This window comes from Sapajus apella, unplaced genomic scaffold, assembly GCF_009761245.1.
Source record: "Sapajus apella isolate SASKATOON/1434 unplaced genomic scaffold, GSC_monkey_1.0 scaffold2, whole genome shotgun sequence".
In the NCBI taxonomy this organism is placed as follows: Eukaryota; Metazoa; Chordata; class Mammalia; order Primates; family Cebidae; genus Sapajus; species Sapajus apella.
Genome location: NW_022436942.1, coordinates 44,214,781 through 44,286,869, shown reverse-complemented (window position 1 = coordinate 44,286,869; position 72,089 = coordinate 44,214,781).

Below are 72,089 nucleotides of genomic sequence, written 5' to 3'. Positions count from 1 at the left end.
GAATAACAATCCTTATTTTTCTACAAACAAGATATACATATTTGGAAAATTTCTTTACCATTCTTGAACATCATTTTTCTTATCTATAAAATAATACAAACTCTTTTATAGAGTTGTAATAATTTAAGTAATATAATATATTTTGAGTTGTGAGTACATTGCATCCTATATAATGAAGATAGAGGACTTACCCCATAGAGTTGTTATGAGATTGGATGCATATAAAATACACAGTAAACACTCATACATGTTAGCAATTTTCTAATATGAGCTTTCATCAGCGTCTCCTAGACCTGAATATTAACTACAATCTCCTAGAGAAAAGAAGCATGAGCTGGCAGTCACTCATAGCCGATATGCCTATCTAGGCAGTCTGCTTGAGTTTTTGACACACCAGTTTAATGTGTTTTCACAGAAAATATTCTGAGAATAGAGCATTAGGACACATTTTAGTATACACCCTTTTTGAGGTGTGTCTGGCTCAGGAAAAATGTGCTGATGACATGAGAGAATATGTTATTAATGACATATTCTTGGAACATCACCATGTTGTCACATTTGTCATTGCATATGTGTATACAGAAAAGTAACAATAGATTGCTCATCATGAGAAATATGTGAAGTATAAACATTACTGTCTCTGATTTGTACTGCTCCCAGATGTTCACACATAGTAAAAGGGGAAGGTGGGAACCAATAACTTAGTTTATAGTAAACTAAACTTTCCCTGATAATCTTGGATAAATGAATGATACCAGAATTATAATTTCTTAAGTACATTCTATACTGATAAACACTATCTCTGGATCAGAGAGAACAGTATCCTCATTGCTTTACAGTTTCTTTTTTTTAACTTTTGGAATAATGAATATGCCAAATGAATAATTTCATGGCACTTTCACTGGGCAAATATTCACAAACACATTGGGCATTGAACTGAGTCCAATTTTCTGTCTCCAGAGCTTCTAATGTAACATGCCTGAATACTTTCATTCACTTGTTCAAGAAATAATTATTGGGTAATTGCCATATTCCATGCAGTATTCTTGGTACAGGTACTAAAACTGCAAACTACATCATTGTCCTCAAGGTGATTACATTGAGTGGGGTGGAGGTGGGATGGCTGAGAAGATAAACCAAAAACAAATAAACAAATAAAATAATAAGTGCACTTAATTAAAGAAATACAGTAGGAAGTGACTTAGTGGTGCTGTTTACATGATGGCTCACTGAAAAGATGGTATTGAAGGTAAGGCCTGAATTATTTTAAGAACTTAGTTAAAAAGAGAGCTGAAGCAAATGCTTTCCAAGTTGAGGCTTATAAAGCACTATGACCTTTTGTCTTAGCTTGGGCTGCCATAACAAAATATCAAAGACTGGGTGATACAAACAACAGAAATTTATTTTCTCACAATTTTGAAGGGTGGAAGTGTAAGATCAGGGTGCTAGCAAGCTCAGGGTTTGGTGACAGCTCTCATTCTGGCTTACAGTTGGCTGCATTTCTCACTTCCTCTTCTTACAAAGTCACCAATCTTATTGGATCAGGACCTCATCCTTATGACCTCATCTAATCCTAATTACCTTCTAAAAGCCCTGTATCCAAATACAGTCACGTTAGGGGCTAGGGCTTTAACACATGAAATTGGAGGGACACAATTCAGTCCTCAGCACCTAGGGAAGTTCAGCTGTGGGGAGAGTATAAAAAAATGCCAGCGTAGCAGAAGTGAGAAAACAAACAGCAAGGCAGCAGGCTAGTTAGGCAGGACCCACATAATGTAGGGTTTCTAAGGCAAGTTAAGAACGTGGATTTTATTCTACAAGTTATGGGCAGGGGGCATAGAATAGATGGCGTTAAGTAGGGAAGTGCAAAATTTGATTTGTAGTTTAAAAAATCACTGTGGCTGCTTGGTGGAGAGAAATGTTATGGGAAGAGTCAGGACCAGCTATGGAATTTGAGAAGTGCAATATAAAATACAAACAGAAATTCTTGTTCAAAAACTATTAAGAATTTCAAGATGAAGACAGTACAACATTAAACCAAATGTCAAAGTCTTCCTTATGGGACCCTCTATGACAGCACAGGTCAAAAATCTATGAAAAGAACTCTAGAATCATGAGTAGAAATAGGAAGACCACTTACAAGATTATCACAGCTTCTGCATTTGAAAAATCATGATGCCCCGTAATAAAGTAGTGGCGGTGGGAATGAAGGGAGGTTGAGAATTGAGGAAACACTTTGGATAGAAAACCCAGAGAAGTAAATATGGGAGGCTGGGGAAAAGAAGAATCTGGATTTAGCAGATGGTTGGATGCTGAATTGAGCTGGGGAGGCTGAGGGAGAAATAGGTGGGCTGGAGGTAAGAATCAGGTGTTCTTATCTGGAAGGCTACATTTAACAATCAATAAAAAATCAAATTATTGAAAAATTATGTATAATATTTTGGGACCAGGCATTGTGGCTTACACCTGTAGTTCCAGCACTTTGGGAAGACGAGGGAGGAGAATCCCTTGAGCTCAGGAGTTCAAGACCAGTCTGGGCAACATGGTGAAAACCCAGCCCCATGAAACATACAAATGTTAGCTGGGCATGGTGGCGTACACCCCTAGCTGCAACTATTCAGGATGCTGCAGTGGAAGAATCACTTGAACCCGACAGGTTGAGGTTGAAGTGATCAAGCTGTTATTGTGCCACCATACTCCAGCCTAGGCAACAAAGGAAGACTCTGTCTTGAATGAAAAAAAAAATTGCATGCACACATATGTTCATTGTATCACTGTTTACAATAGCAGCCAATCCAAATGCCCATCAATGGTAGACTGGACAAAGGAAATATGGCACACATACACCATGGAATACTATGCAGCCATAAAAAAAGACAAGTTTGTGTCCTTTGTAGGGATATGGATGAAGATGGAAACCATCATTCTCAGCAAACTGACACAAGAACAGAACACCAAACACTGCATGTTCTCACTCATAGGTGGGTGTTGAACAATGAGAACACATGAACACAGGGAGGAGAACATCACACACAGGGGTATATTTGTGCGTGGGGCACCAGGGAAGGGACAGCAGGGGGTAGGGAGATTGGGGAGTGATAACACTTGGAGAAATGGCTGATGTAGGTGACAGGGAGATGAAGACAGCAAACCACCATGGCATGTGTGTACCTATGCAGCAATCCTGCAAGATCTGCACATGTACCCCAGAACTTAAAGTGCAATGTAAAAAAATTGAAATACAGTTTACTCTTGGAAAACACCAAAATATCAAATATATGTAGCTTTTCCTTGATAATTTTATAAATTTTTATAGTTGTGGTTTGCAAAATGGCTTCTGTTTATATGTTTAACTGTGATTTTCTTCATACAATCTGTGAGGTAATAAATATAAATTTTTTATTTAAAAAATTTTTTAAATCACCCATGTTTAGCAATGATTTTAAACTATCTCTGGTAAAAGATATGTTTTCCTTAATTTCAAGTCCATTGTGGACCAATACTTTTGTAAAATATTTTTTTAAATACTAATTACTGACAACATAAAATTTTGGAAAATGAAAAATTCAAGTGCCATTATTTTACTATTAGAGTCAATAGATATAAAATTGCTATGTGAGCATCCTAGAAGTTAAAAGTTAAAAGATTAGTTTAAAAGACTAATCTCCACTTATTTTTTATTTTTATGGATATTTAACAGTTGTATATATTTATCATATGAATGTTATATTTTGCTATGAGCATACAATGTGTAATGATCAAATCAGGGTAACTGAAATATCAGTTACCTCAAATATTTATCACTTATTTGTGTTAAGAACATTCTGAGGTCGGGTGCAGTTGCTTATGCCAGTAATCCCAGCACTTTGGGAGGTCGAGGTGGGCAGATCACAAGATCAACAGATCAAGATCATCCTGGTCAACATGGTGAAACCCCTTCTCTACTAAAAACACAAAAATTAGCTGGACACGGTGGCACACGCCTATAGTCCCAGCTACTTAGGAGGCTGAGGCAGGAAAATAGCTTGAACCTCAGAGGTGGAGGTTGTAGTGAGCCGAGATTGTGCCACTCACTGCACTCTAGCCTAGCGACAGAGCAAGACTCCATCTCAACAACAAAAGAAAAGAAAAAAAAAAGACACTCTGAATTTTCTTTCCTAGTTATTTTGAAATATACAAAATATTATCGTTAACTATTTTTGCCCTATTGTGCTACTGAATATTGGATCTTATTCCTTCTATCTAACCCTATTTTTGAACCCATTAGCCAATATCTGTTTAACCCCCCATTCCCTCAGTACCCTAGTACCCTTCCCACCTTCTGTTAACCTTTATTTTAATCTATACCTTAATAAGATCAATGTTTAGCTCCCACATATGAGTGAAAACATGCAATGTATGTCTTTCTGTGCCTGGCTTATTTCACTCCTCCAGTTTCATCCATGCTACTGCAAATGACAGGATTTCATTATTTTATGGCTAAATACAATTACATTCTGTCTGCATACCACATTTTCTTTATCCGTTTATCCACTGATGTTCACTTAGTTTGTTTCCATATCTTGGCTATTATGATAAACACAGGAGTGCAGATACATCTTTGACACACTGATTTCCTTTCTTTTAGATATATGCCCAGTAGTGGGATTGCTAGATCATAGGGTAGTTCTGTTTTTAAGTTTTTTTGTAGAAAATCCATACTGCTTTCTGTACTGATTCTATTAATTTACATTTGCATGAACTAAATTATGTACGAACATTTCCCTTTCTCCGCAACTTTGCCGGCATCTGTTATTTTTTGTCTTTTTTATAAAAGTCATTTCGACTGGAGTGAGATGATAGCCATTGTGGTTTTGATTTGCATTTCTCTGATAACAGATGATGTAATCTCTTGTACTTACCTCATTGCAAACTGAACGTCACTCTGAGAAGCACTGTTTCTGACTACCTCCCAATAACTATTCTTCCTTTTTTTTCATAACCAAACAACTTCTCTTTCTATCTCCCTCCTAATCCACAAACCCTTGATCCTCTAAATTGCTTTGTCTATATCAGGCAGGTTACCTCTTCTCTTACATGCTACCTGCACCATGGGTTGCTAGACATTGTTAAGTCATATCCAGTTCTTCTACTAATGAGAAGCAGTCAGAGGTGGATAATCAACCCTAAGTGTGGAATAATAAAAAAGAGAGAAGAAAAAAAAAAAGAGAGAGAAGAGACTTCCATGGCAATTGAGGTATAGGATAGGTTATCCCAAAATAAAACTTTTTACCACAAAATAATATGCTTTTTACCACTGTTATTTCTGGTATCCATTCTATTAAAAGAATATCTGTTACTTTCTCATCCCTGAATTTGAAAAGTCTCCTTTGTTGTCCTCACCTGCGTGAATGAGAGACTCTAGGCTGTTGAAGAAGCCTATGCGTGGGGCAGGGGAGCTCAGATGAGTGGACAAAGCAAATATAATCCTACCTTACTAATTTCATAGGATATTCACATTTCTGAAGTCACACAAATATAAACATAAAAAACATTTATTATAGAGGAAACACAGGAAGAGTGCAGACACTTGAATAATGTGCATTTTTTACAATTGCATTTGTTTTATTCAAGTGTTTTTAGTTGCAAAGAATAACAATCTACACAGTTAACAGATAAAAGAGATGCTATTTCAAGTAATTGATGGGAAATGCTATGTATATGAAATAAGGTCAGGAATTACATATAAGACCTGGTTCTGGGAATTGAAAAGCAGGAACCAAGGCAATAGCATGCTAAAAACCCTGATTTGTAGCACTTTTATATTTCTGTGGTATAAATATTCCCACCATGGCTGTTTTTACACTACCAACTTTAACATGAAATGGGACAAGATCCCCAAAAATATACAGCTACATTACATTACACACTAGAAGCACACCAATAAATATAGAATTCCTACTGTTTAGATACAATATACATAAATGACCTCAAGAGGAGGGAAAATAGTAAAATAATTGGAAATACATTTTGAGTATGCATTGTCCCTATATATTTATACCTGTTTAGATGTTCAAATTTTTGATAATGCCTGGGTTTAACAACCAGCTTGTTAAATTCTTGAACATTTAACAATCAGCTCTAATATGCCACTAAATTGAGTTTGCCACAGCATTAAATTCAGGTCTTACTCTACATTAAGTTCCAACTTTAGAGTCCAAGAGCAACAAATATAGCATAGTTTAATTTTTCTGTTGACGTTCACAGGGGGAAAATGCAATATAGTCTTCACTCTTTAATAGACAGCTGAATCGTGATTGATCATTCCTGGTCAGGGATAAGTGGAAGTATTATATAAATCAAAAATGGCATCTTACTATAGGAATATTTTAATTCCATGATATATGGTTAAATAATAAAGCTAAATATATGCAAAAAAGACAAGAAATAATTGTTTCTGTGTTAGCATTCTCTAACAATGATAAGTATCACCTGTTAGTATTGCTGTGAGTATTCTCTAACAATTATAAATATCACAGCAGGTGATATTTATCAAAATTGCTTGTATGCAGTTGTTAACACAAAACAATGAGGAGTTACTAGTTTTTTATCATGAAAAAGCTACCTAAAAAATTAACTGCTAGTCAAATTGAAACCTGTCTCTGTTTATTATGCAGTAGGACCACTAAATCCTATTCATGAACCAATGTGAAGTATGAACTGTGAATGTGAAACACTGGAAGTCTGTGGATAATTTTCTTTTCCTCCTATGTACCACTGACATGACTTGTTCATTTCTTGATTGATAGTAAAAAGTATTGTTTCTGATTTCATACTTAAAAAACAAACCAAAGGCAATGAGTGAAACTCTAGCATATTCTGATTCTCCCAAGCCAAAATAATGAAGACCCAAAGTGAATTTGAATGAGGAGATCACAACATTAGTCACACCTAAGAAATGGCATGGCAGCTATTTTATATTGAAGAGTGGTCTTACAATTTTAAATTATTTTGGGCATAGGAAAAAAGATGTCAAAGGTAACGAAATGATGCATTTTTAAACACTATTTCTAATGTCCAGTGGTGGACTTGATTGTATATGCAAAAGTTGCTACTCTTTAAGTTTAATATCTCTTATAGTATGCAGGCTACTTACATTAGAATCAAAGGGTAGCGGGCAAAAGAGAGCACAGCTTTACACAAACATAGATACCTGGGCTCCAACTGAGGCATACTTCCGAATCAGAATATTGAAGGTGTCCTCCACAGCCCCTTCCCTCCATCATGGCTACTGGAGGTGATCCAAGCATGATTCACATTAAGAATTAGCTTGTTTTCCCAAACCTTACCACCTGCCATCTAGTTTAAGGTGTGACCCCTGCAATTCTGGTTTCTTTTTTTAGGGCTTGTCTTTCCCAGGATGCTGAGAATGAAAATTTTCATTCCCTTCAGGGTAAATCTCAGGACTGTGAACCCATCACAATTATATCAGAACATAAGACATAGTACATTCAGGATTTTCAGACTGGCGTAACATTAGCACTTAGGGAACCTCGGTTTCAGGGTGACCGGCATAGAAAGCCAGGCCAAGTCTAACTAAGTCTTTCCCCAAAACGGTGCTAGTTGTACATTCCATACTTAGACTTCTTCGGATAATATCCATCACTCTGTACAAATAAAAACAAACTATATTTCATAGGCAGAATGTCATGATAACCCATTAAAATAAAAAATCTTTCTCATTTTATAAAAGCAGCAGTCTGAGAGATTCATCCCAGGCTCAACCACACATAATTTGTATCATCAAAAGAACACAAAAATGGGGATTTTGCCATTTTCCACATGAATAAAGGATAGGACTTGCTTTATATTTCTGAAAATAAATAGAATATTTTAAAGTGATTTTCCCCACATAAATGTCTCTTCTAAAGGTAATTCATACTTTTACTTCTTAGGAGAGAGAAAACTTATAGCCTAGAAATGAGTTTGTACTGATTACACTCTTCAGGGTTGATATAAATGGATAGAGTTAGTTTCCATTCAAAGCAGACTTATACATAATATGTATTTCAAAATACATATATGCAATCTTTATAGAATTAAGGTATATACTCTTTTTAATTTAAAGATTTGCATTCTTTTCTTATTCTCCTTTGCTGCATCAGCATTTCCAATTTCATTAAGCATGACCAAAGATGATTATAACAGCTTCATGCATTCATTTTTCATTTTAGAAGTGTTTAATAGACCTTCACTATATTCCCACTAGTGCTAGATTAACTGTAATAAAAATGGCATGTCCTAAATTTCAAAGAGGAAATAATTAATAATCCTGGTATTCTTTGCGCAGCTTTGGTGTACAATTCAGGAACTACTCTTTCAGCTAATACAATATTCAAATAAACTATTTACAAATTTAATATAAAAATTTAGTGTTTCAGCATTTCATTTGTCTAATAAGTACTGTATCGTTTATAGACCTCATAAAAACGTATGCCTTTGAACTTAAAATTAAAATACAGAATTATTCACTAAATTGCAACCTTTAAATTAGAAATTCAGAATAAATCTGTTAGCTACTCTAATGCACAAAATTGCCTTGAACATTAATTGTACTTAAAATGCAAAATATACACAGATTGCTCCTGTAAATAATGTAAAACACATTAGTCCTAATGTTATTTAATTTACAATTTCTATATTTATTATAAATATTGATTTAAAATATGTATACTACACTTCAAATAATTATCATCCCAATCTATGGAAATGAGAATTTTCTGTGCCAATGCACTGAGATTTTATTTAAATCATTAATTCTGATCACATCACAATATTTGTGGTTTCTTTGTCTGTAACTCTATGGGTACATACCCAATCCATTTCTGTTATACAAACTAAGTTTCTAAAATTTTAAAAAAGTTTGTGCCCTAGAGTAAGCCATATTATTACCTAATTCTTCCAGTCTTTACTCAAAAACATCCGAACTCCCACTAAAATGTTTGCTACCTCCCTTTACTGCTTTATTTGCATTTCTTTAGTTCTCTTAATATATTTGTGTCTTCTCATGTCTGTATAGATTCATTGGTGCTATTTGACAGAGTCCTTCATATCATTATTATACAGTCTGTCGATCTTCATCCCCCTCATTTGAATGTTCACAGTTCTGCAATATTTTTGTTTGTTTTATTATTTTTGCTGGTTTTCTTTTTTACCACATTTTCCCTATTTGATAGGGCCAAAACTCACATAGTTATTAAAATGACATTAGACTGAATCATTTTTACTTCACATAGTTTTGTCTGTTTCTGCTGGCATATTTGTCATGCTAATAACAAATGTAACCAAGTAAATTGGCAGTATCATTATAGGAAAAATGTACTGCAATAAAGGAAGTGTGACTCTCCATAGAATATGTACTACTAGCAGCTCATGCAAACTTAGATGGAGAAGTACAATCAGTTTAGCGTAGCTTAAGAGTAGGCATCTAGCAGACAGTAAACAAACAAGAATATGATTCAAAAGATAAATTGGGGTTATATAAAGTGGAATCAAGTTGACTAGGAAATTATAGGTGTTTTCCTGGAAAACTGAACTGCCCAAATAAGGCAGAGTATCATGAATTTGTAGTGGCCCAGGTAAATGCAAATATCTCCAGCAGTACTTACCTTCCCTCAGAGTTCTATGGACATTATTGACAGTTGGAGTAACCCTGGTTAAGCATTTTGCTATCTGAAGATAATGACAGCACAGACAAAAGGCATGATAATACTGCCATGTGGTGGTTCATGCAAGTATGCTGATTAGGAAAGAAAATGAAGATAGGGTGTAACTACTGGGAAAAAATAGAACTGTTAAGAGACTCAATGGTCTCCATGGGATCAAAGAAAATGCATGATAGAAGTAACAGGGAGGTAACCAGGAAAATAGGAAGTTGCATCCAGAAAGAAGAATCTCTGAACTTACTATTATGGAAACAGGTTTCTGTGATGCCAAGTTTTAAAGTATAGCTTTGGCAGAAGTGGAAAACTAAAAGAGGTGGATATAAAGGTTCCTGGAGTTAGCAAGTTCAGGAATCTGATGAGCTAGCTTGTTCGACGGAGCACTGACACTAGATTCCAGTCATCCAGAATGATCTAGAAGTTCCTTGTAAATGAGAGTGGCTGGGAGTTTCAGTAGATAAAAACAACTCTGGTGAGCAGAGAGTTCAGCCCAATTTCATAAGCCTCCAGAGAACAAGGATTTTTACATGAGGGTAAAGAAGTAATAGTTGAGGAGCAGCAGTGGGAGAAAGGAAGGATAAATCCTCCCTTGCTATTCTGAAATAGAGCCACTGGAAAGTAATGTCTTTAGATCTTTAGTGGAGATTCAAGTTTCCCAAAAGTGGAAACAGCATTCAGGAAATGGATTATGAAAAAATCAAGCTTGCTTACTCTGAAACAGAGATTCCAGAGAACAAAGTAGAAAGATTTTGGAAAGAAAGGATCTTTGAGAGAATGAGTTTGGGTTGAAAAAAATACAAAGTGCATGAGGATTATTACCTAGGAAAGAGGGCATGACAAGGTATATCTATATCAAGGTTAATAATTAAGGGTAACAGGTCTTCTAGAGTTAACTGGCTGCAAGCTTTCCAAATAATTGATCCTGGGAGTCTGTTGTTAGGTATGTGATTGGTGGCTAGATCTTTCAAAGCTTAGGGGAGCTTTACTAGATGATTAGGTAGCCAGCAGCAGAGGAACTAGGGTTATGGCCTTGTCTCTAGAATCTGGGAAGGGCTGTTAAAAATTGTTGTGATCTATTGATTAATGTATTATTTCTCTGTTTTGGTCACAATTGTTACTTAATTTTTTTTTAATTTTAGTGTGTTTACAACTTGCTGTGTCTAGGAAGGATTATACGTATGCTACATTATGTAGATATATATTTTAATTAATCATCCCTTTACTTTTGATAATGAACTCACTTCCTACTTTTTGCTATTATAAAATATACAAGTATTATTACACATAGTTATGTATATCACACATTGTTATTCTCTTAAGATAAATTCTTTTAATTAAGAATACCAGGAAAAATAATATAATTGAATTGTCTGCAACACACAGGCCAAATGCTTGAGGTGAACAGTACCCCATTTACCCTGAGGTGATTATTATGCATTGTATGCTTGTATCAAAATACCTTATGTATCCCATAAATACATATACTTGCTATGTACTTACAAATCTTTTTAAAGTATATAAACATTATTAAGACTTCAAATTAATTTTCTGAGTTTTTCTCACTTTTTAGTAATAGTTTCTTTAGAGGATAGCTTTCTCAAATACTGGGTTTTATAACTTTAAATAATCTTTGATCATTTGAAGCCTTAAAAGTACATTGTTATTTTACTTTATACTTTTTTATTTATTAATGACATTTATCATATCTTTATATGTTTATTTGGCATATGTGATTTGCTTGTTGATGTTCTGTGCCCCACTGTTTTTTGATGTTCATATTTTGTATGTGTATGTGAATTAATAGGAGATGATTACATATTAATTTTGCTAAACTGTCAAATATCTGGCATATAATTTTTCAGTTTTAATTGACTTTTACATTGTGTTATGATATTTTAAATTTATAGTTTAGGTTATACATGCATGCACATGTACATACATGTAGACATATTTATCACATGCATATATACACGTTATATTTTTTAACTTGGTATGAGATATTTTCAGGTCTTATTTTCTGAACTAATATACAAATCACATGTACTACACTTAGACTAAATTTTGTAATAATTATTTGAAATAAAATATTAAAAGTTGTATTATTTCTAGTAAACAGTTGTCTTAGTTATAGCTGTTATTTAATTAGCTTAATCATTTTCTTTTGAAAGAAATGACTAAAATCTCTAATTAGCTATTTACAAATTTTACTGATACCCTTTGCATGAATCTCATTCTAAAAAAAAAAAAATCAGGCTACTAATTTCTTTCTTTAAATAAAAATGGTATGTATGTGTTATACACTCATACATTCTTATTTGAAAATGAAATTTAATTTGTGGGAATCAAGAGTACATGAGAATGAGATTTACAGCTTTTTACACCCATTTTGTCTTAGAAGTCAACTATTACAATAGAGAAAAGTAATCATGATGGTCTATTTTCTAAACTATTAGGAGAATTATCAGCCTAATTTTGCAGTGACACTTCTTTGACATTTTTTTCAATATTATACTATTATCTAGAACTAAAAGTCAAAAATCAAACCTGGATAACTTTTTCTGGTTCAAAGAAAATTCAAAGGTGCTAAAATTACCCTGAATGCTGTTTTTATTTAAGAGCTCAATGAATAGGAGAAATATGTAAATCATGGTTATTTTTAGTATTCTCTTTTTTTGATAAAATTCAAGAATATAAATAGGTTATATACACTATAAAATATTTAATAAAAATCTGTTGTCTCATTGTAAATATCAACTAAGATTTTTAAAACAAAGATTATCAAATAGTCAATAAGCTTACATGTACAAGTGATATGAAAGAAATTACCATTTTCTGTTGGCATTTCAGTTACCTTAACCAACAAGAAAAACAACCTATATAAATTGTTAATATTTTAAAATGTAAAGCATCAAGCAGATAGGTTACAACATTTAGGAAAAAGAGTAAACCTGTTCATTGGCATTTTAGCTATAGTTTGCTTCAGAATATTTTTGCTTATTTTACATAATCTTAAATGCCTCAGTCTTATTAAAAGACTAAAAGTCTGAGTCTTACTAAAACCATCATGAATATTAACAGTTGCAGTTAGTTAATTAAATTATTATCACTCTGATGATGATGGTAATTAGGTTAATATAAAAATAATTAGGTAGGTTCTTTTAAGGGCATGCTTTAGGAACAATATTATATTTGAGATCAGAATGGACATTTTAAATGAGGAACATCACTCACCGGTTGGCCAGCAACTGAAGCCATCATTGCACCTACAGATCTTGGATTTTACCCTGATTTATACTATTTTACTCTGCATTATTACTCTATTAAATTATTTCCCTCAAAGATTGTTTTTCATCAGAATTAAGGAGAACTATAAGTAGTAGTATCTATTTTGTTAGAAAAAAGTCTCTATTTTTTTCTTAAGAATGATGTATCTCAAATGTTACTTTTCTGTGCTGTCTTCTAGTCAGGTTAAGTTTTTTTGGTATCCTTCATATCATATCTCCTCCTTTTATTTTATGTACATAAATATGTATTTGTATAAAAAAGAATTACAAGACTTTTCTTAGCCTTCAATGCTAGGGCTATATTTTATTTATTCTCATAGCATTAATGATGTGAATAAAAAATAACACTCAGCCAAGTAAATGCGTAGCGGTCTCTGCATTCCTTCCTCTCTTTCTTCCTCTTCCATTATTCTTTTCTTAAAACTTATTTCTACTGCTTAAATAATTTTATCTCTTTGTGAAAATCACATCCTTTGTAAAATTATCTTCATGATTATATTACAAAGATGGCTTGTATGTAGTCCATTCCAAGTCCTTACATTTTGGCCTCAAATCTCTGTCCCCATTTCCCTCATCCTCACAGTTCATTCATAAATCTTTTTATGTCACTGATGCAGGGGAACAAAAGAAGCAACAGAAGAAATTTTCTGCTAGCTTCAAGCAAAATAACTAAATAATTCTTCCTTTACTGCAAAGAATCTGTTTATTCTACTCTCCTGATTAAGATCAACATCTACACATGTGCCAGAGATCCCATTCATCCTGGCCTACTCAAAGGTAGGTATTATTCAAACAGGTCACTCCTCTCAAGAAATATCAGATGTTCTGTCTTTGGGGGGAGGGGAATTACTCTTGTCAGTATATAAATATTTTTTAATGTCTTACATATTAAAATTATGCTTTTATGACCCCACTTTCCATTGAGTTGTTGGCCTATTGCTGTATTATTGGCAAAGCAACTCACTCCAGAAGCAGTCTGTACTTCCCATCTTCAGTTTTACTGTGGTAGGCAGAATTCTAAGAAAACCCCAAAAGTTCACCATCCTCCTCATGTATACAACCTCTATAATCCCTGGGACCACAAATAGGAGGAATTTATTTCTGTGATTAGGTTTTGTTATGTAGCAAAATTAATCTTAAAATAGGGAAATCATCCAAGAAAAAGTCAGAAATTCAAAGTCTGAGAGATTTTACATGAGGGAGATTTTCCATTGCTGTATTTGAAAATGGACAAAACCACATGCTAAGAAATGTGGGTCACCTCCATAAATTGAGAGTAGTTCCCAGCTGACAGTCAGCAAGGAAACAGGGACCTCCTACAACCACGAGGAAGTGAATGGTGAACTAGTTCAAGACTTTATCCCTGTTCATCAGGGATAAAATTTCAGTTATACACAATAATTTGTCCTAGAAATCTGCTGTACAACATTGTCCCTGCAGTTAACAATATAGTATTGCACATATAAAAATCTGTTGAGTGGATAGATCTCATGTTAACTGCCTTACGACTACCACCACTACAACAATAATAACAAAAAGAACTTATCTAATATCTAAGCTTCAGGGATTCCTAATTTTATGTCTACTAAATATACATTTCTTTCCATTTCCAGAGCTATGGTTTTATTTCAGCAATGCATCATACTTCACCCAGACAATTTCAGCCACCAACTATCTCCTCTTCTGTCTCAATTTATATTTCAGTTCTGTCAATACTGCTAATCCTGGAAATATTCATTCAAAAGCAGAATTCCTACAATTTCATTCATGATCATAAGCTTTCAATAATTCTATATTTCATAAAAAATTAAATAAAGTTTGATCGTGTGGAATTGTAGAATGTGTTACAATAATATTCAAACCTTTCTTCTAACCTTGTCTGACACGTGACTCCAACATAGCTTATTCTCTAATACATTCAGTATCTTCCAATATATCTTTCCTTTCTCTTTCACTTCCCCGTCTTTACTTATAGATCACTTACACATCCTAAGATGACTTAAAATCATTGTTGACTTCCGTCAAGATGCCTTTCTCCCAAAGGCAAGTGACAGTTTCATGATTTGACTATGTCTTTCACTTTTTTCTAACTACTTGTCATTTTCTTAGATTTATAACTAGTTGTGTTTTTATCTTACCTTCCTCTCTAGAGTACATTCTTAAAGCAAGGTTGGTGTCTTATCCTAAGCCCATGCAGAACATGCCATCTTGCATAATTTTAAGAAATTTTAGAAGTTGAATGATTAAGTCCCAATTTGACCCAGAAAATGATTAGAATATGGAAACAGGATACCCAGAGGTTGATAAAAATGTGACTCACTATTTTCATATCCTAGTAAGTATATATATTATTTACTATTATTAGTAAAATAGTCCCATAATTTTTTAGAACTATTAAATGTTGTGATTAAACACAGGTTTAAAATCTAACATTCTATTATAGAAGATACTAAATGACTATTTATTAAAAGCCTATAATTTGGACTCACTTTTTCTACATTGACTAATACTTTCTGCATTTAAAATTTAACTACAAAACCAGAAAAATCAAAACGCTGAAGATATAACACTAAATAAAACACGGAAGCACCCTTTGCTCATGGAGATTACATTCTAATGAAGAATACAGGAAATAAATAAACAAGATAATTTCAGAGCATAATAAGTGCTACAAAGTAGAAGTTAGAAAACTACATATAAAATGAACTGAAAGGGCAAATTTATATGCTTGCTTTGTTGTAGCCTATTTTAATTACTTTTTTTTCAGAATAATTAGTACATGTTAATAATATTTTATGTAATGCCTATATGATTTATAGCTGAGAAAGATAGTTGTACCTACATGTTGATGAAAATTTGATAGCCAAATTGGAATAGCAGGTAGTACAATTGTAGTATGCCATTCAGCTGAGTGACTGCAAAGTTAAAAATTATCTCCTTAAAATTATGGAATGTGAGTTTGGACAGCACAGTGAAACAACAGACTAAAGGCCATTTATATAATATTCTGGAGGCCCATACAACTCATTATGTTTCATGCATCGTTAGTGAAAACTTGCCAATATCCTGCATGCTTTTTAATATAGTGGAATAAAAACTGTAGAGAAGGAAATGATTCAAGAGATCATTAGTGAACACCTCCAACTTCAGTCAAGTTTCAATTCTAGTTATTTAGGGAAAAATATGTTATTGCAAGTCAATATGGGCTTGGAAATAAGGTAATATTAGTTAATAAGCCACAATATATATATTTAAAACCAATTGTAAATCTTGCCTTTGGTTTAAGATTTCTTCAGAAGAAAACTTCAAAATTAATATTTATTGAAAAAGTGTAACCATGAACAGTGGTTGTTCCTTCTACAAAATTTAATGATATTATTGTATAAAACAACATTATAGTCATTTACCCCAAACATTTTAACCAACTTAAATTTAAAATTAGGGATAAAACATCACTCAATTAAACCAATGAGGATGACAGCAACTCACAATCCAGATCTGATTTTTAACACAGTGACCATTTCATTGCAAAGGTATTGTATTCTCAAGGGAAATAGATTAGTTTTAAAACATATAGAATGATTTTAATTTGAGTGATATGTCAAAGAAAAATGCAAGCAGAAATTTAACTTTAAACCATGGCCACTATATTCATGTATTATTTTCATAAAATATGCTATTACCATGAACAAGCACTGGAAACACAGCACATTGAGAGAAACACAAACCAGATTTTAGACAGCTCTGTTATAGTTCAAATTATCATTTGGCAGCACTCTAAAATTTAATATAAATATTACACCCCCCCCACAAACACACACACTTTATATATAACCTTCAACCACATCTCACCTCTTGCACAACATTGCCTTCTAAAAATAGTTGACAGCAAAAACTTTATTGAGCTGCTCCTAATCAATTTGAAACTGTTATCTCCTGTTCTTATTTTTTAGATCCAGTGATATATTTTTAGTGAAACTTAATAGCTTATTGTTTCTCAATTCTGTGTTTTTCTGACCTTCGTATTTCTTAAATTGACCCTTTTATATAAGATGTATAGACACTGAACTAAACAGCAGCTTTCAAGAGATATCATCACTGGTGATCAAAATATTTAAAAGGAAAGCACATTCAAGAAATTCTCAGTGCTAAACTTTACATGTAGCAAATGCCTTTTAGGCACCCAAAGCTCTGTTTGTTGCATTAAGACATTAAAATGTGTTTTCTAGAATTTTTATGTTGGTTTCACTGTTGCCCCTTATGTTATGAATACAACTTACCCTAACAAATTACACAATGATAACAGAGCTTTATGAAGATTAATTGACATAATTTTTCATAATCTGCATATAATCAACTTATCCATTTATTCAATATTCATCCATTTCCATTTAATCAATCATCTATTATTTTTCATATAGATATTTGCATATTGCCTACTTACATACTTGCCAATGTAGAAGAAACTACATGTTTCCATCCTCTAAGTGTTTGCTCTGCTTTGGCAATACAGTTCTACAAAACTGCCTTCTTATTACATGCCTACTATACCTCTCCTATCAGCTCATATGTTTTTTCCAAGTCTCTTCCAACTGATTTCTTAATTCTTTAAACAATGAAGTATTTTTTTTCTTATTGCTGGCCTCATCCTGCACAAAGTATTCTTTATTTGATAAGGAAGGCTTCTTTTGTCTTTCCAATTATATTATAAACCCATGGAGGACCTATCTCTTTCATTTTTACATCTTGAGCAGTACTACAGAGCACCAGTGGTATGATAGGCTGAATAATGGCTCCCTAAGATGTCTACATTTTAAACTCCAGAATCTGTGCCTGTTATCCTATGTGACAAAAATAATATTGCAGATATGATTAAGTTAAAGATTTTAAGATGAGGAGATTATTCTGGATTATTTGCATGGGCCATAAGTATAATCACAAAGAGCAAAATTATAACAGGTAAGTAGATTTGACAACAGTAGAGAAGTCAATGTGATCACAGAAACAGAGAATGGAGTGATGTAGCCAGGAGTCAAGGAATGCTAGAACCCCCTAAAAGTAGAAGAGTCAAGGAGCAGATTCTCCCTTGAAGTCTCCAAAAAAAAAAAAAAAAAAAAAAAGCCTCGTTCTAAACCCCATACATTTTATTTTAAATTTCTAGCCTCCAGAACTGAAAGATTCTAAATCTGCGTTATTGTAAGCCTCTAAATTTGTGGTAATGTGTTACAGTGGCAACAGTAAACAAATGCAGCTGGGTATATCAAAGCCATTTAATGGTTACTCAATCAGTCTTTGGACTTTGTCTAAAAGAGGGATTTTTGGTAACTACTCTTCTATGACTCTAGAAATAACAATAAATTCTTCAGCATCTACCTATTTAATTTGAAATAAAAGGAATATAGCCTACTTAGTTAAAAGACATAATAATATACTTTATATTAAAAAGGATATGTTTTCCTATATTATTTCCCAATTGTTGTCCTGATCGATTATATTTAATTTGTCAATAACGTCAGTTTATGATGTGTTTATTATTAGAAGCCAGTGCTTAATATTACGTATATGAAAAAGGAGGATAATAGTTTACATTTTACTATTTGCAATCCATTCCTCATTCTTTTTTGTTTTTTTTAGGAAAGACAGACAAGTTTATTTAATAATTTTTATGTGACACAGGAGCCTTCCTAAGGAAATGACTCAAAGAAACAAGTACACTTGTGTGTTTTTCATGCTAGGTTTGATGAAGAAGTAGACAGTAGTAAAGAAATGTAATTGGACAAAGAGGGGATGACCTAACGGTGATAAACTTGGGGACTTAGCAAGGCTTTTGTGTTCAGATTATTCTCTGTGTCCATGTGTCTTCAAAGATAAGGATGTTCTTTTCCTCCAGATATGGGGAGGACATCTCTGAAATGAGGATCTTATAACCTTTTTCCAAAGAACTCTAGAGAACTCCTCCTAGGTTTCATGACCTATTTCAAGAGAAAAGGGTAAGGGAAGGTCAAAGAGTGACCTTCTTGTTGTGCAGTTTCCTCAAATACCGAAGTGCCATATTTTGGTGTTGTATGTACTGGATTTCACTACCTGTAATTTTATTAACCTCATTTTACACACAAGGCAACTAAATCTTAGAGAGATTATTAATCTTGTTAGTCAATTTCATATATTCATGAAGTTTTGGAGGTGATTCAAGCCCAGGACTGGCTGATTTCAACATCCAGCATCCTTGATTCTATATCCTACCTACTCTGTCCTGACCTCTGTCCAGTTGTACTTCCCATAGGGCTTAGCAGTGGCTCTAGGACAAGTAGAACTTTCTGTTTCTCTCTCTCTCCCCACTTCCCTCTGACGACTCCTCCCATTTTTCCTCTAGAACCAGGCAAAAAATTTGGCCAAGTTCTTTGTTTTTATCAGGACAAACAATAAATGTAAAAAAGCAATAAAATGGTTGCTCCGCGGTCAGTTCAACTTTGGTCTAATCAACTGTGTCTAAGAGAAGACAGTTTCTCCAGGGACATATCTTTCTCCAGGAGGGGGCTCTAAGGAAGTACCTTGCCTTCTCGGAAAGTTTCTCTTCTTCTAGAAGCCATTTTGAGGCTTGAGCAATTTATAAACACAGCCTAGCTCATCCACAAATTTTTCTTCACGGAAATGATAGCATTAAAAAGCATCAGTAATTAACCGAAAGCAATACCAAATATTTGTCAGAACCTCCCAATTTGTTCTACTTGTTTTCCTTTGCCATTATTAAAACAAAATGGCAACTTTAAAGCTAAAGTATTTTAAAAACAAAGGGCAGAGTAAGGAGGACTCTTAGTTTAAATGATCGTTTTCCATAAACTCTTTGAAACTCAACTTTCTAATGATAAAATACTACGTGAAACTTCAAGCTGCCAAGCAAAAGAAGAAATAAACAGTTGATAGAGAGAAGGCCTTATGCAATCATAATTCAGTAGGGATAATTGGTCATTTGTGGTGGAAGTGCCCCCTTTTATTGAGAGGTCACCAATCCATCAGCACTCAACTGTAATGTTTATTTGAAATATCATTTTCTAAGGAAAAAGTTGGTTTTTGCTGTTATACTAAGTAAATAGTAATATATCATTATTATTGCTTTATCTACATTCCTCATTCTTTAATGTTTACTTTTCTTTCCTATTTTACATGGAGGCACAGATTAACAGAGGACTTTTCTATCTATAAAAATCATTTTCTTAGAGTGATGACCTTAGTTCATATCTTAGAAAATATATATTTTATCTGAAAACTAGAACAATTTGCATGTGAGCAATCTTTTAATAAGAACATAAAAGATGAATGACTAAATCTAAATAAAATATTTTTAGGAAAACAGACATCCCAAATATCACTTTATTATCTTGATAGTCATATACAGGCATATACGGAAAGAAAATTCATCACTTGACAGGTCTTCTCACTAGTTTGATAATTGTGTGCCTCACTGCGCTGTTTATAAAAAAAATAAAGGTTCTTATGATATGTTTTATTCAGAATCTATTATGGACTGAATTGCATCCCCCCAGATTTATGTGTTGAAGCTCTAATATCCATTACCTCAGAATATGACTATATTTGGAGATTGGGTCTAAAAGGTAATTAAGAAGAGAGATGATTAAATTAAAATTAGGCCCTCAGAATGCACCCTAATCCAATGTGTCTCCTTTTCTCATAAGCAAAGGAACAGAGGCAGTAGGACAGTGGCTATGTCAGGGAAGAAGACTTCGAAGTAAATCAACCCTGTTGTCACCTTGATCTTGGACTTTCAGCTTCTAGAACTATGAGGAAATAAATCTTCACTGTTTAAGCTACCCAGTCTGTGGTTCTTTATTATGGCAGACTGAGCAGACCAATACTTGATCTCAAAATATTTTACGTGAAAATCAAGCAGTGATAGATTTCATCAATATACATGTAATTTTTTTCTTAATTATCTAAGTAGCCACAGTTTATGGGTCCAAAATACCAGCAGATTTTAATTATTAATATTTATTAAAAGTGTTTCAGATGCTTATATGCACATATTTGTAAAAGTCACAAATGTACACTGAAATTGTAGAAACATCATTCACCTTTAGCCAGTCTGAAAATGTCAGCTACGCAAAAGTTGGCAGAATATGACTACATGGTATCTTGTGAAAAGATGTACAAGAATATTTTTAGTTACTTATGGGGGGTAAAAAACATATGCATTGAAATTTAGAGGTAACTTTTTCCAGTTGGGGACTGTGGTAATCAGAATTCTAAATTTTCCACAACCCCTCAACATTTCTGTGTAAAAGCTTTGAATAATCCTCAAGACAGTAAACATGGTGAATTTTACTCCCATGATTAAGTTATATGGCTCTGGTTGCAGAAATGTAAAAGAGAGATTTGAAAGAGGAAACAAATTTGATGTGCCATGTGTGATTTGAAGTTCAAGAAAGTCATTTGGAAAAAAACCTAAGAGTGGCCTTTAGGAGCTCTCTAGAAGCAAAACTCTAGGTATCTCATTATAATTGCAAGGAAACAACCCTTTAGCTAGACTAAGACAGGCAGAAAGAAAACTCAAAATTTCAGCTATAAAGAAGTCATTATAACTGATACAATAGAAATAAAAAGGATCATAAGATAATATTGTTAACAATCACGTGCCAAAAATTGTGTAACTTAGAAGAAATGGATAAATTACTTGACATATACATAGTAACAAAATTGAATCATGAAGAAAGAGAAAATCTGAATAGTTCAATAATGAGTAAGGGGATGGTATTTGTAATAAAATGCCTCTCATATGAGAAAATCCCAGAACCTGATGACTTAACTCTTCCAAAAACTGAAAAGGAAGGAATACCTGCAAACCTACTTTATAAGGCCATAATTACCACAATATTAAAACTAGACAAAGATATAGCAAAAATAAAATAATTCAGTATCCCTGCTGAATATAAAGGTAAAAATTCTCAATGAAATGCTAGAAAACAGAACTAAACAGCACATTAAAAAGATTATTTACCATGATCAAGTGAGATTCATCCCAGGGATGCAAGGAAGGCTCAACATACCCAAATCAAAAATCGTGACAAATCACATTAAGAGAATTAAGGACAAAAAAAATATGATGAGGTCAGCAGATACAGAAGAAACATCTGACAAAATTCAACATCCTTTCATGATAAAAACTCAAAAAACTATGTTTAGAAGTAATGTATCTCAACATAATAAAGATCATGTATGGCAAAACCACAGCTAACATTCATAGTAAATAGGAAAAAAAAAATGGAACTCTCTCATTTAAAATCTAGAACAAGACAAGGATGCTTATTCTTACCATTTCTATTCAACATAGTTTTGGAAGTCTTAGCCAAAGTATTTAAGCAAGAGAAAGAAATAAAAGCATACAACCAGGAAAGGAAGAAGTTAAACTATAGCTGTTTGCAGATGACATCATCTTACATTTATATGACTCTAAAAATAAAACTCCACTGAAAAAAATCGTTAGAACTAATAAAAAAATTCAATAAAGATGTAAAATACAAAATTAACATGCAAAAATCTGTGGTGTTTCTGTGTATTAACAGTAAACTATCAGTAGCTACAAAAAAAAGTTAGGAATAAAATTAACGAAGCAGGTGAAAGATCTCTACACTGAAACTATAAAACATTTATGAAAGAAATTGAAAAAGACCCAAATAAATAAAATAGTCATCCATGTTAATGGAGTAGAACTAATATTGTTAAAATGTTTATATTACCCAAAGCCATCTACAGATTTAATGCAATTTCTATCAAAATAGCAGTGACATTTTTCACAAAAAATAGTAAAAAACAATCCTAAAACTTATATGGAACAACAAAAGGCTCCGAATTGCCAAAGCAATCTCGAAAAAAGAGAACAAAGCTAGCGGCATCACATTACTTGACTTCAAATCATACTATAAAGTTATAGTACATTAAATTCAACAAAACATTAAAAATATTATTCACCATGATCTAGTGAGGTTCTCCCAGGGATGCAAGGATGTCTGAAAACAGCATGGTAGTAATATAAAAAGACACATAGGTCAATGAAACAGAGTAGAAATCCCATAAATAAATTCATGTTTCCATGGCCAATTATTATCTCCAAAAGATTCCAAGAAAACACAATGAGGAAAGAATAGTCTCTTCAATAAATGGTTCCGGGAAAATTGGAGTTCCATATGCAGAACAATAAAGTTAGACCCTTATCAGACATCATATATAAAATCAACCCAAAATGAATTTGAAATTTAAAGGTATGACCTGAAACTATGAAACTACTAGAGGAAATTATAGGTGGAATTCTCCATGACATTGGCATGGGCAATAATTTTTTGGATTTGACCTTAAAAGCACAGAAACCAAAAACAAAAGTAGAAAAATGAAATTACATCAAGCAAAAATCTTTAGCACAGCAAAGAAAACAATCAAGGGTTTAGAGAATATTTACAGAATGGGAGAAAATATCTGCAAACTATATATCAGATAAGAGGAATATCCTAAATATATTAGAAATTTGATGACCCAATAGAAGGAAAACAAATAATTAAAAATGGACAAAAGACCTCAATGGACATTTGTAAAATAAAGCTATACAGATGGCCAACAGATATATGAGAAATGCTCAACATAGCTGATCATCAAGGAAATGCAAATTGAAACCATGATGAGGTATCGCCTCATTATTGTTAGCATGGTTATTATCAAAAACATAAAAAATAAGTATTAGGAAAGGATGTGAAGAGAAGAGACATTTTCACACTGTTGATAGAAATGTAAATTAGTACAGCCACCAAGGAAAGCAGTATAGAAGTTCCTCAAAAAATTAAAACTGGAACTACCATGTGATCTAGCAATACCACTACTGGGTATAAATCCAAAGGATATAAAATCAGTATGTAGAAAAACATCTACACTCCAGTGTTTATTTCAGCAGTACTAACAATAGCCAAGATTTGGAATCAATATATGTGTCCACCAGCAGATGAATGGATAAAGTAAATGTGGTAACACATGGAATATGAGTCAGCGTAAAAAGAAGGAAATTCAGTCATTTGTGACAACATGGATGAAACTGGAAGAAAAGTTAAATACGCCAGACACAGAAAAAGAAATATCACAAGGCCTCATTTACGTGTAGAATCTAAAAAAGTTGGTCTCATAGAAACAGATAATAGAATGGTGTTTACCAGAGGATGCAGAAGTTGTACCACAGGACCCAGGGGGAGAAGTTGGTCAAAGGATACAAAATTGCAGTTAGATAGAAGAAATAAATTCAAGAGATATGTTATGCAGCATAATGACTATAGCATATGAAGATACACTGAAGAATGCAAACCTTAACTGTTTTCACCACAAAAATAATAATTATGTGAGGTAATGTATATGTTAACTAGATTTTATCGTTCCACAATGAATATGTCCCATAAGGCATCATTTTTTTGCATATTAAATACACAAAATTGTATCTATTTTAAATAAATATATTTGAAAAATGAGACACTTGTGAAATAAATTAAGAAAAAAATTGTTAGAGAAAAGAAATTTTGAACAATGTGGTAAATGTACATGAAAGATTTTTCCTCCTACTTAGAACTGCAGAGATATGCAAAACTCAATCAGAGCCACATTTACATTTGAAAGATCTTATTTCTGGCAATTTCCAGCACACACAAATTTATTCAATACTAATTAGGAACAGAAATTAGAAAGGCAGTTGACAGACAGACCCTAATTCTGGATTATTGTAACAAAAATTATATTTTTAAGGAGAAATTTCCAAGATAAAGCATGTATAATACATAGAGAGCATTTTCTTTGTATCAATAAAAGATAGCTAAGCTTACAGCACAGGTTAGCGATGAGAGAAAATGAAGAAAATTGATCGAAATAGGCTAAGGGATTCACCAGATAAGAAAGATGAAAAATTATCATCAAACCACTTAAAACTATTTACAATCTCTAAATTACCATTTTAGTAGATTTTGCATGGCTCATTTCAGAGTCTAGGTTTTATCTCAGTACATTTTTAAGAGCCTTACCCACAGTAGATAACTAGCTATATGGCCTTAGCTAAATTGCTTTACTTATGTGTGCTTCAGTTTCTTTATCTGTAAAATATTACTCAGTTTACTGGGACAAAAGCTGGCTCCCAAGGTGTGGTGACGGTTTGGTAAGCTAATATTTGTAAAGCACTTAGAACAGCATCTGGCACAAGATAAGCATTACATAAGCATGTGCTGTCATAATCTTTAAAACACTGGGAAAAAGAATCCTTTGATTAATGCATGAATACATTAACAAATGCATCAACCAGTGTTTTGATTATCAATTAGGTGTCCAGCACCATGTAAGATTCTGAGGCTGAAGCACTGCCAGATATAGTCCATGTAGTCAAAGAGTTTACAGTCTAATGTGGGTTAGACAGACAACAAAGGAATGCCAATACCATGTGAGAGCATAGCGCGATATATAAAATGGAAATAGTGATAATATCTACTAAAATTGGCATGAAGTTTCATATAATTTCTAAAAATACTTTAGTACAGTAATTAACACAGAGTAAGGACATAATAAAAGTTAGCTCTTACTCTTGTGATGTAGTCTTCTTTTCATGCTTATTTTTTTGACTAGCTCATGAGATCCCTCCAGAAAAAAAAAATCTTGATGAACATTTAACATTTTTGAACAGTAAATGCTCGATATTCTTAATTCTAAATATATGAAAATGAATAATACAAGGTCCTTGCTCTCAAGAGACAAAGTTATACATTTTAAGTGACAAGACAATATGGTAAACACAGTTATAGTGATATAAGCAACAAACTCTAGAAATGTAGAGATGGGGCAACTTTCCCCAAAGAGACAAGAGGTTTCAAAGGATTTATTACCTCATCTGGCTCTTAAAATGAAGGAAGGTTTTTATAGTTAATGAGTGGTATTGAATGAACCATGTAATGAAAGAATATGATTAATCTAGAGGTTTTAGGAAAGGTAATAGAAAGAAAAAATAATAAACAGGAGGGCAGGAATGTGGTTAGCCCCATATGGGGTCCAAGCTCTGAGATAAGTTGTACTTCAAGGTAAAAAGTTTAGATTGTGTACAGAGAGCAATGTGAAGCATTGAAGCAATGTCCTTGACCTTGCTTGCTTGTTGCATCCCCTTTTTGCTTAAGCTTCTGTGGATTATAATCTTCATACAGTAAACTTTGTTTTAAAGAAGAGAACTCTGAAGGATCATGGGTTCAAGTGTCATATAGGCCAATGCCGGGAACTGATTTTAATCTTCAGTATTGTGCTTTAGAAACACTATGTGCTCTATAAACATTTTTGGAGCTAGATTAAAAGCATGAGCTTAATCTGAAACAGTTTCTTACTGAACTCACATAAAAATCATTTGTGTTAGAACAGTCCAGACTTGAATATATTTAAACTTGTGTCCTAACAAGAGTCCTCTTATCCCACAACTTGAGTGTTCTAAGAAGGTGACTCTCAAACATTTACTCTCACAAGGATTGACTTGTGAAAAACTGGGAGCGAATTTTCTCCATGGCAAATGAGCACCTCCCATCAGAAATTTTGCTTATTGAAAGTATTAATGATTAAAAATATTTTGATGTATTTCTGTTAATTTTAATATCATAGAAAAAAGAAATTGAGTATCCAATTGTTGAAGCTGCAAGAGTTAAGATATATTGTAATAAATTTCCGTTTATATTTTGGAACCCAATAGTGCCATTGATCCTCCAGCAATCATCAAACTAGAAAAATAGGAGACTGGAAAATTAAGATTCTAGATTTTAAAAGTGGAGTTTTCCTCTTCTTTACAACTAAGCTAAGAATTTTTCTTAAAATATGTTCTCAATCATCTATAAATCAGTTTATTATCCAGTCTTGTGTGATCACACTGTATTTGTAATCTATTATTTGGCCAATATGGGTCTGAATTTTGCAATGGGTGTGCCTTGGTATATAGTAATTAAATTATGATTAAGCTAATTTAGATGAATATCTCCTGGTGTTTATGTTCAGTTTTGAAAGCATTAACAGTATTAGTCATAGTATGTGTTAGGCACACCAAATTGCCAAATAAGGTATTTCTATTAATATAGAAAAACTGAAAACTGTAATTTAGTAAAATTATTTCCTAGCAAAATACATAAACCAAGTCATAATATCTCCAAACAGAGACTACTTTTTGCACTACATATGTCTTTTTTTCCCTAGAGTTATATGTTTCAGGTACCATTGCATATTCCTATTTTCTATGATCTAAATTACTTAGACTAAATTCCAGTCTTTAAGGCACTGAGCTCATTCATGCACATGTTAGGGATGGGCAGAAGAGAAGCAAAAGTCCAGCTCCTGAAACTTTCTGTTTAATTAGAAAGTGTCTTATTGTCTATTTTCCAAATTAATGGTTTCTCATTTTTTTTACCGTTGTCTGTAAAGTACAGAGGCAAAACATACTTTTTCTTTACACATAATTCATACTCAACTGGGAGATTTTATAATTGCCACAAGAGGTGTTCCTCCCTGCCCAATAAGTCATGACAATTTAAAAACATTTTTAAAAGATACAGGGAGTACATATTTATGTGTTCACACAGTTTGTTATTTTTTAAGTTTGTTAGCATTTAGGAATGGAATACCCTAATAAAAATGTACTTTTCATTAATATTATCCTCTGACTTTCAAATGCCATTATGTCGAATCCTATCAATTTAGACCTGCAGATTTCATTACATTTAATTTTCACCTGCCTCAAATGAAATGAAATACAGTCATTCATTGTCTCTTTTTTTCTCTGTCCAGGAAAACCACTATTTTATACTGTGATTTGTAATTCATGTCCTCAAGTGACCAGATATGCAAGCTCAACAATATTTTTAAAATATATACTTTATGCTTACATGAGAATAAACTGTGAAGGAGATCAGGGAAAAATAAAGATCATTTTTCAACTCTAAAGAAACAAAACTGGCGCTTATGTCACACTCTCCAAATGATAATCGACTGATGTCCAATCATTAGTCTTCTCAGGGCTACTTTCAAGATTTTTGTAGGAAAAAAACAACATGTTTTTCTGGGCTTAAGCAATTTTTAAAATTTATGTTCAGCTATTTCCTTGATAACCACATTTAATTGTTCTGTATTGATGGAGCTTTTCAGCAGATTTTTCAGGCCTTGGTATTTTGTTTATATACAAGTGAGAAATGGAAGAGTTTTCATTTAAATATATATATACCTAATGGCAACTTGACTTTTAGTACAGGCTTTTCAGAACAATACAACCAACAGTACATATAAACTGTGAAAGAAAAATTATTAATTTATTTACAATGAGTACCACATAAAGAATGTCTTTATTCTAATTAAAATGATGCCATAAGATGAACAGTTCCTAAAGAACTGAAATTATCCTAACACAACCTTATCTCATATTTTCACAAATGGATACTACTATTTACATAAAATAGTTTAATTGAAATCCTGCATTTATCAGCTCTGTTTAAAATCTCTCAAATTTGGAGAACTGGCTTTTCAACAATCCAACAAGAAAAAAAGGTGCTCTATATTTTATCTACAGAGTATTTATTTTTTATTTGTTTGTTTGGTTGGTTGGTTTTTTTAGCTCAAAATTAGGTAGTATCACCTAGCAGGCACAAGTTACCTCGAAATAAACTCTCTTTTCATCATCTTCAAAAGCAATCTCACAGAATCAGGTAACATTTAGGACATGCTTGGTGGCTTAGAAATTTCAGGCAAAACAGCTTTGTCCTGAGTTTTGATGAGGATCTCGCCCTAGTGGAAATTATGTAGGCTGTTACACTATCAGAGAAACAGGTGCACCAGATACTTTAATTCCCTTCCAGTTCCCACTGTGGAAAAAGGAGAGGAAGTATAAGGCTAAACCGGCACACAGAAGCAGAACTGATTGGTAATAATGTCTCGCTTTTTCCTTATGAGAGACTTACTCATTCCACTGCTGTTTCCTAGTATATTTGGAGTTCTATAACAGGTTTTTTACCGTCTTTTATGCTACAGTGAACTTATATCTTTATCTCTTAAAATATCTACTTTAAAAAATTTGGTGTAGTTTTAAGAAATAATGCATAGTTATGTTTGTATAATGTGCTAACACTGCCTTGTTAATGTTTCTCACATGCCTCATTCATTTTCCTAAATCCTGGGCAAAATCCCCAGAAGGAAATGTCAACTGCTTATACTGTTTCTTCTTTAATAATCTTCCAATACTAAGAACCTCAATAACCTGATGTAAAAAAAACTTGCTCGATAGTATAGCATAACATTTGGAAGAGTCAGTAAAAATACGATGTTTTCTAGAAATTTAAGTTTCTATTTTCCATTGTCTTTCAAAAATAATTACCACTAGATTTATAATTCAGTTTTGTAAAAATGCCTGAATTGTCCCAAAATGAAACTTATCAAAAAGCTATTCCTCAAAAGAGAAGGAAAATAAAGAGGAAAAGCAGGAAAATTTTAGACTATTTTACATATCAGGAAAAGCTGAAATATTTTTAAATCACTATTCTTATTCTTCACAGATTTTATGCACAACACACACAAGTTTAAAGGAGAAGAATTGGGAGTTTCAGAGAGAAGAGGAATAGTACAAGATTGTCTCTAAGAATTCTCTTACGGTCACAATAAAAAAGAGGCATGCATATCTTTTAGGACTTTTAGAATTATTTTAGGCCAACAACCGTGGAGATTTTAGGTGACAAATGGAAAGACAAAACAGAAGTGTCCTTGTCCTAAAATGATGACTCCCAAGGAGGGAAGAGGGCAGAATATGTTGGTTACACACACACCCTTTTACTTTTAATTTTCATTTTCTCAGGGAGGAAATAACTTAAGTGGCATCAAGGGTAGACATCAGAGAGTACCACAGACCTAAAACAACTAGATGATGTGCAACTGTGTAGCCATTCTTGGTCCTAGTGTGGACCAGGTCCTTTGCTGCCTCAGTGGGTAAACAGATCATTCTGAGAAAACTTGTATAGAGTAATGTTATCTTGAAGTTTTTGCAGGGGGTTTCAGGCGCATAGGCCCTCTACAGCCTCTCTTACTTTACTCTTATCCTTCCAGTATGCTTGGGTGTACCTTATTTGAAGATGTGCTTTAAAGGTTAGGAGGTGCCTAGATAAGGTTCAAAGGAAACATAGAGTTAGCTCTTTGGGTCTGACTCCTGTGTGAACTTTTAATGTAAAAGGATTAAAAAACGGGGGGTTAATTGAGGAGTTAGTGCTACTTATTCTTTGAAAAAAGGCGTAAGTCATATCTGTAGCTATACTTATACACACACACATACACATATATTTGATGTTTCCACAATAAACTATGAGATAGGTATATTATTATAATTCTCATTTCACAGATAAAGAAGTATAGAGACATAAAATAAGTTTTTCAAGGAGTTACAGCTAGTACGTAGCTGAGCCAAGATGCAAACCCAGACTGGATCCCACTGTAGTATTCTTGGACATTATGCTACAGAAAGGATAATATGCTTAGGTTAAAAGATAATCAATACATTATTGCCATACAACCAAGCAATGTTCCAGGAATTTGGATTGTCCTTGTTGCTCATCCCTCATCAATGAGGTAGGAAATTTGAGTTAAATTTGGTAGACGTGTACAAACAAGGAAAAGCAATTACACATACTACATAGTTTTTACCTTTGTTATGCTTCTTAGAAACCTAAAATTCAAAGAAACAATTTATATAAATTTGGAATTTCTTGTTTTTAGTTAAATTCCATTGCATTAATATTTTCCAGTGAAAATATTAATATGCCCTATGAAAAAACGAGGGTTTGTTTTTGTCAAGCAAATGTTGGGAACTGGTAGGACTTCCATTCACCTCTTGGAGCTTCTCAGGGTATCTCAAATGTTAAAGACTCTATGAGATCTTGCAGTGGGGTTTAGTGTTGTTTAATTCATTTCCCAGACTTCTTTGAGCAAGCATTCTTTGGTTATCTGTGTAGTTGTTGCTTCTGAGATACACCTATTCAATTTTTGTATTGCTACTTGTTCAGTGGAACACTCCATGGAAAAGTCTGAATTGCTCAAATAAAGTAAAGAATGAGGACAGCCATTTTACTCCTCTCACATTCTACAAAGAGTTGGACTCTCACAGATGTTCTCACTGGAATGAAAGCACAATCTCTGGAATTGGGCAGTTTCCATGGTAAATTATTTCTTTCTTGCCTCTTTAAAGAAGGTATTTGGGATCTCCTTTAAGTGACATTAAACAATGTCACTTCCCAATTTCTATGCAACAACAGTTTACTGTTGTCAGTTTAGAATTACCTTGTATTGTAAATGTTTCTCTGTTTCCTGTTCATATTTAATAGAGACTTTTAGTCTTTATTAAACACACTTGTGTAATGTGTTTTAATTATAACATTTAATATAATTTTGATGACTCCAAATTACATTGAAAGGGCAAGAAAAGAACTTTGCATTTTTTTGTTTTTCCTTTTAGCTGGCTGGCTGATTGGTTAACTATTAATTGATACCTTAGCCAAATAGAATAAGTACTAACAAGCTCTTTCTGCTGTCAAACAGCTGTTACAATGATGGCATAAATATTAATGGCAGATTTTTCTACCATTAAATACAGACTTATACTTTTTATCATTAACAAACGCTTGCCAATATCAAATTATCTTAAATCTCTGAAGATGTAGTTCTTAATTATTATTCTGATATTTCAGACAAGCAGATTATTTTAAAAATTGGCAGTGGTATCAAACAGCAATTTTATTATCTTAGAAAAAATTATATCAGCACTATAGAAGGTCATTTATTAACTTTCTGTCTAGAGAGATAAACATTTGTAAGACCCTAAACCAGCGAATCAAGATTTTTAGTTTTAATGCGTGACCTATAAATCCCACTGAGTAGTTCCACCTCATCCCTTTTTTCTTTTCTTATCATTATTCTTAACTTTACACATTGGAAGTTCTAGACTCTTCAGTTTCTTGCAAGAATGACAATTTGATTCTTTTATTAAGGGATAATGGTCTTATCTCACAGCACAGGAACTAAATCTCATATTTAGTTCAATATAAATATGAGAATATGTCATTTCTCATATTTATATTGTATTGTCAGGAGAGTTTGGGAAGAGGACGGGAAGTGTGATGGATGTCAATGGACAACCATTATTTCAAAGTGATATTTTTTCTTCTCTATTAAAAAAATGATGGTTACAAGTAAAGTGGTTGAAAATATAAATTTTTATATGTTTTTCTAAGATATTTCTTCCAACAGCATTTCTTTTTTGTATAGTATTGTGGTTGAAAGTGTGGCTGCACAGATGGCTATTAAGATGCCAGAAGTGAATGAGACTTCCACTTGAGATTACTTGTATTTGAGGGATTCACATAAGGCAAAGCAATGGTGGAAAAGTTCATGTTTTGTCCTCCTAAGAAAGCAAATAGATGACTAATTACTATAAGTACTTCAAGGCAAGGAATGTACAGCCAGCCTAGATTTCTTAAGAAGTCTATTGTAGTACCCGAATGAATTTTGGATAATAGATTAATAAACATTAGGAACTAGAACTTAGGATAACTTAAAAAATATTTGTACCTACATACAAAAATATATCTAAGGGATGAAAATTTAAAAAAAGAGTGAATTTTGTTCTGAATCATTTTTGTTCCAAAGTGCTAAAATAACCAGTTTTTCTGCCAATATAAAACATATATTTTATTATCCTTCTCCTCCTTTAGATGTGATTACTTCCATCTCCCATCAAGTTTAAACATGAAAAGAGCATTGCTTTTGGAAACAGACCAAATATTTTATTAGTATTGGGCTCAAAGCAAAGCATTAAGACAGACAAAATTGAGGTTTGCAAGTTTCTGTTTGACTCTTGTTTCCTATCTTAAAGCTCCTCTCTGCTTCCCTTTCCCAGTCACCTCTTTTGTAGACTTCCCTCATCATACAAGAATTAAGAAACTCAATCTCTGTTTCAAGAGCCTCCCCAACCTAAAGTGAGGGGAAATGGCATCTTCTTAATATACTTGAGGCTACGGGCTCAGCTCATCACTGCCATGACAGCCTCTCCCGCAAATATGTTTATCACTACCAGGAGACAAAATCATAAGTATTTTTAACTGGGTGAGTTTAATTCATTTTTTAAAAGTAAATTTTCACAAAGTTCTATATGATGAGAAACTAGCAGAACTGTTCTTGTTCGGGTTGCTCTCTGCTCTGTTTCCACAGCCAAAGGAATGCCTGTTTCAGCTTCTCACTGACTATATTCCCTCATCCAACCCTTTCCATTCTTTCCAGGTGGAGATTTTCTCTATGTGGATTATTCTCATGTGGGCATATCTGGACATCAAGTCTCCCCAATATTTTCATAAAATCTATTCATTCTTCTTTTTCTATCTTATTGAAAACACCACAGGAGATTGTAAAAATAAAATTTTTAGGCAGTTTTGGTCTTGTGAGAAAGCATCTCAGGTATATAGGTTGTAGTTCTAGCACTTATAATAAAAACCATATTCCAATTTAACAAGAGATAATAAGTAGAGTTCCCATTATAGAACTCTCACTACTGAGTCTCCCACCTAGATTTGCCCATGCTGGGATCTCGGTAGAGACCATGATGATCAAGCCATAAATTTTATTTTCAAATCTTACTGTATTAAATTTTGTTTATAGCCACACCGAATTTAATACAGTGAAAGTTTCTTCTCTACCTTCTTTAACACCTTCTTTAACATCCCTAAAAATGCTTCTGGGGGCTGCTCAAATATCACCCACTAAATGTGGCATTATGCTACCAATCTCAGCACTCTTTATCTAGCCCTCCTCTGTTTTCCATCACACTCTATTCATACTTCCGTTGTAGAATTTGTAATCAATAGATCAGCTTACCTGACTGCCTTTCACACAGTAATCCCTCAGTGAGTACACATTATGTGATTACAGGAATAGATGAATAAATGGTTAGCTGGTAACATGATTTGGCTCTGTGTCCCCTCTCAAATCTCATCTTGAATTGTACTCCCATAATTCCCACATGTTGTGGGAGGGACCTGATGAGAGATATTTGAACCATGGGAGTGGCTTCCCCCATACTGTTCTCGAAAAGTCTCACAAGATCTGATGGTTTTATCAGAGGGTTCCGCTTCTGCATCTTCCTCATTCTCTCTTTGCCTGCTGCCATCCATGTAAGAAGGAAATTGCTCCTCCTTACCTTCTGCCATGATTGTGAGGCTTCCCTGGACATGTGGAACTGAGAGTCTAATTTAACCTCTTTCTTTTGTAAATGGGCCAGTCTTGAGTATGTCTTTATCAATAGTGTCAAAACAGACTAATACAGTAAATTGTTATCAGTAGAGTGGGGTGTTGCTGAAAATATACCTGAAAATGTGGAAGCAACTTTGGAACTAGGTAAGAAGCAGAGGCTGGAACAGTTTGGAGGGCTCAGAAGACTGGAAAATAGGGGAAAGTTTGGAACTTCCTAGAGACTTGTTGAATGGCTTTCCCCAAAATGCTGATAGTGATATGGACAATAAGGTCCAGGCAGAGATGATCTCCAATGGAGATAAGAAACTTGTTGGGAACTGGAGCAAAGATGACTTTTGTTACGTTTCAGCAAAGAGACTGGTGGCATTTTGCCCCTGCCCTAAAGATACATGGAACTTTGACCTTCAGAGAGATGATTTAGGGTATCTGGCAGAAGAAATTTCTAAGCAACAAAGCATTCAAGAGATGACTTGGGTGCTGTTAAAAGCATTCAGTTTTAAAAGGAAAAAAAAGCATAAACGTTTGAAAATTTTGCAGCCTAACAACGTGGTAGAAAAGAAAATCCCATTTTCTGAGGAGAAATTCAAGCTGGCTGCAGAAATTTGCATAAATAACAAGGACTCAAAAGTTAATCCCTAAGACAATTAGAAAAATGTCTCCTGGGCATGTCAGAGGTTTTCATGGCAGCCCCTCCCAACACAGGCCCAAAGACCTGGGGAACAAAAGTGATTTTGTGGGCTGGGCTCAGGGTCCCCAAGATGTGTGGAACCTAGAGACTTGGTGCCCTGTGCCCCAGCCACTCCAGCCATGGCTGAAAGGGGCCAACATAGAACCTGGGTCTTGGCTTCATAGGGTGCAAGCCCCAAGTCTTGGCAGTTTCCACACGGTGTTGAACTTGTAGGTACACAGAAATCAAGAACTGAGGTTTGGGAACCTCCATCTAGATTTCAGAAGATATATGGAAATGTCTGGATGCCAGGTCATTGGCTCAATGTCAGCCTGTCAAACAGTTGGGATGGAGGCTTTACCATGCAAAGCCACAGAACCAGAGCCACCCAAGACCATGGGAACCCACCTCTTGCATCATTGTGGCCTGGATGTCAGACATGGTGTCTAAGGAGGTCATTTTGGAGCTTTAAGATTTGACCACCCCATTGGATTTTGGACTTGCATGGGCCTTGTAGCCCTTTTGTTTTGGCCAATGTCTCCCATTTGGAATGGTTGTATTTACCCAATGCCTGTACCCCCACTGTATCTAGGAAATAACTAACTTGCTTTTGTCTTTACAGGCTCGTAGGTGAAAGGCACTTGTCTTGTCTTAGATGAGACTTTGGATTGTGGAATTTTTAGTTAATGCTGAAATTCGTTAAGACTTTGGGGGACTGTGGGAAAGGCATGATTGGTTTTAAAATGTGAGGACATGAGATTTGGCAGGGTCCAGAACTGGAATGAAATGGTTTGGCTTTGTGCCTCCACTCAAATCTCATCTTGAGTTGTACTCCTATAAATCCCATGTGTTGTGGGAGGCACCTGGTAGGAGATAATTGAATCATGGGGGCAGTTTTCTCCATACTGTTCTCATGGTAGTAAGTCTCATGAGATCTGATGTTTTTTCCAGGAGTTTCCGCTTTTGCATATTCCTCACTCTCTCTTTGCCCGCTGCCATCCATGTAAGATAGGACTTGCTTCTCCTTGCCTTCTGCCATAATTGTGAAGCTTTTCCAGCCATGTGGAACTCAAAGTCCAATTAAACCTCTTTCTTCTGTAAATTACCTAGTCTTGGGTATGACTTTATCAGCAGTGTGAAAATGAACTAATACAACTTGGCAAGGATCTTATTTTTCCACTGGGTGTAACCTCATTATGGTTTAGAATCAGTCCTTCACTGAGCGAGTGAAGGTAACTCTAACCAGTAGGCATTTTCTGGATCAAAGCAGGCTTGCTCAGTACTGGGCTTTTGACCACAAAGTCCAATTTCATTCATCATCTCCTTCTATTATGTTTTTAATATCTCTTGGCCATATGATAAATGCAGCAATTATATGCAAAATATTGAGAAAAAAGATCAAAGTGTATGTCTCTAGCAAAGACTATTCATTTATTGAGAACACAGTGCTCATAAATGTGCTGATTACCTTTGTATGCTTTTAACAAAAATTCCATAAAACATTCTCATTTATCTTTCTAAAGTCTGACATTGGCTTTGTAATTTCTTAGAACTTAGTTTTTCAAGAATAGAATGTATACACTCTGGACACCCATGACAGTATTATCTGTGCACTGGTAAGAGACACATTTCCTGGGAACTAAAACTTTTCAGACTACATTTCTGAGGATTGTTTTCAGATTTTTCATTCAAGAGCAATAGAAAAAAATTCTAAAATTTGATAGTGCCTGAATAGTCACATGTTTTCTCTCCTTAGATGAGTGGATTAACTCTCAACAAATTTTATTAGATCTTTTATTTATATTTTAATTATTTTTCATATTGCTAAAGGAATATATAATGGAAAAACTATTTCCCCCGACCCACTCAAGCAGTTCTTTGGGTTAAGAGGCAGACAACTTTCTATTAAAGAGCTCCATCTAGTGGTACAATTAGAAATAGCTAGAAGACATTTCTATAAGAAAACTGCTACAAATTTTTTCTGTGTTAAATATGAAAAGTAATGGCAATAAGTACAATTATTTTTTCACCAACCTAATATTTAAACATGTGTGTGTGTGTGGCTGTATGTGTGTGTGTGTCTGTGTATTCATGAAAGTATTTAGTTAGGAAATAAAATTCAACATCCCATATGATAATAATAGTTTTGCTATATTTTGTAAAATTGGTTGTACCAAATACTTAGACATTATCTACTAAACTTGAGACATTTTATTCACGAACTTAACTGACATTTAACTTATTCATGACCAGCCACTTGTATATAGCATACATGTCAGTACCAAAAAATAAGGAAGCAAAATTGATAAACTTTTCACATTTTCAAGCTGGGTAGGTTAAAAAAATACTTGACATCACATGTCCTTTTTAAGTTGTGTCATTTGAGAAAATACATGACAATGGCTTTTCATCTAGATTAGGTCTAGAAAAATATGCTAAACGTTGAAGCCATTGTTTTTCCCTTGCCTTTCTATTTCTGCGAACCAGAATTCAAGTTCATAACACAGAGCTTCAGATAGGCATATTAATGAGACCATGAAATATAAGAAAAATAAACACATGCCACTTGTCAATGTTTGCCACTACAAACCTAAAGTGATATCAGACATTGGCATATAAACACAGATAAGATTTTTTAGATTATTTCTGCTCATGTGGGTGTGTAAAAAGATGTTGTAAGATATATTACAACAAATATACCACCTCGTGTAAGGTCTGTTGCTAAGTAACTGACTACCCCAAACTTAGTAGCTTAAAATAACAGTCACATAATTATAGCTTATGATTTTGTGAGTGACAATTTGGACACGTGGCAGTGATTGTAAAAACTCAGTGAGATTCAGCTGATGCAGAGGGTACGTTTGTGAAGATGGTTAGAAGGTGAGCTCAGCTAGGAGTGTTGACTGGAATATCCACACGTGGCTTCATCCACATGGGTGTCTCAGTATACCTGGACTTTTTACTCAGTGGATTAGAGATGTAACAGCAAATATTCCAATGAACCAGGAGGAAACTACATTAATTGAAATGACCTAACTTTGTAATTCATACAGCATCGTTACAGTCATATTATCAGTTGCAATCCACCTAGAGTTACTCAAGTAAAGTCCTATCTACTTAAAAATAACAGGTAAGAAAATTTGCAACCTTATTTTTAAGCCACCAGGCATCTAATGGGAATAGTTACTAAGAATATCCCATCTGCAGAAGAGACAAAGAAGTTCTGGTAACTCTTTTCAGTTATCTGAAGGGTTATCAATGAAATTAAAATGTAGGTAGTCCATATCCAATAGTCATCTCTTACCTGCAGTTTCTCTTTCTGAAGTTTCAGTTACCCATGGTCAACCATGTTCTAAAAATATTAAACGGAAAATTCCAGAAATAAACAATTCATTAGCTTTAAATTATGTGCCACTTGCCATTCTGAGTATAGTAATTGAATCTCTCATAGTCCCCTTTCATCCTTCCAGGTGTGTGAATCGTCTCTTTGTACAGCATATTGCTAGTCACTTAGTAACTGACTAGGTTATCAGATCCAAAATACCTAGCCTAAATAGGATTCAGTGCTATTTGTGGTTTCAGGCAACCACTGAGTGTCTTGGAATGTATTCCTCATAGATAATGAGGAACCACTATGTTCAATAATATCGATATAAGGACTTATAAGTAAAATCATCGAGAAAAGTGTTTCGATTTAACATAAGAAAGAATAATTTTCTGATAGTTAAATCTCCATTAAAGTAATACGCTGCCTTGCAAGGTGGTGAACAATCAGTGTATAAGCAGAAGTCTTAACTGTTGTAGATGTGACACCTACATTGAATGAAAGTTTAGGCTAAGTGGACCTTAAGGTTCCAATACTGCAGCTGTATTTAAAGAGATTAACCTATTTCTTCATGGCTATTTGGGTTTGGAGAACAGATGAGATATTTGGAGTAAAAGTTATGGAATTTATAACATGACAAAACACTCAGCTGCTTTCCATATTGTCTTCATGTTGTAACACAATAGCTAGTCCACTTTTAGAATGCATTAGTAATCTGATTCAGTTTAGAAAATGTGGAAATGCCTAAAGCTGTGTGTTTTAAATCCTCATTGCGGGGAATTTTAAAACAGTGATCCTCTAGTTCCACCCCCAGAGATTTTGATTTACTTAAACTGGAGGAGATCTGAGCATGGGTACTTTTTAAAGCACCCCAGGTGATTTTAATGTACACTTGGGCTTGAGAACTCATGGCTACAGCATGATGATACTCAGGCTCTCTGAACTCAGAAACCTGTGCAGCAAGTCTCCTAGAGAGTCAGGGAAAGTAAGTAGCTGTAACCTAAAACAACACTGTGTTCCAAGAAACAGAAGAAAATTATAATAGTTTCCTTACTGCTATGCCAATATTTAGATCTACCTGAAACTTCCAAAAGAGCCATAGTACCTTTTACCTTGCCTTTTCAGAGCAATTAAGGAAAGAGTATACATTTTTAGCTCACACGTGAGCAACATATGTTCCACATGGAGTGGAAGTCCTTGCTTAATATAGGTTTCAAGTGACACATTTGTCTTTCTTATTAAATCCAGAGACACTGTGACCATATTGAGGACAGGGACAATATCTCAATTATTTTGGAGACTCCAGGGCCTAATACCACTGCCCTACATTGTAAGACTTCAAAAACTAATTGTTTATCAAGGTGAATATATACAATAGCTTAATAATATATTTTAGGAACATGTAATAAGAGGTCACAGTATAGAGGCTCCTTGGAACAAAACAGATATTTATTAACAGCAACGTTTCCAGAAACATGTATATTCTTAGGCCATTTACATTTGAACTTCAGCAACTATTTAATATATATAATCTCCATGTGATCTTTTAGGTTTTCACTGAAATTTAAAAATAAAACAAGTAATCTAAAAATGTTCAGTAAGCCCAAAGCTATGATTTTTAGAAGATTTTCAATTTGGTTCTTTACGTATTATGCAATATGAAATCATTTCAGATTCAACTGAAGGGTAAAATTAAATTTACCATTTAAAACTAGTCAGCTGGAAAATTTCAGATCTCTCAGGAACCATGTCACATCTCAATTTCTAGATTGACTTGAGTGAGAATTCAGAGCTTACTGTGAATGCTGATGTGAAAACTAGCATCATTTTTCATTTTTGTTTTGAGGTCTTACATTGCTAGCTATGCCACTGAAGTGAATCATTAGTTCCAAGAATCAGACCAAAGTTTTACCAAAATATCTTAGGGTTTCATCATGGTAAGTCATCACAGTATGATATGCTAACACTTAAAAACGGGGATTTCCAAAAAAGATGTTTGACAGTCCTTGAAATTTCCTTATAACTCCAAGTAGGAATTATTCTGCACAGTGGTCCATAAGAAATTGGTAGACCGCTGTGCCAAATTCATCTTGCAGATCACTGCACATAGCAAATTACTTGACAATTTTACTTTCTAGCTCTGAAAACAAACAAAAAACTTTATATAAAATGCCTGAAATTATTTTTTATTTTTGTAAGTAGCTTATTTTTCCTTTTAAATGTGTTTTATTGACTACAAGGATTTTATGCTTAGCTCTCACAAGAATGATATTATAATCCAAAATCAAAACTGGAAAAGCAGGAGAAAATATGTGTATGTGGTAAACTACAACAACTATCAATAATTTTTTGTTTTTAAATAAAATGTACTTAGCATTGAATGTTACCTACTTAAGGATGAATATTGTAACCTTAGTCATCACTGGATTCCCAGGATTTAGCACAGGGCATAACAAAAAGTAGAAATGTAAGACATTTAAAAAACTAAAATGAATTCACGAATTGATGACAGTTCCCTTTCTAGTAAATTACAGGATTTTTTGGTAGGATTAATTATTATTGTTATAGCAAAATTAATTCTTGATATACATAATGGTTTTCTGAATAAAAATAATTATTTTTAAATTAAAGAATTAGTTAACATTTAATTATTGATATATTTGAATGTCAATGTGCTTATTTTTATATCATGATATTTTTTCTATTTCTGTAAAATATCCCCTTTTATTATAAATGGGAGACTATCCAAGGGAAGAAGCTGGAAGAGGAAAGAAAAGGAAAGCAGCAAGAGTCTCTCAGAGATTGACTCCAAGGAACTTGGTGCCTCATGGGAAGGAGAGGTGGAAAGGCTTCTCCACTCCCCTTCACCCCTCTGACAATTTGCTGACCGCCAAACTGTTGCAGAGTGCCTCTGCCTGCCCCCCAACCCAGGGCAATACAATTGGTGGTTTAGAGCCAGGTGGCCATGCAGATAGCCTGCACTCCCATTAGACATGACCTGAGATGGTGGGCTCCAAACTGGTTGTGCACCTGTGGTGAGACGTTGCCCTACCCGGGGATTCCCTCCTTGCACCATTTCACCACCAGAAACTTCCCCAAACTCATTCTGGTTTTGGCAAGCACAGGGAGCGTACACTGGCAAAAAGTGCTTTTCATGCTTTTTGTGATTGATGGTTCCACCCTTGCTGAAAGCAAGCCTGTGCTACTCAGGCTTTCGTGCAGAGAAGGGCCCAACTGCTCTCCCTATAAAGAGTGACAGTGCCCCAGCAACAGGGGACAGACAAGTCTTGAACCTGCCTGCTCTGGTCTCCAGGAACAGGCTCTGCCCCAAGCCCATTTTAGTGGTAGTCACCAGTGGGTATACCATGGCCCACAGCCACACTATGGCCAGAGATCAAAAGACAAAGTCTTGACGAACTTAGAGTCCTGTGCCTTGCAACAGGGGACTGGCAGGGGAACAGAACACATTCCTGCCAGTTCAGGAAGAAGAGTTGGTACACCCTCCACCCCTTCCCTGGAGACCTCAGTGCACGCCAACACAATCTGTGCCTGCCACCTCCCTGTCAGGGTGGGGCTTCTGCTTGACAGCACCATACCTGAGAGAGAGCCCACTCTTACTCTTAAGCATCATCTGCGAAACTGCAGCCTGAACTTCACCACCACATAAAAAACCTGCTACCAGAAGGTCTTAATGCTAGTCCTTGAGATAAGCTTCTGAGACCTTTGCACCCTCAGCCCTGCAGGAGATAGATAATGTGTCAGCGCTTACCTCCATCACATCACTACAACCAGCAGAATATGAGAAAGCCACTGCACAGAAGTTATCCACTACCAAGGAACCTATCCAGAACTGTGGCTTCCTGAAAGCACCCAGAAATGAAGCCAAAGGACCACACACAGAAAAAAAATCACAGTCACACCCTGAAGGGAAAAAAACAAATTGAAAAAAGTAAAAGTCTCATCCAAACAATAGCAATTTCAAAAATAAGAAATGACAGCTCCCTCAGATGAGAATCAGTGCAAGAACTCTGACAGTACAAAAAGCCAGAATGCTGTGCCTCCTCCACAAAAATCACACTCGCTCTCTACCAATGGATCCCAACCAGACTGAAGTGGTTGAAAGGACAAAGAATTAAAATACTGATTTTAAGGAAATTCAATGAGATGCAAGGAAAAGTTGAAATCAAATACAAAGAAATTAGAAAAAAAATAGAATATAAAAGATGAGATTGTGATACTAAGAATAAAAAAGGATCTGCTAAAATTGAAAAATTCACTAAAGGAGTTTCAAAATTTCTTCAGCTAGAAGCTTTAACAGTGGACTACATCAAACAGAAGAAAGAATTTCGGAACTTGAAGATCAGTTTTTTAAATTAATCCAGCCAGATAAAAATGAAGAGAAAAGAACTTAAAGAAAATGAACAAAGCCTTCATGAAATATGAGATTATGTAAAGTGACCAAACCTACAGCTTCTTTGCATTCCTGAGAAAAAAGAAAAAGCAAACAAGTTAGAAAACATGTCTGTGGGAATAATTCAGGAAAATTTTCATAATCTTGTAAGAGAGGTTGTCCCCCAGCTTTAAGAAATTTAGAAAGTACCTACAAAATACTACAAAAGATGACCGCTCCCAAGGCACAGATTCATCAAATTATCCAAGGTCAACATGAAAGAAAAAAAATGTAAAAGCAGCTGCACAGATCACTGAGGTAGAAAGCTAACACAGAAACTCAGTACTTAAATTGGACTCAACTAAGTGGACCCCAACAGACATCTAGAGAAGACTCCAATCAACCACAGAATACATTCTTCTCATCTGAACACAGATATTCTCTAAAGTTGACCACATGGTCATAAAACAAGTCTCAATAAATTTAAAACAAATTGAAATCATATCAAGCATCTTCTCAGCCCACAATGAAATGAAACTAGAAATCAAAACCACAGAAGAACATGGAAACTAAACAAATTGCTCCTGAATGACTTTTGGGTAATCAATAAAATAAAGGCAGAACATTTTGAAAACTTGAAACAAATAAAAATAAAGGCACAACTTGCCAAAACCTCTGGGATACAGCAAAAGCAGTGTTAAAAGGAAAGTTTATAGTGCTAAATGCCTATATCGAAACAATAGGAAGATCTCAAATTAACAACAGCATTCTCCCTAAGAAGTGGAACAATAGCAAAGACCTGGAACCAACCCAAATGCCCATTGATGATAGACTGGACAGGGAAAATGTGGCACATATATACCATGGAATATTATGCAGCCATCAAAAACGATGAGTTTGTGTCCTTTGTAGGGACATGGATGAACCTGGAAACCATCATTCTCAGCAAACTGACAGAAGAGCAGAAGATCAAACACTGCATGTTCTCACTCATAGGCAGGTGCTGAACAATGAGAACACATGGACACAGGGAGGGGAGCACTACACACTGGGGTCAGTTGGGGGGAAATAGGGGAGGGAGGGTGGGGGATGGGGAGCTGGGGAGAGATAGCAAGGGGAGAGATGCCAGATGTAGGTGATGGGGAGGAAGGCAGCAAATCACACTGCCACGTGTGTACCTATGCAACAATCTTGCATGTTCTTCACATGTACCCCAAAACCTAAAATGCAATAAAATAAATGGAAAAAAATTTTTAAAAATAAATAAATAAAAAAAAAATAGAAGCGGAACAAGACAAGGACATCCACTCTCATCATGCTTACTCAACATACTATTGGAAGTCTTATGCACAGCAACTAGGCAAAAGAAAGAAACAACAGAAAACTAAATAGGAAAAGAGGAAATCAAATTATCTCTGTTGGCTGATGACATGATCCTAAAAACTCAAAGATAACTAGAAAACCCTAAAGAGTCCTCTAAATGCCTCCTAGAGCTGAAAACCAATTACAGTGTTTCAAGATACAAATCAATGTACAAAAATCAATAGCCTTTCTATACAAAAGTAACCTTCAAACAGAGAATCAAATCAAGAACTCAATCCCTTTTACAGTATTCACACACACAAAAATAAAATATGTAAGAATATATTTAACCAAGAAGGTACAAGATCTCTACAAGGAGAAATACAGAACACTGATTAAAGAGATTAGAAATAAAACAAACAAATGGAAAAATAGATGGTCATAGATTGGAAGAATAAATATTAAAATGATATTGCCCAAAGTAATCTACAGATCTAATGCCATTTCTATCAAATTCACAATGTCATTTTTCACAGAATTAGAAAAAAAAAAAAAACAATTCTAAAATTCACATGGAACCAAAAACGAGCCCATATAGCTTTAAAAACAAACAAACACAGCCGGGCACGGTGGCTCAAGCCTGTAATCCCAGCACTTTGGGAGGCCGAGGCGGCTGGATCACGAGGTCAAGAGATCGAGACCATCCTGGTCAACATGGTGAAACCCCATCTGTACTAAAAATACAAAAAATTAGCTGGGCATGGTGGTGCGTGCCTGTAATCCCAGCTACTCAGGAGGCTGAGGCAGGGGAATTGCCTGAACCCAGGAGGTGGAGGTTGCGGTGAGCCGAGATCGAGCCATTGCACTCCAGCCTGGGTAACATGAGTGAACTCCGTCTCAAAAAAAAAATAATAATAAATAAAAAATAAAAACAAACAAACACACAAAAACATCATAAACCAAAAGAACAAAACCAGTGGTGGTGGTGTCACGTTACCTTACTATACTGTTAGGTATACCTGCTGACTATTTGTTACCTATAACTATACTACAAGGCTACAGCAACCCAAACAGCTGGGTACTGGTACAAAAATAGACACACAGATCAATGGTACAGAATGGAGAACACAGAAATAAAGCCACACATCTACAATAAACTGATTTTCAATAAAACTACAAAAATAAGCAATGGAGAAAAGATACACTATTCAGTAAATGATGCTGTGAAAACTGGCTAGCCATTCGCAGGATACTGGATCCCTTCTTCTCACCATATATAAAAATTAATAAGCAAACTCAAAATAGATTAAAGACTTAAATGTAAAACCTCAAACAATAAAAATGCCAGAAGAAAACCTAGGAAAAACTTTTAGACATTGGCCTAGGCAAAGAATTTATGACTAACACCTCAAAAGCCATTACAACAAACACAAAAAAACTGACAAATGGGACCAAAGAGCTTCTGCACAGCAAAAGAAACTATTAACAGATTAAACAGACAACCTACAGAATGAGAGAAAACATTTGCAAACTATGTATCTGAAAAAGGACCAATATCCAGAATCTATATGTAACTTAAAGCAGAAAAAAATAATAATAACCCCATTAAAGCATGGGCAAAAAAGACGAATAGACACTTCTCAAAAGAAGACATACAAGCAGCCAACAAACAGATGAAAAGATGCTCATCATCACTAATCATCAAAGAAATGCAAATTAAAACCACAAAGAGATACCATCTCCCAACATTCACAATGGCTACTATTAGAAAATCAAAAAACAGATGTTGCTGAAGATGGAGAAAAAAGGAACATTTGGTAGAAATATGTTAGTTCAACCTTTATGACAAATAGTATGCTATTTCTCAAAGAACAACAACAACAACAAAAATCTACTATGTGACCCAGCAATTCTACTACTAGGTATCTACCTGGAGAAAAATGAATTATTTCACCAAAAAGACACCTGCACGCACATGATATTGCTGTGCTATTTGCAATAGCAATGTCATGGAATCAACCTAAGTGTCCATCAAAAGTGGATTGGATAAAGAAAACGTGGTACATATACACTCTGGAATACAATATAACTATAAAAAGGAACAAAATCACTTTATTTGCAGCAACATGGATGCAGGGGAGGCCATTATCCTAAGTAAATTTTTCCAGAAACAAAAATCAAATACCGCATGTCCTCACTTGTAAGGGAACTAAACAATTGGTACACATGGATACAAAGATGGAAACAGTCACCATGTTTTGTGACGCCAAAGGTGGGGAAGGGGCAGGAGGGCAAGGTTTGAAAGACCACCAGTTGGATATGATGTTTCCTATTTGTATGATGGGGTTAATAGAAGCCCATGCCCCAGCATTATGTAACATATCCATTTAACAGATACGAACATGCATCCCTGAATCTAAAGTAATAAAAAATAAAATACAATGTATTTGTTAACAATGGAACGATCTTATTCCAAGCCCCTTATCATATCTTCTTCTGAAAATACGTCTGTTTTTTTAAAGTCATAAGATAGAATAGCAAATATGAAATAGAACCAGGATTATGATTAAAACTTAGTTTGTGTAGTAGAGAGGGTCAAGGAAGTGGTCAGTGAAAACGTGCAGAACAGCGACTGTGCTGTTTATGAGTTGGGAGAGGCTACTGGTGAAAAGCTGTAGTAAGACTCAAGCTCTATCTTTGGGAAAAAGTTACTTTGCTCTTTCTTTGCTCCTTAATCTACCACAACAAATAGTTGGAGGACCCAATAAAGGCATTCACCTGCTTACTACGGTTTACCTGCGTTATAAGGTAACCCCCAATGTATCACAATATAATTCAGTCACATTCAACAAAAAAGTGCCTATCTTAATTTCTGAAACGGCGTAAAACTTTGCAGTACTTCTAACCAGCCAAGTAAATCATGAAACATAAATCATGGCTCTTTCAGCTTTTGCTTCACTGTAAAAAATCCTGCGCTGATGGAAACTGGAAGCAAAGCTAACCTAAGAGTGCCATCTAGTGGAATGATCTAGCATGACCGTAACAGGTCGTTCACGTTCCCTAGATATTTCTTAAAATAAAATGATGAAAATAAATTAGAGGGAGTCAGCCATCGAGAAATGGGATGCCCTAGCTAATACCTGAGAATTTTTTTTTTAAGTTTAAGCCTAGAGGTAAAGGTGGGTGGGAATGCTAATCACTGTCTCCTCTCTCACCCTGTAGAAAAACTCACTACCCAGCCGAGAGGCAGAGAAGGGAGCGGGGTAGGCCCATTGCGTGTCTCAGAAAAGTTGTACAGTCTGTGAGAAGGATCATCCCACTGTCCTCATATTCCAGAGTAGGAGGTTTCTGTCATGGTGAGGACTCCTGTGAAAGAGAAGATGTGACAAAGAAAGAATCAGGAGTTGAGGGGGGTTGGGGGAAGCACAGCTTTCCCTCAAAGAATTTGATAGTGGTATAGATATGACTGCAATATGATAATTTTGAAATTGCAGCTATGGAATGTACAAGAGAAAGGAGGTCCTGATTGAAGCTTAAGCATCTAATGATTGCACTGGGGCAAGGGCTGAAGGGAAGAGTATGAAACAATAATGTTTAAAATCCCATTTATACACCAAGTACTCCTGCATGGGGCAGGATTTTGGCAAACCTCAGGTATATATACCTCCAAGTATGTATGTAACTACAGCTTGAGGCCTTATTTATATCAGTGCCTGTATTTCTTAAGTAAGTTCAAAGCATCAAAAATAAGTGTGCAGCATTTGTCAAACTCTTTAGTTACTTAAACTTGATCCAGATAACTAAAAAGTGAAGTTCTCTCTGGCTACTTGATGAATGGACTTCATAAAGAAATACAGCCCAAACTTTATTGCACACAAATCTCCCCATAAAATACTTATTAGAAATGTGGTTTTCCAGGTTCCATCTGTGAGATTTGAGGGGTGATCTAAGGTAGAACTGGGGGATTTGCATTTTTAAGAGTACTCTTATTCTGCTTCAGGTTGTATGTAACCACAATTGCAGAAATGCATCCTGCTGAGCCAAAGGTGAATTATTACTGACAGTTGGTACTTCACAGAAAGTAAAAAGGATACTGAGGGGAAAGTGAAGAAGTATGGGATTTTGTGCTGCTGTTGTTACCTGGCTGTTCTAAAGAACCTTAAGATTATAAGAAGACCAGCTGATTTTGGCTTGCCTGGCTTCACTGAAATTCCTGTATCCTGGAAGATCCATGAGTCCCAAGCAAACTAGAACAGTTGGTCACCTACTAACAAAACTTCCTTAAAAAAGAGTTTGCACAGTTGTAGCTACAAGAAAGCTCAGCAAAGATCCGAAAGTCCTTCTGAAATTGATTGAGAATACCAGCAGCTGGGGAATCATTGTTAGGCATTACACAAGCATGAAAAAACCAACTGGAGAAGAAGCTACCTTTGCTAACAAGAGGGAAGAGGAAGAATTCAGAAGTGCTCATTGATTATAATCATCACAAGATTGGATTAGATTAGATTAGAGTAGATGGTCTGTCCTGCTAGAAACAACTTATTTATTTTATTTTATTTTGCTTTAGAAATCTTTTACTTCTAAAATAAGTAAATTAATGGACAGAAAGATATGGAAACAAAATAAATTTGGCATAACTCATCAGAAAAGCAATGTTCATTTTGAACATTCAAAATAATGGAAAACTGAATTTGTGTGGCATCATCTGAAGCCTCTATTTTCACCAAAGTCATTCATTTGCAACCAAGGTTCACACTGGTAATTTTTCACTTTAACTCTTTCAAAATAAAAGTAAATAAAAATATTCTGTTAGGAAACCTGGGGTCGGGGGTGGTGGCTCACGCCTGTAATCCCAGCACTTTGGGAGACTGAGGTGGGCCGATCACCTGAGGTCAAGAGTTTGAGACCAGCCTGGCCAACATGGAGTAACCCCATCTCTACTGAAAATACAAAATTAGCCAGACTTGGTGGCACATACCTGTAATCCTAGCTACTTGGGAGTCTGAGGCAGGAGAATCATTTTTCCCCATGAGGCGAAGGTTGTGGTGAGCTGAGATTGTGCCACTGCACTCCAGCCTGGGCAACAATAGCAAAACTTTGTCTCAAAAACAACAACAACAAAAAAAAGGAAACCTGATAAGTTTTGAAACCCAAAAGCTCCAGCCAGTTCTATAGACCTTTAATTTTCAATCTAGCACTAAAATTGTCAGTAATGGATTTGATAGAATATAGGCTTACACAGAAACAAATGTGGCTGACTTTTTCCAGACACAGAAAATAAGGTTACCAATGTTATAAAATCTCTAAGTTATATATACTTGGAGATAGTGTGCTTGATATCAGTGGCCCCAATTTCATTAGGAGAAATCTGGTCATCTTTCTGGAATTGAAAACTGGAAATGGCCCAGCTGGATTTCCTTTCAGAAGACATAAGATTTCTTAAGATGAGCTATCCAAAAGTAAGATATTCCTTTCTTGCACCAGTAAAGATTAAATGAGCTTCAACAAGTGTGGCAGAAATGAGTACTTGAACGCCCAAATGCATGAGCCTCTCTTCTTCCTGTATACAAGGCCAAGCCAAATCATGTTTTATTGCCTCCCTTATACTTATGTGTGACCACGTACTGATTTCTAGCCAAAAGAAAGGAAGCACAAATGATATGTGCTACTACCAAGATTGGACTTTGAAAACCTATTATACATTCTCCTCAACGTATGTTTCACTTCAAGTCTACCAAGATGCTGGCTTACAGGGCATCAAAGTCTGCTGAAGATGAGAGAAGCTTCATTCACCTGGGAGCCTGAATGACTATTAAGAAGGTAGTCTGTCCAATTTACTACCTGACTGGTCTATGTAGGGAAAAAATATATTGAGCAAGATCTTATATGTTTTCAGCAGTATTTCTAGAGAAGTTAGCCTACTTTCACTAGGCTAACTTCTAGAAAGCTGAAGACAGGCTGCATTATGAAGGTAGTTTTCTAGGGCTTGCCGTAAAAGAAGATATCCAGGTAATGAGCATGCATGAGGGCAGGTGATGCCTTTTGCTATGTGCTCAGGCCACGTCAATGCACAAGACATACATACTTTCTCTAAAGCAGTCTATTTCCCAGCAGTGAGTGTTCTTAAGTGTGAAAAGATACTGCCGCAGACAAGCACGATTTCTTTTTATTTCTGCTAAAGGGAACAAACATTAAGGTCTCATTTAAAAAATATAAATAAATTAAATTACAGGTAAAAAGGAATGCATCATGCTGTTACTTAACATTTCTTTTATTTCCCTAAATGGAAATTATGGTTAAGCGTAAGTTTTAAGTTACAAGTCATTTGAGAGGCTTCTGAATGTTGTCTTCATATTTGAAGTACTATGTATGTCTCCCAATGACTCATAAAGTGGAGAGTGGTCAAATGTGCCAACAGCTTAGGAAAAGGAAAGCCCTTAAGTGAAGTAAATGGTGCTAATAAGTGGAAAGGTTTCATTTTATTGAGTATACACATTTATGGTCATAGTATTAAGTTTCATTTTAAGCAGCATTGCCAAGATTAAAGTTATAATTAAATCCCCATTTTAAAAAGATGTCAGTTAGTTTATTCAGTGGTTTTATGATTTAATTAATGACTAAGACAACTTATTTTAAGCATTAATACTTTTAATAGGAAAATATAGTTTAGATTACTAACCTGATGTTCCAGAGGGACTGCTTCCTTGTGAAAGGGTAATTCACTCTAAGACTTTCTTATGTTCTAACCTGTTCTCTCTTCATGCGGTGTATTTTATGACTCAGTTATGTGGTTTCCACATATAACTATTTTAATAGCAGCTGCTTCCCAACCTCTCCCCACTCCAAACACACACACACACACACACACACACACACACACACACACACATTTTTTTGTCTTACAGATTTATTTCTGTACTTGTGAAGAAACTATTAGAATGGAGGGAAAACCACCCATGAATCTACAAAGCTATACCTCTTCCAATGAACATAGTGATTACCTTTTCATAATTTCTCCAAATGAAAAAGCTTAAACAAGACATATACAGGGACCAGAGGAAAAAAGAGGCATGTCCTAAAACACATGTAAAAAACTCTGTTACACTGAGCTCTGACCTTTTTTTGCCTCTTATGGAGATTTGTTTTGGTGGAAGAGAGGTGAGAGTACTTGTCACATGTTGATATCAGTCTTTTTCTACCACCAAGGAAAGCAAAAGAAAGAAAGTTATGAGCCTGATTAATAAAACCACATTAAGATATCATCTCATGCAAGTTAGAATGGTGATCATTTAAAAACCTGGAGACAACAGATGCTGGAGAGGGTGTGGAGAAAAAGGAACACATTTTTACACTGTTAGTGGGAGTGTAAATCAATTCAACCATTGTGGAAGACAGTGTGGCAATTCCTCAAGGACCTATAAATTGAAATTCTATTTGAACAATCCCATTACTGGGTATATATCCAAAGGATTATAAATCATTCTATTATAAAGACACATGCACACGTATGTTCATTGCGGCACTGTTTACAATAGCAAAGACCTGGAACCAACCCAAATGCCCATCAATGATAGACTGTACAAGGAAAATGTGGCACATATACACCATGGAATACTATGCAGCCATAAAAAATGATGAGTTCGTGTCCTTCTACTCAGATGACTTATCATGGAAAAGTGCTGCCCACTTTTCCATGATAAGTCATCTGAGTAGAACACATAATCCATGTCAGTGGCAGTCATCACACATGGATGAATCTGGAAACCATCATTCTCAGCAAACTGACACAAGAACAGAAAATTAAACACTGCATGTTCTCATTCATAGGCAGGTGTTGAACAATGAGAACACATGGACTCAGGGAAGGAAGCATCACACACAGGGGTCTGTTTAGCAGGGGTGAGGGGAGGGACAGCAGGGGTGGGGAGTTGGGGAGGGACAACATGGGGAGAAATGCCAGATATAGGTGATGAGGGATGGAGGCAGCAAGCCACATTGCCATGTATGTACCTATACAACAATCCTGCATGTTCTGCACATGCACCCCAGAACCTAAAGTAAAATAAAAAATATTAACAACAACATGAAATAATAATAATAATAATAATTTAGGGTTGCAGAAGTAGAGGGGAGTCAGAGAGTCATCCAATACTTTTTATAATCTAATATTGGACAAAACTAAATACATGTAGAGGATCACAAGTTTCCATAATGGAGTCTATATTGGGCATACAAAGACTTGATGATAAAAGCTCTTAAAAACAGACATGTGGTAAGTCTATGATTGGTAGTAATATTGTGTGTGTGTTTGTGTGTGTGTGTGTGTGTAGAGAGAGAGAGGGAAAGAGAAAGAGAGAGAGAAGGAAAGATAGAGAGAGGGGAGACAAGCACATGCACATGTAACAGCTCTGCGGCTTGGATGAGCTAGGCACTTGGAGGATATACAAAGTATGAACCTAAATTTTAAGAACACTATACCAAATTGGTAAACAAGACTCACACAATGAGACAATAAAGTAATACAAGAAAATAATATGGTGATTTAATACCAACATAAAACAACATGTTATTGGGAAAAAAAAGAGCACAGTCCTGTAATACAAAATTTGAAGGTGTTAGCTCTGAAATAGCTAGTTCTCTGACACTGATGAATTTCCTTAAAATATCTAAGGTATGGAACTACATGATCTCTGAAATTCTGCATTTCCTTAAATTATCTAAGGTATTGAACTACGTGATCTCTGAAATTCCTTACACCTGTAAAGCCTAAGACTTTAATTTTAAAGATAATCAGACTAGGAAGTGAACAAATGTGTTCTCAGAGGGTATTTAGCGGAAATAGGACCTGAAACAAGCCCCAAAGCAAAAGTAGGTTTCACAAAGTGTTCAGGAAGGACAAGGTAGGCAGCCAAACACAAAATGCAAAAACGCCCATGGAATATATATCCGATGTGATGAATGGTGTGGCATGCCCACTTTTCCATGCTAAGTCATCTGAGTAGAACACATAATCCATGTCAGTGGCAGTAGTCACATATTATGAGATCCTGGCATGTTTTGAAAACTAGGGTGAAAATCCAAACATTACATTCAAAACGCAATAGGAGGGATACAATTGGAAAACGACAGAGAAAGAACCAAGTGTAGAGGAAGAAACTGAAGTAATGAAATGAAACAGAATTAATAGATAACCAAAATGATACCACAATGGGCTGGGGTTATTGTTGAAAAGAGTAGCCAATCATATAGCAAGTTTTGAATAAAAATATAATTGTGTCAAATGAGATAGAGCCATACTGCTTCTAAGCTATTCCCAAGCCAAAAGAAAGTGCAAATTTAAAGCCATGTTGTGCTTGCTTACTTTATGGGCAAAGAGAAGACTCTTGTAATCAGTAGCACCTTTGCTTCTCCCATCCCATATCCATACAAAAGCAGCCATTGGCACAACCACTGTTATTGCCAATAGAAGGGAAAAACAACAAAATTAAAATAAAATAATTACTTATAGTTTCTAAATGTCTGCAATGTATGTATTCAAAATTGAATATATTTTTATAGTAACAATTTTAAAAAATGAGTGTTTAATATAGGCACTGATTAAAATAATGAGGCAATGAGGCATTGCTATGTGCAATGAGGCGATGCTAGCTGTATCATTATGGGTTAGATGTTTTGTGCTACAGGCAATAATTTAATTGTTTAAATCTTTAAATTTCCCATAGCTTCAAACATGAAAGGAGCACTCTGTGTGTATCAGGGGAAGAAAGAAAGAGAAGTTCTTACACTGCAGGAATTAATAAGATCGGGTCTACTCAGAGATAGCTAACTGAAGGACATCATGATTACTTACAGTCTGTGGAAACAAAAATAAAACCCACCAAGCTACAGAAGAAACAAAATTAATCTGATGCAGAGAAACTAAAAGAATTTAACACTTCCTGTATGTGAAAAACTGCTAAGCCAAAATTGGTTAGCAGCCGTTGTTTTCCATAGTCAGGAAACAAGAATTAGCTTAAATTGTAGCTTGCTATTAAGTTAAATATAAGGAAGCGTTCATTTACTATGTGAATTGTTTCCAAATACAGGAAAGAAGCACAAAACATGGGAAAATTATGGAATGAGTTTTCATAGCCATACTGAGAGATGGGAAAGTAAGACGCAAGTCGTCTCTCTGAGATGTGGCTCTATCAAATGTAAAGCATTGGAAGAAAAGCACTTAGAGATTTGGATGAGAAGTATTAAATCAGAAGCCTGTATAAGGAGGAGTGACAAACTACAAAGAATTAAAAATGAACAAATACATTATTATATTCAAAATACTTCCCCCTAAGAAATTAAGATAAATGGTTTATGTTTACTTCATAAATTCATTATAAAAATTTCAAACAATGCAGCAAAGAATAGCAGTTTTTCAATTAAACTCAATGAAACTTTAGTTAAGCCACAGACAAATGACACAAACTACCACAATCCAGAAACAACTATTTTTATCATTAGGTAAATATCATTACAAATATATATTTTATTGAGATACTACATACAATTTTTTACCCTTGTTGAGGTATAATCAACATACAACAAACTGCACATATTTAAAATGTACAATGTGGTGAATTTGAGACATGTATAAACGCATGAAACCATCACTACAGTTAATGTGATATATGAGAAATTAGGGGGATAATAGATATCATTATGTTGATTATATTTTAACAGACATTAAATGTATTTTTAATAAACATTAACTTATTAATCATCTAAAAGTCCTACCAATGTGATGTTATTTTAATCCCCATTTAAGAAAACTAAGGCATAGGTGGGTTAAGTAAACTCTTCAATGTCACACAACTAGTAAGTATCAATCTGCACTTGAAACTAGGCATTCTGGAATATGAATAAGCAAATACAATGTCTATAGGTATATAATTACAGAAGTGGTAGAGACATTAAAAATAAATTATTATAAACAATATCAAAATAAAAGGAAATTGTGTTTCTAATTTGGTTTACTTAGCAATCCTTAAGGGCTTAGGGGCTAAGACACTATTTAACTCTAATGGAAAGGCCATGTAAGATATTGCCTGGGCATATTGCCACCTTCTGGGAAGCTGTCTGTGAAGGTGAGTTTAACTGTGAGATGGGGACAGGAGTAAGAGTAGCTTAACTGTGAGATGGGGACAGTACATCTCAGGTGAGTAACTGTGAGGTTGGGATTTAACTCATAGGGAGAAATTTAAGTGTAAGTCAATGATTGAAATCACTTAAAATTTTGTTCACCACCTCACCCCACCCAAGGAACATTTAGCAATATCTGGAGATATTTTTGGTTGTGAAAATTTAGGGATGCCAGAAGTAGGGATGTTACTAAACATCCTACAATGCGCAAAACAGCTCCCTACAAGAAAGAATGCCCCAAATGCCCAGCACCGTTGAGAAGGTCCTGAATGGAGAGAAGCCATGAGTCAGCCAAAGCAACGGACACAACAAAAGAGAGTAGGGATACTTAGACTGGAGAGCACTAACAGTAAAAGCCAAAACAGGCAGTAGCTTAGCTGACTGTCCACAGTGGCAGAGGTTTGTAGGCAAAAATGGAAGCCTACTTTTGAGAAGAAAACAGGGGTTGTCCAAAGAGAATCAAGTCTCTAGAACTATCCTGAGCTTTGACCCCTATTGAAGTTCTCCCAAGCCTGCTGAGACCTGTTTCTTTTCCTTATTGATGAACCTGTAAAACAAACTCCTATTATACAATAAGTATCTCTCTTTTTATATTTTTATATGCTGAAAGATCCCCAAAGAACCTCCAAATTTAATGATTCATGTACTATAGTCTTAGGCGCTTTAGTACTGAATATACATTTAAATACTAATAAAAGATTTTACTGAAATCATTTATTCATTTCCCAAAGTATATTCCAGTTGGTTCCCATGTATATTGTTGTTTACCTGTACATGGTAAAATTAAGCTTATAGAACTGGCATTGATCCTTAAACAGGGTATTCAAGAGCTGCTGAATTAAAATGACTAATATTATTTAACATGAAGATAAAGACAGGTTACTCTCTCAACTACCTTTATTTAAATATTATCAATGACTGAAATCAGAAAAGTCATTTTATAAAACTTTTTATAATTAAAAAATTATTGTCTTGATTAGAAAATATACTTAATATTTACATAGTTTTACATGTAAGTTTATAAGAAAGTTTCATACTTTCAATATAGTCTCAATTTTTCAAGTGTTCAATGAAATTTTATGATGTTGGTAGATTAAATGTTTAAATAATCTCAATTCTGTCTTTGAGATAGGCCTGCCAAATTCTTCTGCATCTGTTTATAATCATTTATTATAATTGCTTCAAATACACATAAAATTTTAATTTAGCATAACATTATTTGAAGCTACAATTTATTAGTAAATATAACAAAGCCTAATATAGAATGGATTCTCAGTTATAATCTAACATTTATTAAATATGTGAGCATCAGCAAGTTATATAATCTCTATAAATCAAAAGACGTATTTTCCATAAAATACAGATAATAGGGCCTATGTTATAGTAGTTGTTAAAAAATTAATATAATGCATATAAAGCATGTAATAAGATTATGGACAAATGTTATCAATTATTATTGTTATTGATACTTCTAATACCATGGCATCAGAAAAATACTTTTTTAAGTAAAGTTTTTTCAACTATGTGACAACAGCTGCAAAGAATACAACTAATTTATCATGTTTTTGTAATTTTATAGATTATTTTAAATTTGAATCATCGCATGAATTAGTTAAGAAGCTTCTAAAGTTGAAAATAAGTGACCTAGTTTTAACTGTGATCCCATTTACTTACTGGAAGCTTATGAAATGAAAGACCAGCAAGAACTATTTCTGACAGTGCTTCTTTTTTAGTCTGACAGCAGGAAAGAACTTCAGCCACCAAAGTATAATTTTTAATGATAGTAGAAATCAAATTCAATTTCCATATGACAGATAAAGATTAAAAAATGGTTGTCCCTAAAAATTAAAATTTGCACAATATAGTAGTTATGAAGGCAATTGCTCCAAATACTGTGAGAAATGTCTAAAGCACTGACATTTCACCCAAGTCAAAGAAAAAAATACCAATTGCTGCAAAGAGAAGACAATGAAAAACACTAATTGACATAGCAATGCCTGCCCATGGGCTGAACTGGACTTGCCATTTTAGAAACTTAAGTGAAAATCTGAGTAATAATAAGGTGCTAGCAGGGACCCAGGGACCATAGAAACAGCTCTGAAAATGTCCAACAGAAATGTTGGGGTCAGAGGCTTAGGGAGAGATCTATGTGAGTTTAGAACTAACTTAAGAGTTAAAGAATAGAAAGAAGTAAAGAAGACTTTTCATTTATATATGATTGCATTGCCTTTTTAGGGTTCATTTTTTGTGACCTATAGAAACACACACACACACACACACACACAAATTAAGGAGAATTGTCTATGATTTTAGACAGAGAAAAACTGTGGCAAACTGAGTTATTAAGTGATTTTCATTTGGTGAGATAAATCCCAGCTATTAAGTTTTGGGATTGTTATTCCAGTGTGCTACAGCTCAGTGACATTTTTTTTTTTTTCAAGATCTCAGTTTCTTCTTAGTGGAAGAAAATTGTTCAGTGTGTTTAAAGTAATTGGCAGACAATTATGTTATTTAAAAATCTTTCAGAAAGTGCTTTCCTGAACAATTTAACAATTTAGGGAAAAAATCTAATGTCAAACTCCAGATTAAATTGTTAAAGTCCTAAAATATTTCAATCCGATCTGGAAGGATAGCCTTATTCTTTTCTATTTTCAACAGAGTTATTTTAAGGAAGGTAGATCCTGTACAGTGATCTCTCTATCTTCTAAAATGAACTGGCCTGACACTTGTCAAGTCAGGGCCAAGCTCAAACTCCAGAGCCTCTTTGTATTTCTGTATTTAAAGATGTAACACTGTATGTGCTATAAATGTAACTGACTACCCAGAGGGAAAGAAAGCACCTTGAATATTTTCAATGAGAAAAAACTATTTTTCTTTTTCTTTTTATCTACTACTTGTTTTAAATTGGTACTTCATTAAATAATTATTTCAACCATTCAGGTATTTTTTAGCTACTCAAGATTCATGACCTTTAGTATGTTATATTCTAGTCAGGGATGGGAAAAACGTAAACACAATGCAAAATAAAAAACACTTTAAACAATAGGCTGAAATACTCTTAACTACAAAGTGCAATATTAATTGTAAAGATGGATCAGTTAGTCTTTCTAGTGGAAAAAATGGTGTCTTAGAAAAGATTCATTTGATCTTGATCTGGTTTTAAAAACTAGTCATTCCCACTTATAAGTGGAAGCTGAACAATGAGAATACATGGACACAGGGAGGGGAACAACACACACTGGGTCCTGTTGGCAGGGGAGGAAAGGTGGGGGAGAGCATCAGAAAAAATAGCTAAAAAAATAGCTGGGCTTAATTCCCAGGTGATGGGTTAACAGGTGCAGCAAACCACCATGGCGTATATTTACCTATGTAACAAACCTGCTCATCCTGCACATGTGCCCTGCAATTTAAAATTTAAAAAAAAAAAAGGTGGGAGAAAAATATTTAGTGCAATGAAGATAGTTTAATTCCTGGGTTCATGCCAAAATACTCTTTGATATCTTTCTATCAGGCAAGCATTGCTCTTGGCATGGAGATAAAACTGGACCAAATAAAGTCCCATTTTTCGAGAAGCTTACATTCTGTTGGTGAAAAACAAACAAGGAACTAAGAAACAAATAAATGGGTAATATGTTAGGTAGTGAAAAGTGCCACAAAATGACATGAAGTAAAATCAAACAGATAACGAGATAAAGCATATCATGGGGAGGATTGCTATATAGGCAGGAAGGTCAAGGAAGGCCTTTCAAACTGGCATTTGAGAAGATGCCTAAAGAAAGTGAGATCAACTCATGTGAAAATAGCATGTATGGGAAGTACGTTCAAGAAAGAGAAAAGGGTAAGGGCAAAGGCCCTGAGATGGGGTCATGTTTGGACATCTTTGAGGAACAGGTTGTGCAAAATAACAAAAACGACATCTAAGTTTAGTCTGGCTGCAGACTGGCTAAGGTAGGCTGGAGGTAAGGATAGTCAAGTACATTTCAGATAGGTTGTGTATCACCTACTTTTACTTACAGAAGGAATATGATCTTTGTCTTAGAAAGAAAAATAGTGGCATATAGACAATCAGTCTCCTTAGTTACAGAATATTCAGCAGAGTACCTAAGTGAGCAGACTTTAGAGACAGAATGCCTGCATTAAACTTCAAAAGGCACCAGGCAATCTTGGACAAATTTACCTCACTCGTATGCCAACATTTTCTCATCTGTAACATCACCGTAATGAGGTATCTACAGGATTGTTGTGCATGTCAAGGCTTGATATGAAACCTGACATCTGTTAGATAAGCCAAAACAAGAGAAGAAATTCTCTGTTATCTTACCACAAAATGCTGAAATGGGAGTGTTCCCTTATCCTCTTCTCAGGGCATGCGACATGAGTGTGGCTCGCTTCTTTATTGTCCCACTGCTCAAACCCGTAGGGGAAGCATACAGATGGGCAGGTCCTGGGAAGCATTATTGGGCTCCCAGCCCATGACAGCATCTAGGGTTGAGTATTTACAGCTCCCGATGCCATAGTGGGTGTGTGTTACAGTGTGCTCTTTCAGTTTTGCCATTTTTAGGTAGCTTGTGTTAATCAGCTCAATTCGACCTTCTGCCTTATTACAAGGACAGAGGGCTTTCTGTATCCTGGGTTCTTGTGTGTGAACCAAGATATTATAGTGTACCAAAAATGTTGGATCAGACGTGAGCATGGAGGATAAGTGCAAGGTTTTATTGAGTGGTGGAGGTAGCTCTCAGCAAGATGGATGGGGAGCCAGAAGGGGGATGGAGTGGGAAGTTGGTCTTTCCCTGGAGTCAGGCTGCCCACCTCTCCTCCAGCTGCCCCTGGCCAAAAGTTCCCTTGTCATCCACGTCTTTCACCATTGCTAGCCTGCCCATGTCTGCTGGTGTATGTCAGTGTGTTCTGCTCCTACTGACATCCATCTACTTGTGTCTCTGACCGCTGGGGTATCAGGTTTGTATGGGTACAATGAGGGGGACGGGTGGGCCAAAAGGCAATTTTTTGAGGCACAAAACCAGAAATGCCTGTCCTCATTTAGATCCGTGGGCACAGGCCCGAGGGCAGAGCCCTCATCAGGGATCCCACCCTTCTCTACCCAGCACTTCCCTGCCTCCCTTCCATATCAGTGCCAAATGCTGGAAGAATTTCAAGACCATGAGAAAGTAGATGGTATCAACTGCTACAAAATACTAATAATTAAAGTTTGTCTTTAGGCCTTATATAGTTAATATAAACACAAGACTAAAAGAAAACAGGTTGCATGTGTTGAAACCACATATTTTAGAAACACGTAAGTATTTAAAAGGTAATAATGACTGAACATTGGTGGTGTGATTTTCATTTAATCTTTTTCCTGGATACTTGAGGTAAGAGGGGAAGGCACCAGAGAGACAAAGAGGTAAATTAGGAAGGTAGAAGGAATAAAAAGTTGCAAGAAGCAGACCAGGAAGAAGTCAGGTTTATAAATGAGTTATAGAAAACTATGTAAGCACAAGAAAATGCTGACATCCTCCTACTTTAAGACCCATCTCAGCCCAGCATCTCATCTAAAAGTTATAGACATCCATTTCCAAGATGTCTTAAAAATAATGCAATCATTTACTGATTATGTCTTGCAGAAGACACAAAATAAATCACAGTAGCTTTCAAAAACTATCCTTTAAATTATTGCTTCCTTTCCAAAATTCTATACTCTTCATGTACTCTCAGATCTACCCTCTTTCAGCACACATTCTTAGATCACACTGAATCTACATTTTACTTCTCCTCTCACTGGAATTTGCCCCTCTTTAAGATGTACACGTTGATATAGAGCTATCAAGCCTTTTCCCAGGGTTCTATTATTTCTATCCACCTCTCAGTATAGCAAAGGAAGAGATCCTTCCATCAGACCCACCCGCCACAGAGAACAGAGGAGATAAAGATTATAAATGCTTATAATTTAAAACCATTGCCCCTCTCAGAAAGAAAAGTCATATCACAAGATTGCACAGAGACAGTATCTTTGGAGGAAACAGAGAAGAGAAATGCACTATATTTAAAATACTGTTTTTAGGTTTATCTTGTACCATTCATGAGTGCTTCAGATTATGTTTCTTTGGCCTGTTTACTATTAAACATGCAATTAATGCCTGATCCTCCCTTTTAAATTTGATTCTTAGAAACTAAGTAAACACAAATTATAACTTACAGTGATAGCATTTTGATTTTAGATCTTTGGTGACATTTGCTTTGCAGGCCATTGAAGATATTTATCTGGGTTTTCATCTTAATCTGTTAGACTGGAATGCCATAAAGGGGTCAGAAAAATAGAAAAGAATCACTTTATAAAGCTATTATGCATTTTTAAATAGCATGAAAATCATTGGTGTAAATAAAATCAAGAGGTAACTGTTTTCTTTTCTTTCTATAAATGAATTGTAATCAAACCCCTTTGCCTAAAATTACTCAATATACTTGCATTGTCACAGTATTCAAGTGAGTAATTGTGCCACGAGGATTGTTAAAAATGTATTCAAATTATTTCTTTTTCTGAAAGGTTCCTTTATGTTGAGGTTTCTGCCACTTTCTTACATTATGTTGCTATTCATTTGCTAATCTTTAAAAAAACTTTTGACTTACTTAGGAAAAGAAACAGTAAGTAGACTAACAATAAGTAGCACTGAATTATTAGCAGCAATATTGGTTAATTTCACGTTACATATTTGAATTGAGATAGAAGGTGACATCTGAGAATTATACAGTTGCTGTCAAGAAAAGGCTGAAATGCATTTCTCTCTGAATGTATTATAAAAACACACATACTTAGGAATTCTCATAAAATGCAAGAAAATAACAGCCTTCTGTTGGAAGAGGAAGCATAATAACCTATAGGTCTCTATTTATTTTTGTTCCAGCATGAGGATAAGGACTTTCTTTCACAGATAGTGATTTTCAAGCACGTTCAAGAGATAGAACTCTTGGGTGATAAGTAGAAGGGTGAGGATAGAAACCAACAACTTTCTTATTTTCTGAATCTCTGCTCTATCAATTTTAATTTGACTAGATATTTGGATACTGAGAGAATTTTGCATTGGAATTTAGCCAGCCTAGTCCCATAAATCATACTGCCTTACAGAGTCCACAAAATTTCCCCACCCAAATTAAAGTGCCCTTAATTTATTACAGCAAAACATTATGTCCATTCTTTATTACATTTGTTGAGTGTTTTTCTTGTTTATATCTACCTTTCCTTTCTTTATATCATTCCTCAATGCTTTCACTGTTAAAGCCAAGTGGAATGTGAAACAAGTTTGCTGAATTTAATTAATGCAAAGGAAATGGCTATCCTAGCAAGAGAAATGAACTAAAATCTTTCAGAATTCTCTTCATTAGTGAATGAGACTTTCATGGATGTAGACAGAGGCTAGGAAGCAGGAAGAAAGACAGAAATACATTCATAGATAAATTGCTTGGAAATAATTTTTAAAGTATTAAATTATTCAAATAAAATTGTTTTGAATCTATTTATAATTCTAATGATAGAAATTGCTCATTTCTGAAATCCCAATTTGAAAAATACTGCAAATGCTAAAATATCTGGAATGAGTAGAGATTTAGATATATTAAATAATAGAATATATAGAAATTATAATATTCAAATAATCAGAATATTACATCATATTTAGTACTAAAACAACTTGAATGTGTATATTATTGTTAATTAAAAAGCATTTTATTGTCCCTCCATCTCATACACATAACATCAGATCATATTTTTCTTTACTTGAGATGAAGACTATGTAAAATCCACAAAAGCCTAAAGTCTTAGAATTAGTGGGAGCCTGAACTTCCATCTAGTCCAAATCTCTTACTTTATAGACTAAAAGTGCTCTAAGAATTAGTAGTCGAATTCAAAAATCAGTTAAAGGCAGAACATCAAGTCAGAAGAGAGTTGTGATTGGAAGATTTAAACATTGAATTAGTAATCACCAACTAGTCTGAAGATTGTAATTAGGTGTATGATGAAAGCAATATAACAATGTGGCAAGGACAAAGAACTTCCGGTCCAGCCTGGATGTATATCTCAGCCCTATGACATTTTCACTTTGTGTTTGCATAGGTAACATTTTGAATGTCAGTCTTAATTTATCAGCATATTTTCTATAGCTTGTTATATTTCAAAAATATGGGACAAATTAAGAAATAAATGTAGTAAATGAGAGCATTTTTACCCTAATTTCTTTTGTTTGAAAATTTTCAAACCTATAAGAAATTTGAAAGAACTCCCACATGTATTTAATTTATATTCATCAGTTGTTAATCATTTGCTTCATTGATAAATATAGTTGCATATGAGATATAATTATAGACATTGAGTTATTCATATAGATATAGAAATAGATGTAAGCATAGATATAGATACAGATTTGTCTGCTTTTCCAGGAAAGTATTGAGAGTAAATTGCAGACACAATGATACTATATCCCTAATTATTTAAGCATCATAATACTTTATATATTGTCTCATGACACAATATTCTCCTACATAATCACAATAAAATTATCACACTCAAGAAATATAATATTGACTGAGGATCCAAGATGGCTGAATAGGAAGAGCTCCAGAGTGCAGTTCCCAGCAAGAACAATGCAGGGGATGAGTGGTCATTGCATTTCCAAATAAGTATTCACTGTCCACAGACCAGGAGACTCCCGGGCTGAAAAGTACCACAAGTTTTCAGCACAGCTGGTGCCACGGGTTGGTGCACAGAAACTCACACAAATCTGGGCAGCTGCTTCAACTGGCTGCTGAAGTGCCTGGGAGACAGAGCCACCCATTCAACTGAAAGGGAGGGGGCTGAGACAGGGAGCCAGGAGATCTGGCTCAGTAGGTAACACGCACACAAAACAAGAAATCTGAAACACTCTGGATTGAGAATTTCACAGCAAGCGCAGCTGGACCCAGGACAGTCCAGCTCAGTGGAGGGAAGGGCATCCGCCACTACCAAGGCAGTTCGTTAATACTGAGGCAGTTCACACAGCAACTGGGCAAAGCCTGCGGCAGCCCAGCAACACCTCTGCTGGCAGACTGTGACTAGACTACTCTGTACAGGGCAAGGCATCTCTGAAAAAAGGCAGCAGCACATCAGGAACTTATAAATAAAGCCAACCTTCCCAGGTCAGAGCACCTGGGAAAAGAGGTGGTTATGAGTTCCACTGCAGCAGACTTAAAGGTATCTGCCCAGCAGCTCTGCATGGAACAACAGAGCTACCAGCACAGTACTTGAGTTCCTATAAGGGACAGACTGTCTCCTCAAGCAGCTCCCTGACCGACCCCCATATACCCAAAAAGACACCTAATAAAGTAGAGATCAGGCCGACATCTGGTGGGTACCCTTCTGGGACAAAGATAACAGAAGAAACTGGCAGTAACCCTTACTGTTCTGCAGCCACCACGGATGATCCCCAGGCAAGGAGGGTCTGGAGTGGACCTTCAGCAGTACTGCAGCAGAGGGGCCTGTTAGAAGGAAAACTAAGAAACAGAGAGAAATATCTTCAACATCAACAAAAAGGACATCCACTCAGAGACCCCATCTGAAAGTCACCAACTACAAAGACCACAGGTAGATAAAGGCACTAAGATGGGAAGAAACCAGTGCAAAGAGGATGAAAACATGAAAAACCAGAAAGCCTCTCCTCCTCCAAGGGATCACAACTCCTTACCAGCTAGGGATCAAATATAGATGGAGAATGAATCTGATGAACTGACAGAAACAAGCTTCAGAAGGTGGGTAATAACAAACTTCTCAGAGCTAAAAGAACACGTGCTAACCCAATGCAAAGAAACTAAGAACCTAGAAAAAAAAAGTTAGATAAGACGCTAACTAGAATAAACAGCTTAGAGAAGAATATAAACGACTTGATGGAGCTGAAAAACACAGCATGAGAACTTCACAAAGCATACACAAGTTTCAATAGCCAAACTGGCCAAGCAGAAGAAAGGATATCGGAGATTGAAGATCAACTCAAAGAAATAAAACAAGAAGGGAAGATTAGAGAAAAAAGAGTGAAAATAAATGAACAAAGCCTACAAGCAATATGGGATTACGTGAAAAGTCCTAATCTATGTTTGATAGGTGTATCTGAATGTGATGGAGAGAATGAATCCAAGCTGGAAAACATTCTTCAGGATACTATCCAGGAGAACTTCCCCAACCTAGTAAGACAGGCCACCATACATGTCCAGGAAATATCACAAATATATTCCTCAAGAAGAGCAACCCCAAGGCACATAATTGTCAGATTCACCAGGGTTGAAATGAAGGAAAAAATGCTAAGGCAGCCAGAGACAAAGTTCAGGTTACCCACAAGGGGAAGCCTACCAGACTCACAGCAGATCTCTCTGCAGAAACCCTGCAAGCCAGAAGAGAGTGGGGGCCAATATTCAACATCCTTAAAGAAAAGAACTTTCAACCTAGAATTTCATATCCAGCCAAACTAAGCCTCATAAGTGAAGGGTAAATAAAATCCTTTATGGACAAGCAATTGCTGAGATATTTCATCACCACCAGTCCTGCCTTACAAGAGCTCCTGAAAGAAGCACAAAACAAGGAAAGGAAGAGCCAGTACGAGCCACTCCAAAAATGTACCAAATGGTAAAGACCATCGGCCTAATGAAGAAAATGCATCAACTAATGGGCAAAACAACCAGCTAGCATCAAAATGGCAGGATCAAATTCACACATAACAATATTAACCTTAAATATAAATGGGCTAAATGCCCCAATCAAAATACACAGACTGGCAAATTGAATAAAAAGTCAAGACCCATTAGTGTGCTGTATTCAGGAAACCCATCTCACATGCAAGGACACACATAGGCTAAAAATAAAGGGATGGAAGAAGATTTATCAAGCAAATGGAGAGACAAAAAAAAGCAGGAGTTGCAAACCTAGTCTTTGATAAAATGGACTTTAAACCAACAAAGGTCAAAGGAGACAAAGAAGGGCATTACATAATGGTAAAAGGATCAATGCCTCAAGAAGAGCTAATGATCCTAAATATATACTCGCCCAATACAGGAGCACCCAGATACATGGCAAGTTCTTAATGACCTACAAAGAGACTTAGACTCCCACACAATAATAGTGGGAGACTTTAACACTCCACTGTCAATATTAGACTGATCAACAAGACAGAAAATTAACAAGGATATCCAGGACTTGAACTCAGAACTGGACCAAGTGGACCTAATAGACATCTACAGAAATCTCCACCACAACTCCACAGAATATACATTCTTCTCAGCACTGCATTGCACCTACTTTAAAATTGACCACATAATTGGAAGTAAATCACTCCTCAGCAAATGCAAAAGAACAGAAATCATAACAAACAGTCTCTCAGACCACAGGGCAATCAAATTAGAACTCATAATTAAGAAACTAACACAGAACCACATAACTTCATGGAAACTGAACAACCTGCTCCTGAATGTCGACTGGCTAAAATGAAATGAAGGCAGAAATAAAGATGTTCTTTGAAACCAATGAGAATAAAGACACAATATGCCAGAATCTCTGGGACATATTTAAAGCAGTGACTAGTGGGAAATTTATAGCAATAAATGCCCACCAGAGAAGCGAGGAATGATCTAAAATCAATACACTATCATCAAAATAGGAAAAGCTAGAGAAGCAAGATCAAAACAATTCAAAAGATGGCAGAAGACACAAAATAACTAAGATCAGAGCAGAACTGAAGGAGATAGAGACACAAAAAAAACCCTTCAAAAATCAATAAATTTAGGAGCTGGTTTTTTGAAAAGATCAATAAAATAGACCACTAGCCAGATTAATAGAAAAGAAAAGGGAAAAGAATCAAATAGATGAAAAAAAAACAAAACAGGGAATGTCACCACCAATTTCACAGAAATACAAACTACCATCAGAGATTACTACAAACAACTCTATGCACATAAACCAGTAAACCTGAAAGAAATGTATAAATTCCCGGACACGTGCACCCTCCCAAGCCTAAACCAGGAAGAAATTGAAACCCTGAACAGACTAATAACAAGGGCTGAAGTTGAGGCAGCAATTAATAGCCTACCTACCAAAAAAAAGCCCAGGTCCAGATGGGTTCACAGCTGAATTCTACCAGACATACAAAGAGGAGCTTCTGAAACTATTCCAAACAATCCAAAAAGAGGGAATCCTTCCCAAATCATTTTATGAGATGAACATTATCCTGATACCAAAATTCGGCATAGACACAACAAAAAAAGAAAACTTCAGGCCAATATCCATGATGAACATTAACGCAAAAATCTTCAGTAAAATACTGACAAACCAATTGCAACAGCACATCAAAAAGCTTATCCATGATGATCAAGTAGGCTTCATCCCAGGGATGCAAGGCTGCTTCAACATATGCAAGTCTATAAACATAATCCACCACATAAACAGAACCAAACACAAAAAACACATGATTATCTCCATAGATGCAGAGAAGGCCTTCGACAAAATTCAACAGCGCTTTATGCTAAAAATCCTCAATAAACTAGGTATTGAAGGAACATATCTCAAAATAATAAAAGCTATTTACAACAAACCTAGAGCCAATATCCTACTGAGTGGGCAAAAACTGGAAGCATTCCCTTTGAAATCTGGCACTAGATAAGGATGCCCTCTCTCACTCCTCCTATTCAATATAGTATTGGAAGTTCTAGCCAGAGCAATTAGGCAAGAAAAATAAATAAATAAATAAATAAATAAAGGGTATACAATTAGGAAAGGAGGAGGTAAAATTGTCTCTATTTGCAGACGACATGATTGTATATTTAGAAGACCCTATCATCTAAGCCCCAAATCTCCTTAAACTGATAAGCAACTTCAGCAAAGTCTCAGGATACAAAATCAAAGTGCAGAAATCACAAGCATTTCTATATACAAATAATAGACTAACAGAGAGCCAAATCATGAGCAAACTCCCATTCACAATTGCTACAAAGAGAATAAAATACTTAGGAATACAACTAACAATGGATGTAAAGGACCTCTTCAAGGAGAACTGCAAACCACTGCTCAAGGAAAAAAGAGGGGATACAAACAGATGGAAAAACATTCCATGCTCATTGTTAGGAAGAATCAATATCATGAAAATGACCATAGTGCCCAGTGTAATTTATAGATTCAACACTATCTCCATCAAGCTACCAATGACCTTCTTCACAGAACTGGAAAAAACCACTTTAAACTTCATATGGAACCAAAAGAGAGCCCATATAGCCAAGACAATCCTAAGCAAAAAGAACAAAGCTGGAGGCATCACGATGCCCAATTTGAAACTATACTATAAGGCTATACTAATCAAAAGAGCATGGTACTGGTACCAAAACAGAGATATAGACCAATGGAACAGAACAGAGGCCTTGGAGGCAACACCACACATCTACAACCATCTGATCTTTGGCAAACCTGACAAAAACAATCAACGGAGAAAGGATTCCATTTTAAAAATGGTATTGGGAAAACTGGCTAGGAGTGTGCAGAAAGCAGAAACTGGACCCCTTCCTGACATCTTCCAGTAAAGCTAACTCTGGATGGATTAAAGACTTAAACATAAGACCTAACACGATAAAAACCCTAGAAGAAAACCTAGGCAAAACCATTCAGGACATAGGCATAGGCAAGGACTTCATGACTAAAACACCGAAAGCACTGGTAACAAGAGCCAAAATAGACAAATGGGACCTAATTAAACTTCAGAGGTTCTGTACAGCCAAAGAAACAATCATTAGAGTGAACTGGTAACCAACAGAATGGGAAAAAGTTTTTTCCATCTACCCATCTGACAAAGGGTTAATAATCAGAAGCTACAAAGAACTAAAACAGATTTACAAGAAAAAAAACAAACCCACCCAAAAGTGGGCAAAGGATATGAAGAGACACTTTTCAAAAGAAGACATATATGAGGCCAACAAACATATGAAAAACTGCTCATCATCACTGATTATTCGAGAAATGCAAATCAAAACTACATTGAGATACCACCTCACGCCAGTTAGAATGGTGATCATTAAAATATCTGGAAACAACAGATGCTGGAGAGGATGTGGAGAAATAGGAACACTTTTACACTGTTGGTGGGAGTGAAAATTAGTTCAACCATTGTGGAAAACAGTGTGGTGCTTCCTCAAGGACCTAGAAATAGAAATTCCATTTGACCTAGCGATCCCATTACTGGGTATATACCAAAAGGATTATAAATCGTTCTACTATAAAGACACATGCACAAGTGTGTTCATTGCAGCAGTGTTTACAGTAGGAAAGACCTGGAACCAACCCAAACACTCATTGAGGATAGATGGGACAAGGAAAATGTGGCACATATACACCATGGAATACTATGCAACCATAAAAAATGATGAGTTCGTGTCCTTTGTAGGGACATAGATCAATCTGGAAACCATCATTCTCAGCAAATTGACACAAGAACAGAAAATCAAACACCACATGTTCTCAGTCATAGGAGGATGTTGAACAATGAGAACACAGGGTGGGGAGCATCACATACTGGGGTCTGCTGTGAAGGGCCAAGGGAGGGACAGCAGGGAGGTAGGCAGGTTGGAGAGGGAGAAATGGCAGATGTAGGTGACAGAGGGATGGAGGCAGCAAACCACGTTGCCATGTGTGTACCTATGCAACAATCTTGCATGGTCTGCACATGTACCCCAGAACCTAAAGTATAATTTTAAAAAATGAGAAAAAAAAGAAATACAATATTAATGCAATAGTAATCATCTTATATAAGAAATCTCCCCAAGTATCTCAACAATGTAGATTATAGCTGCTTTTTCCCCTCTAAATAATGATCAAATAAAAATTAAATATTATATTTCATTGTCTTGTTTCTGTAGTTCCTTTAATCTAAAACAGCTCTTACTTTATATTTTATGACATTCACAGTTTAGACTCTAGGTCGACTGCATTGTAGATTACCTTGTAGATTTCTTTGTGTTTTCATAATTAGATACAGATTAAATATTTATGTCAATAATACTATATTTTAGATAATGTTGTGTCCTTTCCATGGTATCATATCAGGAGAAATATAATTTAAGCTTATCCCATTATTGATTATGCTAATCTTAATCACTTGGTAAAAATTATGTTCGCTAGATTTCTCCATCATTATCTCTTCTTGTTTTAAATTCATATGTAATCTATAGTGATACTTGTGATCAGTTGAGCATTAAGTTCCTAGACAACTTTCTACTCAGTGGTTTTAGCATGTACTGGTAGTATTTGTCTGAATCAGTTATTAAATTTTGGTTACAAAATAGTGATGCTTGGTAATTTATACATTTATTTGTTGGATTATTTGGTTTAATTTCTAAATTTGTTTCCTAAAAGATTTCTAAATGTTCATTATCAAAATTATACTAGATCTATATAAGGAACTAATACACTTATATTTGACTTGTTTAGAACATAAAAATAAAAGTAAACTGAAAAATGAGAAAAAATTATAAACTTTGTATCCAAATATAATATTTTAAATGTGATTTTTTATGCTTATTTACAAAATCAAAGCAAACTTTCTCACACAGCCTCTCTCTTATTTTTGGTAAAATGCTGTGGAACTCCTAAAGCAAATTCAAAGAACCCAATTAATAATAATAATAATAAAAGTCTAAACAAGCAATTTGGCTTCCTCAAAGAGTAGAACAGTGGTTGCTAGAGAATAAAGAGGTGAAGGAGGTAGAGAAGATGGATACAGGTTGGTCAATGGGTACAAAGATACAATCAGAAAAAAAGTAATAAATTCTGGAGTTCTATTGCATCAGTCCCTAACCATTTTGGCACCAGAGACAGGTTTTGTGGAAGATAATTTTTCTACAGATCAGGAGTGTGGGTGATCATGGTTTTGGAATGAGAGTTTCCAACTTAAATTATCAGGCATTCATTAGATTCTAATAAGGGGTGCAGAATCCAGATCCTCGCATGTGCAGTTAGGGTTCTCTCTCCTATGAGAACCTAATACCACTGCTGATCTGACAGGAGGCAGAGATCACATCGTAATGGTCACTGATGGCCCACCTCCTACTGTGCAGTCTCCAGTTCCTAAAGGGCCAGGGACCCATAAGGGTCCAAGGTGCAGAGGTTAGGGACCACTATTCTATTGCACAGTAGGGTTAGGAAAATGAAGAGTAAGGTTATATATTAAAAAGGAGCTAGAATACAGGCTTTTGAATGTTCTCACCACAAAGAAATGATAAATGCATGAGATGAGAGTCATGTTGAATACCTTGATTTAATCTTTACACAACAAATAATGTGTGTTGAAACATCAAGCTGTACCTCATAAATATGACCAATTACAATGTGTACATTTTTTAAAATGATAAACTGTTTTATTGAAGAAAATGATACCTTTTAAATAAATTATAAATAAAATAAAAATAATAGGGATTACAAATAGCTACTGAATACTTATTTTTTATTGCTATAATTTCTAATTTTGATCCTCCTTAAATATTAATAGGTTGTAAGTTTAACTGGGCAGTAAGTTTCCTCAGGACAGTGATATTGATTTATATAATTTACTTGGTTTCCCACTGGGCCTGGTATCATTATGCATATATTAATGTATTTCAACATTTTTGAGGAATGAATGAGTAAATTAATGAATTCCAGCTGCCCACCTCCCTGCACCTCTATTCACTGGTAACCACCTTTCTACTCTTGCCTCTGAATAAATAAATAATTTTTGAAAAAACAGAGTATATAAATAACTCAAACAACTTGATAACAGCAAAATAAATAATTCTATTTTAAAAATGGGCAAAAAATTCTAAAGAGGCATTTCACTAACGAAGGCCTACAAATGGCCAACAGATATACAAGAAAATACTCAGCATCGCTAATCATCAGAGAAATGCA